Raw genomic sequence first — 72,089 nt, 5'->3', positions numbered from 1 at the left:
ATGAATGACGCCACATGATCGTTAGGATCCTCGGTCCCTGAATATTGGGCCAGTCGAGGAGCTTTCCAGTCACGCGGGAACCTTTTTTCGATAATCCTTTGCACCAGTGGCGTTTTGCTGGAGGTAATGCTCCCTCCCATTACACACCCGAGTGCCCTTTTGTCGAGAAAACGTTGAATTTTCAGTTCCAGCAACTCCTCGCTTTCCGTGGCTGTAGCTCCCGCTCGCCGCTCCTCGCCTTCTCTGGTGACTACGGCTCCGGCTTCTCTTCCCGCTATGATTGCTGCTTCCGGGGCCTGCTCAGGGAGGGCCCCTTCCCTCTGTAACTCTGCAGCCTCCTTGAGGTATTGCCAAATTTTGGCATTCTCCTCCTGCAGGCTTCTCTGTTGGTCAATGATCTTCATCTGAGCCGCCGTGTGCACGGCCTGCGTAGTTTGAAAACCTTGATTTGCGCTGAGGAGTTGAGTGGCGTTGAAGGCTTCTTCTTCTTCCGGGCCTACCTCCTCCATCAAAGGGCCAAGGTTTCTGGGGGAGATCGGAAGGCTCTGGATCACGCCTCCGGCGTGAGTCATGGAGCTGGTCGCTCCAGCTTCGGGTACCACCGAGTCATTAGGGGTTTGCATCTTGTTTGAAGATCCAGAGTCACTTGTAGTCCACCTTCACCGCACCAAATAATTAGGTATGCGAACACAGTGATCCTGGTCTCCGGCGGTATATTCTGGCTTACCGATGGCTCGTCCCTGCGCCGGGAAGGGTCCCTGCGGATACTCCGACGAGCAAGACAGTTAGTCGCTCAAGGAAATCTATTAAATGAACTGTGCAAGTGATTGAAAAGAATTACCCGCCGCCAGCTTATAATGTGAGCTGTGTATTTATAGAGGGTGATTGGGCCTTGAGCCCTTTTGCCTTTTGGGCCTTCTTTGGGCCTTCTTTGGGCCTTCTTGGGCCTTTTACTCGTATCCCGAATCAGTTAGTATTTCCTTAGGTTTGCCCTTTTATTCCGTCTCTGGCTCGACGGAATAATTTAGATGATATGTCCATAACGCCAATGTATGTGAATGTATGTGTCTGATGTATGCTAAAGCAAATCAAGACTAAGTTAGATTATGAGACCTAAAATAAAATCCCTCATTAAAAAGTTAAGTAAATAAACAAGTTATTAAAATCGGTTGCCCCTCCCTAATATTATAATTCAGCCGGCAGTGCTGAGGGCCTTTGGGTTGTTGAGTAAACTCAAGCTCGGGGTCCTTTCGGTAACACCTGAATTATCGAAAATCATTTTTCATGAATATGAGGTAATACTTAAATTAGATTATGATAATTGGATGAGTAAACTCATGTTGTCATAAACTAATGGGCAAGACGGTTGGGATTAATATGAATAGCATATTAATTACTAATGTGGTTAGTAACCCAATAACTTAGGAATCACATTAAAGATGTGATTGATTACATGAATCTACCTAATGAATGAGACTAGCTTGTTGAGTAAACTCAAGGCGAAATCTCAGGAGTTAGGATCCTAGCTCACTAAAGGATTTGTGAAATTCTTCGAATTAATATGGAGGGCTATTAATTTGGCAAAATAGTGGGAGCAATCTAAAATAAACTAAAAGGCCTATAATTTTAGATTGATATACTTTAAGCAAATGAATGACATACGTTTACTCTTTCTCACTCTCAGGTTTAAATTAAACCCACTCTTATAATCATGACTAACACCGATCTGCGAAACATTATTACCGATAACAAATTGAATGGTTCAAACTTCACCGACTGGTTTCGTAACCTCAAAATTGTGTTGAAGTTCGATAAAATAGGGTATGTACTTGATACATCGATACCCCCTCTCCCTGTTGATGATGCTCCGATTGAGAAAATTGATGCTTACCAGAAGCATAAGGCTGATGATGATCATGTCGGATGCATCATACTTGCATCGATGACACCGGAATTACAAAGGCAACATGAGGAAATGGATGCCTATTCCATCATCATGCACCTAAAGGAATTGTTTGGGAAACAAACAAGGTGCGAACGCTACGAGATATCCAAGTTGCTATATCGTAGTAGGATGCAAGAGGGCACATCTGTCATGACACATTGTGTCAAGATGATTGGCTACATTACCAAACTTTCTAGTATTGGATTTGCGATGGATAACGAATTAAGTATAGACTTAATTCTTCAATCCCTCCCAGAAAGTTATTCACAGTTCATTATGAACTATCAGATGAATGACTTGCAAACCTCTCTTGAAGACCTTGCAAATATGCTCAAGTCAGTTGAGCCCAATATGAAGAAAGACAAAGCCATACCGGCTCTTGTCATTGAGGGATCAAAGAAAAGAAAAGAGAGCTATCTCAATCCTAATTATCCCAAGAAAGGTAAGAAAGCCGTGCCCTACAAAGCTAAGGGAAAGGAAGTGAAGAAGCCCAAAGGAGAGTGCCACTTATGTGGTAAAGACGGGCATTGGAAGAGGAACTGCAAGGAGTACCTAGCCTCCCTCAAGAAGGGAAATGGCGGTGCTTCAACATCTGGTATGTTTTATATTGAAATAAATACAGTTTCACTGTCTGAATCTTGGGTATTAGATACCGGATGTGGATCTCATATTTGCACAAATATGCAGGAGCTAAATCAGACTAGGGAACTAAAGAAAGAAAGCATAAGCTTGCGAGTAGGAAATGGAGCAAGAGTTGCCGCCCTCGCAATTGGAGATTATGTTTTAAATTTGCCCTCTAGGCTTGTAATAGAATTAAGGAATTGTTTATACGTTCCTCAAATGTCTCGCAACATTATTTCTATTAGCTGTCTTGTTGACGACAGTTTTCATATTTCAATAAAAGCCAAGAGTTGCAATTTTTATAAAGATTCGATCTTTTATTTTTCAGGAATTTCACAAAATGGGATTTATGTGTTAGATAACAAAAATCATGCTTTTGCAATTGATACCAAAAGACATAAGCTAGATAATTCAACTTACTTGTGGCATTGTCATTTAGGCCATATAAACAAGAGACACATGCTAAAGCTACATTCAGATGGGCTTATAGATCCAATCGATCCCGAATCATTGGAAACATGCGAATCATGTTTAAAAGATAAAATGACAAAGACACCCTTTAGCAATAAAGGTGAGCGTGTATCAGACACTCTAGGACTCATTCATTCAGATGTATGTGGTCATATGTCAGTCCAAGCAAGAGGAGGATTCAGATTCTTCATAAGCTTCATAGATGACCATACCCGATATGGTTACATCTATTTGATGAAGCACAAGTCAGAAGCTTTTGAGAAATTCAAATGCTTCAAGAATGAAGTAGAAAATCAATTAGGAAAGAAAATAAAGACGCTTCGATCTGATCGAGGTGGCGAATATCTTTCAGATGATTTTCTGAATTATCTAACTGAATGTGGGATATGCTCACAATGGACACCTCCCTATACACCACAACACAATGGTGTGTCCGAGAGGAGAAACCGTACCCTATTAGATATGGTACGATCCATAATGAGCATGGGCCTTACTTCCAAAGATGTTCTGGGGCTATGCCCTAGAAACTTCCCTCTTCACCCTAAATCGAGTACCAACTAAATCCGCTAGTTCCACACCATATGAATTGTTCATTGGTAGGAAACCCGTGTTTTCATTTATGAGAATATGGAGTTGTTCAGCCTTTGTCATACGCATTGCGTCCGACAAACTAGATTCGAAATCTGATAAATGTTTCTTCATTGGATACCCTAAGGAAACTATGGGATATTACTTCTATCATCCAGATGATCAGAAAGTAATCGTATCCAATCACGCAACCTTCTTAGAGAAAGAGTTTCTCGAAGAAACACAAAAGGGAAGCATGATTGAACTTGACGAAGTTCAAGAAGAAGAAACACCGACTGAAACAACAGAGGTGGTTGAGGTACCCGAAGGAGTCCCATTAGATGAGACTCCAGTGCCACCTATTCGTAGATCACAAAGTGTTCGTGAACTCCCAATTAGATATGGTTTTCTAGTGGGAGATGATAATGAGGTTCCCGTGTTAGACGACGAACCTGAAAACTACGAAGAGGCTCTTACTAGTCCAGATTCTAAAGCATGGCTTGAGGCCATGGATTCTGAAATGGATTCCATGCATACTAACCAAGTGTGGACTTTGGTTGATCCACCCGAAGGGATAATACCCATTGGGTGCAGGTGGATCTTCAAAAAGAAGACAGACATGGATAGAAAGGTTAGCACCTACAAAGCTAGGTTAGTAGCGAAAGGATATCGTCAGAAGCAAGGAATTGATTATGACGAAACTTTCTCTCCTGTGGCTATGTCCAAATCAATCAGAATCATGCTTGCAATTGCCGCTCATTTCGATTATGAGATTTGGCAAATGGATGTGAAAACAGCTTTCCTAAACGGAAACCTGCTTGAGGATGTATATATGATGCAGCCTGAAGGTTTTATATCAAAGGATGCAAATAAAGTTTACAAACTTCAGAGATCCATTTATGGACTCAAGCAAGCATCAAGAAGCTGGAATAAGCGTTTTGACGAAACCATAAAACAATTTGGTTTCGAACAAAATTGCGAAGAAGCTTGCATTTACAAGAAAGCAAGTGGGAGCTCTATAGCATTTCTCATACTATATGTGGACGATATATTATTAATGGGAAATGACGTTGCTCTCTTACAGTCAGTGAAAGTATGGTTATCTGGTAACTTCTCAATGAAAGACCTTGGTGAAGCAGCTTATATACTTGGTATAAAGATCTATAGAGATAGATCGAGAAGACTGTTTGGTCTTTCACAGGCTACATACATTGAAAAGGTGCTAAATCGGTTTAGCATGCTTGAATCGAAACGAGGTAACTTACCCATGTTACATGGAGTAAAGTTAAACAATCATCAATGCCCTAAAACCAATGATGATAAATGACGCATGGCTGTAGTCCCGTACGCCAGTGCAATCGGTTCGATTATGTATGCTATGCTATGCACTAGACCTGATGTAGCGTTCGCGTTATCTGTAATGAGTCGTTACCAAGGGAATCCGGGAGACGAGCATTGGATTGCCGTCAAGAACATTCTTAAGTACTTGAGAAGAACTAAAGATATGTTCCTAGTGTACGGAGAAGGTGATCTGAAAATAGAAGGATTTTCAGACGCAAGTCATCTCACAGATGAGAATGATTATAAATCCCAATCAGGATACCTGTTTATCTTGAATGGGGGCGCGGTCAGTTAGAAGAGTTCCAAGCAGGGAAGCATAGCTTTCTCTACGACCGAGTCAGAGTATATCGCAGCTGCGGAAGCAGCAAAGCAAGCGGTTTGGATTAGAAAGTTCATTAAAGAACTAGGTGTGGTGCCTGACATTGTCAATCCCATTACACTGTACTGTGATAACAATGGAGCCATTGCGCAAGCAAAGGAACCACGGTCTCATAATGCATCCAAGCATTACCTTAAGCGATACCACATCATTAGAGAGATTGTGGCTAGAGGAGATGTGAGAATAGAAAGAGTACCTACAGAGGACAACGTTGCAGATCCGTTGACAAAGCCTTTAACCCAGAGAATACATGATCGTCATTTAACTTCTACTGGGATAAGTTTTAGAAACAATTGGCTTTAGTCCAAGTGGGAGTATGTTGGGGTTTAGTGTCCTATAGACAATTGTTCTAGGATACAAACTTAATGTAAATGAATTGTTCTTTATATCATTTGTTTAATGAGATATATGTTTTATAACTATATAAAGGCAATCCCTTTTAAGCACTAAATAAAGTCTAATAAAAGGAAATCCGTAAGTTTATTTAAAGTGATTATAAAGTGTTCATACAAGCATGAAGTGAGACAAAACTTTATAGTAAACTGATAAACTTAAAACCACCCCAAGTCAAGTGATATGTTTGGGATTGACATATCACTGTTGAGACTTGTATGTAACAATGTCTTCTGTCCGACAGAAAGCTGATCTCACAAGCTTCATATATACAGATATCTGGACAGTTACATAGATCCGATGGGGGCTTTTTTCATTCTCGTAACGGGAGTGAGTGCACCGCAAGACCAGACAAGTTACTCCTTCGACGTTGTTCATTAGGATTGGGGATCCGATTTGAGATAACAGGATGGGTAGATTCATCCTTGTCACATGTTCATCTCATTGGTATTAATAGGTATAACTAATCCTCAGACTCAAAGGAATGTTAATTGGTATTCTGGATTACGGAATGTGATGCTTTGACTCTGGTGTAACACGATCCTTAACAGAGATGACTCTGGGGTGTGAACAGTAGATGTTGGGTATCACAGGAAGTAATTGCGGAGTCGTTATATATTGGATTGAGGAAGACTCGACTCTAAATCCTTGCAAGGTGATAGCTTAAGAGTAAGAAATACATATTTCACTTAACTTATCTTTTTGAGTTGACTCGGCCTGTACAAGTAAAACGAACGTCTCGCTATATGTGACTTGACATCACCCATAGTCATAAGATTCAGTTCAAGGATGTAGTTGATAAAGGATCGAATTATACTGTAACTAATACGGAAAGGTTAACGACAGAATCAACTTGTCTTCTTATAGCTCTGGGGGAATGATTACGGACTTGCTAATCACATACTCTGTACATCATTCCGTTATGCAAAGATTAAATATAATTCTTTGAAAATTAATTTAATAACGTTGCATACGGCTAGAAGCAATAAGAACCTAATGGATCACACATAAGACTTGGAACCTAAAAGAGAGATAGATGTTAATTAATTGATAGAAGCCCAATTGAGCCCAATAAGGCCCATGGACATAAGGGAGTCGAAATTTATGTAGTGACATACATGAATAATTAATTTGATTTTGTTAATCCTAATTAGATTAGGAATATGAATTAAATTAATTAAGAGATAATTAAGTTAGGAGTTTTAATTAGATTAATATACTCCTATTATTATCCAATAAGGTTATTATTATTATCCTTAATATATTAGATATATAGTGAGATAATAATTAGGAATTCTATTCCGAATGGAATTCCTATTCAGTAACCTAATTCTATCTAACTAGGGATTAGATACAAGAGATTATAAATACCCCTTCCCTTGAGATTTTCGAAATCCAAGCAAGCCATACCCTACTTGTGATTTTCGAAATTCACCTAGTCCAAGAGAGAGAAAATTCGACACCCCTAGTTCGAGGACGAGATTTCTCTACGGCTTCGTTTGATCAATTGATTTTCATCTATTTCTTTTATCTTTGATCTTGTGTTGATTAATTAGAGGCAATCTACTTTGGTTGCTATTCAACGGTTGATACTAAATTAATCTTCCCGTGTTTTTATTTCGTGTTTGGGAACTCGAAGAAGAAAAACAAACAAAAGGGAGAAATTCGTTTTACTACTCCTACATCAGGTCAGTTCACGATTTCGCGGATTCCCGGAGATTGAACCGTCGGATCGTCGCGATTTTTGGACAGGAGCTTCAGACATATTCTTCCACGTTTCCACCGAAGGGATTGTTATTCGGAGGTCTGGAAGGTCTGTTTCGGATAGAGGCAGATTGGTAGACAGTTTCTATCTCTTTTGAACTTGTGGGCACTTCGTTTGCAACGGTAGATAGAACTTCTAAAAGGTATTTCTTCTTATCCTTCTTTATATGAAATAACGGTTAACGGATCTTGTGGTTAAATTGGAAATAGGTTAAAAATTTTATATTTCCGCTGCTATACCTTAGCCTAATTTCCAACAGTTGCTAGGCTAGCTCCGCCGATTTCCCACCTGTTTTTCACGAACGATAGCTACCTTTTCTTCAGAGCTACCACAGAGGAAGGGCTGAGGGTGAAAAATTATCTGCGTCAATATGAGCTCGCTTCAGGACAGAAGGTAAACTTTGACAAAAGCTCTATCTCTTTCAGTAAGAATTGCTCACAAAGCCTGCGCCAGTCACTTGGCTCCTTGCTTGGTGTGTCAGCCGTTTCGGGGCCTGACCGGTACTTGGGGCTTCCCTCTCTTGTTGGCCGTAACAGAAACCAACTGTTTAGCTTTATCAGGGACAGGGTCGCCTAACGGCTTCGAAGTTGGAAAGCAAAATTCTTATCGCGGGCAAGAAAGGAGATTCTAATTAAAATGGCCCTTCAGGAATTACCTGCACATGCAATGAGCTTGTATATTCCGCCTAAGTCCCTTTGTGCCGACTTAGAGAAAATGATGAACTCCTTTTGGTGGGGGTCGGGCGGAAATCAAAGTGGCGGGATCCACTGCAAGTCGTGGGAACGGCTATGCGTTTCGAAGGAAGCAGGAGGCATGGGCTTCCGGAATCTCCACCGCTTTAATGTTGCGCTTCTCGCAAAACAGGGGTGGCGGCTACCTACATGCCCATCCTCCCTAACTGCTCGAGTCCTAAAAGCACGGTACTACCCTTACGGCTCTTTTTTGGAGGCGGAAATTAGCTCGAATCCCAGCTTTGTATGGCGAAGTTTGATGGAAGCTCAAACTGTTATCAGATCGCGGGCTCAGCGAGTGGTTGGGGATGGAAGGAGTATCAATATATGGGAGGACCTGTGGTTACCTGACAATAACAACCCCTATATTGAAAGTTCAAAATTAGAAGGAGTCTCGGTGGATACTGTTGATATGATCTGTATGCCAGGACGAGCTGTGTGGGATATAGACCTGGTTAGAGGCTTGTTCTGTGAATGCGATGTGGCTCTAATATCGCAAATTCTGCTAAGCTACAGACAGGTGGATGATTTTTGGTGCTGGGAGGGGGAGAAATCGGGTTTTAGTGTGCTGTCACTCCTCCAGTGGTAGCTAATTACAGTATGCTGGAAATCCATTTAGAGGCTGAAAATCCCGCCTAGGTATGCAATTTTTTATGGCGTGTTCTTGCAGATTGTCTGTCAACCCGATCTGCATTATGGGAACACCATGTTTCGATTGCTTCAAACTGTCTGTTGTGCTTCCGCATGGAGGAATCGACTTTTCACATCCTCGTCAGGTGCCCGTTTGTGCAATATGTTTGGGCGTTCTCACCTATTGGCAGTATGGGGTCGAGACAAACCTCCTTTAAGGCGTTCTGGGCGTGTGTAGTGCAGAACCAGCGTCAAGAGGAGGCTGAAATGGTTGCTGTCATCTGCTGGCATATCTGGTTAAATAGGAATAACAAAGCGTGGAACAATTCCCTTGCGTTTGCTGCAGTAGTTTTCAATTCGGCAGTGTCGGCTCTCACGAGCTGGAGGGCGGCCCAATCTCAATAAAATGTTCATACTGCCGGACCTGCTACTGATGCGAGATGGCTTGTGCCGCCCCCGGGCTTCCTGAAAATTAATGTGGACGGAGCTGTTTTTGCCAATGATGGTTGCGCAAGTTTCGGTATACTGTCCATGATGATATGGGCCGTTTCGTTGCAGCAAAAAATGGACAACTCTTTTGCCCCCTCGATTCGTTTTTGGTTGAAGCCTTGTTCTGTAGAGAGGCTCTGAGCTGGATAAAAGCAAGTGGCTGGAATCATACAATGGTGGAACTGGATTCTCAACTGGTAGTATATGCTTTAAAGGGAACTCCTACACACAATTCTGTCATTGACAATATCATAGGTGATTGTAAATCTCTCATTGGAGATATAGGCAACTGTGAAGTTTCCTTTGTTCGTCGTTCAGCGAATCACTGTGCTCATGTGTTTGCACGAGCAGTGATCTCGGAGTCTGAGCGGGGGTCCTAGAGTGGGCATCCTCCTGCATTTGCTTGTAATGTGTTTATTATGGCTAGTTAATATAATGATCTCAGTTCTTTTCAAAAAAAAAAAAAAAAAAACTCTTAAAAGTATACATGGCAAAGTAAGAGAGGATTTAGACAAACTAAAATGTAGACCACTTTATACAAGTTCACGGGCAATAGATTACTATAATAGGAGGGTTAGTAGAACACTTAAACAAAATTCAAGTAGCTACTAAGTTATTTTAAAACAAATCTAAAAGCTAATGAGATCTTTTATAAGTTCAGAATACTAATTCGAAATTTTGGCTAAATTCAAGAGGTCTTTATATTTAAGTTTTTTTTTTGTTTGTTTTTACTTCTTTTCTGGTCCACTGAATTAGGTTAAAGAATGCAGTTAAATCTTTCGAGGATGTTTTACTAGCTATTTAAACTTGTTTAATATAATATGATTAACCTCTTATTGATTGTGCAACTTTAATGTGCACCACTTTAATTAAATTTAGGGAGTCAAGTCACTTTAAAGTAAGTTTAGAAAATTAATAAGTTATTTTAAGCAAGTCAATGGGTAATATGTTATTTTAAATAAATTTAAAAATCAATATATTTCTTTAAATAAGTTCAAACAGTTAATGAAATATCTCGATAATTCAAAGGAGCCAATTTTTTTTTTTTTGAAACAAATCAACAGCTTTATATATCAACAATATCCGAATTTAACACCGAACTCTAAAAATCAGGAACAACAAATGAAATAAAGGGATTAGCAACGGAATAAAAGTGACGAGCCAAACAATGGGCCACCTTATTCGCTAACCTTGAAACAAAAATCAAAGACAAACCTCGATTATTTTTAAGAATATGACGAATATCGTCAACAACACATCCGAACTCAGATATATCTCGCTTATTCGACCGAACAGCATCCACCACAGCTTTAGCATCGACTTCAAAACTGACTTCAGACAACCGACATTCACTCACCCAATCCAAACTAACTTTTAGAGCAAGAGCTTCGACTAACTTAGGAGAAACAGCTCCCTCAAAAATATTGCATCTACATCCTCTAAAAATACCAAAAGAATCTCGTAAAACCGCACCAGCTCCGCTCAAACCTGCATGTGTAAAAACAGCGACATCCACATTGCACTTAAGCTGACTCGTCGGAGGCAACATCCATCTCGCGACCTCCTTCTGACCCGTTCTTTGCATTATTACTCTCAACCCACTGCCCCGTTGCCCTTCACACCAATCAGTCATATATTTGAATGATAATGTCATCGCCTCATTCGGGGATAGACACTTATTATTCCACAATTGTTCATTTGTTTGCCCACAAATGGACCATAACACAAAAGCACCCCTCCTAGCAACCTCTTTATTAGCAGTGAAGAAAAAATTTAGAAGCCAATCTTCAATCCATTCCCATTCTTCCCCGGGCGGCTGCAAACCAGCAAAAAAACCAACATTGCTTCGCATATGGACAACCTGAAAACAGATGCCATCCATATTCAACATCAGTTAAACACATCAAACAATTATTTGCAATATTAACACGACGATTGATTAAATTTGTCATTGTTGGTAATAAACTAGCACCAAGTTTCCACAAGAATATTTTGATTTTTGGAGGTACTTCCGCATCCTATAAATTTCTCCATCCATCCCTAGCTTCCGTACCGTCCCGACGCCCCTCCAAAAGTCTGTAACCAGACTTTACAGAATATAACCCATCCTTGCAAAAATGCCAAATTAATCTATCTATAGAATTGAGATTAGGAAGAATACCATTGAGAATAAGATCAGTCTCTTTCTCACAAAACCATCCCCTCACCAGATTCCTGTTCCATAGCCTCGTACCCGGTATCATTAAATTGCTAACAACAGCCAATTTATCAGCAACACCGGCCACAGATTGAACCAAACGCGAATCCTCATCAGGTAACCACGAATCCGCCCAAACCTTCACATTTCTACCATCCCCAATCCGCCAACGAACCCCATTCTGAAGTAATTCAATAGAGCTCCATACGCTTCTCCAGATAAAACTGGGATTATTTCCCAAACTGGAAGAGAGGAAAGAAACATTAGGAAAATACTTAGCTTTGAACAAACGACTTACCAACGTATGGGGACTATCCATGAATTTCCAACCCTGTTTCCCAAGGAGAGCAGTATTATAGTCACGAAGATCCCTGAAACCCAATCCACCCTTCTATTTTCTTTGACAAAGACGATTCCAAGCACACCAGTGAATTTTCCTTTTACCCTCCTTCGAACCCCACCAAAAAGAATTCATCATTTTTTGTAGATCCTCGCACAAAGATTTGGGGAGCAGGAACGTACTCATGCAGAAGGTAGGCAAAGCAAGAGTCACAGAACGAAGCAAAACTTCCTTCCCAGCATTAGAAAGAAAATGGAAAGACCAGTTGCTAAACTTTTTTGCCAATCTCTCTTTCAAAAAACCAAAAATTTGCTTCTTACTTCTCTTTCAAATGAGCCAATTTTTAGACTTAGTTGAAGAGATCCTCATCCTCAATGTATTTAACTTTTTTTTTTTTTCAAAAAGCATTCAGAGACTAGTGATCATTTAGATTTTGATTCAATTTTTGTTTGAGTTAAGTTTATGGTGTTTTATTTCAAAGTATTATATTTTTTATTTTTTATCATATTAAAATTTTATTTGCTAAATTAATACTAGATAGTTCAGTTAAAAAAATATTACTATTTTATTTTTGTTGTATTTTTATTTTTATACATTTTTTATATATATATATATATAAAAATTGCTTTTACAAATTGTTAAAAGTGTAATTTGGAAAGTAAATAAAATGAAGAATGAGTTATATTTAAAGTTAATTTTTCTGATTATCAGAGAATATGACCCAAAAAAATAAGGGTAAATAATTTATTAGTTGCCTCCTTTTTACCTAATACTGTTTAGTTTTCTATTTTGAAAAACACATTATAATATCTAGAAATGACAATGGGTAGGGTATCCGCGGGGGGTAGTGTCACCCGTACCCTTCCTATTACCCTAATGGGTATATGTTTTGTATCCCATACCCGTCCTATTTAATTCATGGGTACCCGTGGGTACCCTTACCTGTTAAGAATCAATAAATAAAACAAAAAATATTAGAAATTTAACAAAGTATGAATTTAATAAATCATCCATTAAAAGTTAAACAAATTGAACCTTAATCAATAAAAATAAAGTAGCTTAGTGGTATCACTTAATAGTCGAACAACAAAAAAGTTAGTGTCCAAATATCACATCTTACATCTAAAACACAATAATATTTTTTAATATGTAAAAAAGTTATAACGGGTACCGGGTACCCTGGGGGGTCTTCCCATACCTGTCCCATTACCCTAACGAGTAATGATTTTGATCTCATACCCGCCCCATACCCTTTTATACAGGGTACGGGTAGTCCCATTAGAATAGGTAGTATCGGGTACCCGCGGGTAGAGTATCTGTTGCCATCCCTAATAATATCCCTATCTTTTATCAATATTAACCCTTTGGTCTTTCAACCTTTTTTTTTTTTTTTGGATTTTTAACTGTTATATTTGGAAATATTAGGGAAATGCAGGAGTGATGAGAACTACGAAAAGTACAAAGAGGCTAAAAGAGAAGTAAAGAAGGTCATACGAGAGGCTAGAGCAAAGGTGAATCGGGATCTATATATAAGGTTGGATACGAAGGAAGGGGAAACAGACATATATAGAATTGCTCGGATGAGAGATAGGAAGACGCGAGATCTCGGAAAAGTTAAATGTGTGAAGGATGTGGACCAAAAAGTCCTAGTTGGAGATAAGGATATCAAGGAACAATGGAGGTCCTATTTTGATGACTTATTTAATGGAGATCGCGAACAAGATGTTGGAGATATAAGTATCCCTCACGATATGATAAATCGTGACTGCATACGGAGAATTCCAAAGGGTGAAGTCAAATGACATTAAATAAAATGAGATTGAAGAAAGCAGTAGGACCTGCTGGCATCCCTATTGAGATTTGGAGATGTTTGGGAGAGAGAGGAATCGAATGGTTGACGATGTTCTTCAACAAAATTTGGAAAAACAATAAGATGCCATCAGAATAGAGGAAAAGTATCCTAATCTCTTTGTATAAGAACAAAGACGGTGTCCAAGATTGTGCCAACTATCGAGGAATCAAATTAATGAGCCACACTATGAAACTTTGGGAGCGAGTGACCGAACAAAGGCTAAGGAGGACAATGAAGATCTCGGAAAACCAGTTTGGCTTTATGCCGGGAAGATCAACTATGGAAGCCATCCATCTAATGGGACAATTAATGGAGCACTATCGAAATAAAAAGAAAAATTTGCATATGGTTTTCATTAAATTGGAGAATGCATATGATAAGGTACCAAAAGAAGTACTTTGGTGGGCCTTAATAAGGAAAGATATTTCGCGGAAATATATTGACATCATAAAGGACATGTATGAGGGAGAATGCATGAGTGTACGTACCAGTGTTGGGAAGACTGAAGAGTTTCCTATTACGATTGGAGTGCATCAAGGTTTTCACACTAAGCCCATTTCTTTTTGCCATCGTTATGGATAAACTAACAAGTTCACTTCAAGATGGTATATCATGGTGCATGTTGTTTGCAGATGATATTGTGTTGGTTAATGAGACGAAAGAAGGTGTGGAGAGGAAGTTGGAACTATGGAGACAAACTTTAGAATCTAGAGGCTTTAAGTTGAGCCGAAGTAAGACAGAATATTTGGAGTGTAAGTTTAGCGACGATAGGAGTAGGGAGGCAGGGACAATCACCCTACGATGGTTCATGTTAGCCGACCCCGAATCATTTCGGGACTAAGGCTTTGTTGTTGTTGTATGGTTGCCCTGAAAACTAAAATATGCTCGGTTAAAAATCTAAAAAAAAAACTAGATAGAATGACCAAATAGTTAATATTGACAAAATATAGGAATTTTAAAATATGTTTTTCAAAATAGAGGACTAAACAATGTATTAGATAAAAAGACGGTGGCTAATAAATTATTCATCTAAATATTAAAGGTTATATTGAAATGAATATGAAAGGTTGTACCATCAAAATGAACATGATTTTTTCCAATTGAAAAGTCAAATGAATTTTGTAAATATTCAAGTCTAAAGTACAAAAGAAATCACTTTTTTTTTTTATCTATCAAGTGATAAACATTTTGATAAAATATAATTTGGTGTTATAATAATTATATATGGGAGTCACGTCTCAAATCACATTAATTGATTGATTGGGTTTATAATTTTTATTTTTAGCTCCCGAACCACTCATTGAAATATTTTTGAACGAATGATGATGTTCACACAAAGAGAATAATAAGAATAAAAGGACAACAATGTTTAAATGATTTGTAATTTGATTTTAAGTTATTATTAAACCATCTCATCATTGCCTTGCCTCTTGTCCCTTTTATGTTTCCATCATACTAACAAAAACGCATCGTCTTGGATATGTTTTTTTTTTTTTTAATAAAAAGATAAAGTATTTAAATAATGATAAATTGCCTAAATTTTGTAGGGTAAATCTCCTTGTATAAACCCAATGTCTTCATCCTGGATAGAAACTGTATGCATGTATAAGCAGAGCGGTTTTAAACATTTTTGCTCCCGTGTTAAATGAAAAAATTGGATCATATTTATTAAAAAAATAATATTTTTATATAACAATAATGTTTCTATAAAATAGAACACCAAAATACTTTAACTTGATGTTTACATAATAAAGAAAAAATAATAATTTGATTAGATATCGTATAATAATAATAATAATAATAATAATAATAATAATAATAATAATAATAATAATAATAATAATAATAAATATCGTAATGCCTTGAATCAGTATAATACACTGTGATAGGAAGCAACAAGGTCGGTTTTCTACTTGGAAGCGACATCGTGTGTTCCAAATCGGATTAGGTTAGATTGACTACTATAAATACTCTATTATATAAACCTAATTTATAATCTGATTTTTCAGCCTCTTAGTAAAAGCTATTCTCTTTCTGCCCGTGGACTAGCCAACACAACGTTGGTGATCCATGTAAATCTGTGTTTTCGATTCTCGTTTATTTATCTTTCGTTTAATTCGTACAACAATAAAAAAAATTGGATCCTTTAAGTTCTTAGACGGTTAGACTTTAGATATTTTTTTGGATAAATTAACATTTATTTAATTTTGATATAATAAATAATAAAAATAATTTAATTAGATATTATATAATAATAATAAATTGAGCCCCTTAAATTTGGGGCATTATTATTTGGAGGAGCTTTTTGTATTCCCTCCTCTATCCCTTGTGTATGAGGCCGAACATCTTTAATCTCTAACTCAAATGTGAGAAACTTGCAAGACAAGTTAGATACTCTCACGCTTAAGTGAGTTTAGGGATTTAGACAGGATGGTGGAAATACAAATTTATATCGAGTCTGATCGCATTTTTTAAAGCTTAAGAACCTCTATATATAAGAATTTAAACAATTCGAGGAAATTTTATATCTTAATTATCTCTTTAGTTAAAATAAGAATGAAAATTATATTGTACACTCAGATGATACCACAGAATGCTTTTAACCATGACAAATTTGACCTAACATGGGCTGGAAGTTCAAACTTTGAATAGCTTGCAAGGATGTTTAAATTATTTTTTTTCCCTACCCTCCGCGCGTGTTAATACGGTGTCGTCTTAATTTTACAAACCACCGAATTTGGGCACAAGTCAATAGGCAAAAAAGGTGCATGAACAAGTGATGACATTATCAATAATTTTGAGTGACGACGTTCTTTTTTTTTTTTTGATAAAAAATGTTTGTTTCAATAATAAAAAAAGCAAAGCGCGTATGGATTTGTTACAAGTCTTTATCAAATTTATGACTTTATATTATTTTTCTTTTTATAAGAAAAAATGGTTGTTTCCCCTAAATTGCTAAAACTATCTATATATGATGAGAAAAAATTATTTTTCTAACTTTTCATGCACGTTTCGAGAACCCTTAATTTCCGCACACTTCATCTCCCTTTTTTTTTTTAATTTTTAATGAACAGCCAAATATACAAGCTAGTGAACAACACAATAAATATATATAATTTGGAAAGTGTTCAATAAAAATTTCTAAATTTGATAAAAGAAAAAACAGTCCAGATAGCAAGATTATGAGTAGGTTGTATTCGCTTCACGCCGTGCATGGACGAACTCAATTAAATCAAAGCATTTAGTCTCTTCTCGTATATCTGTCACAATAACTCCGAGCCAATTAGAAAGATGGAGCTACGACAACAAAAGACCTCGTTTTTTTTAGTGAAACTGAGTTTCAAGGAGGGAAGGAAGAAGGTTAATCTCAACTAGGTTGGCACCAACCAATCAACTAAACCCCGACCAAGAAACCAAATAATAAAGGAAAAAAGAAAAGTACGATACAATCAAGGCAAAGGCCTACTTAACAAAGCGAAAATACTTTGTCCTATTTGCATCTCTAAACACAGTATTAAAGCAAAAATAAGGAAAAGAGTTCCACCAACAGTCAGAGGTAGCTGTGACAGCAAACTTGAAAAGACAATCTGCAACTGCATTCCCCTCCCTAAACACATGAGAAATTCGAACTGCACGAGTACGAATAATGTCAAGACAAATCAACCAATCTGAGAGAAGGCTCCAATGAACATTTCTCGATCTCGATTTCAGTAACTTAATCGCATAGATTGAGTCACTCTCAATGCACAAAGGAAACCAATTCCGCTCAGCTGCTTTGAGGATAGCAATGGTCATCGCTTTCAACTCAGCCATAAAAGCTTGTTGTTGCCCCAAAGGATACGCAAAACAAGCTAAAGGAAAACCACGGCAAGTCCGAAAAATTCCGCCGGCGCCCGCTCCCGTCAAGCCTGCTGCCTCGTTGGTGTTAACTTTAATCCACCGCTGAGGAGGGGGCTGCCATTTCAGAGAGAAAACAGTAAGAACCGGCCGAGCAATGCCCTTGACTCCGAAATTGTCCAGGATTTTCTTATCAAGAACGGTATTATGCATATACCCCTTCATCCCAATGCTAGCCTCCTTCACACACTTCCAAATAGTCTTTAATGTGAAAATAATAGAAGGTTTAACATCATTAAAGACGCTATCATTTCTAACCTTCCAAAGAGTCCAGAAACCGCTGACAATGACCGAATTCCATAATTGAAAAATTTAACTACTGAAATTTGCTAGGTCTGCTAAAATAATTAAAGTTTTAATAGTCGAGGTGCAATTAACAGAGGTCCCCAAAGCATCCCCGATACTCCGCCAAACCTGTGAAGAAAACAGGCAATGAAGAAAAATATGAGCGCTAGATTCCTCACTCCTTTCGCATAGAGGGCAATGTGAAGCTATTATGAGACCTTTTTCGCGTAATAAATCCATGGTGCTAAGCTTCCCTAAAATCGCCTTCCAACAAACAATAGATCTTGAAGGTGGCAAAAATTCTTTCCAAATGAAACGCGCCCAATCAACTGAACGGGAAGGACGGATGATAGACATAGCAGATTTCACCGTAAAAATTCCATTTGAGCTCGGTTTCCAGGCGCAGACATCATCCTCTTGAATACCAATGCGAACCTGGTTAATAGGGAGAGCAATATTGGCGCTGACCGGCAGGTTAGGTCTCCAAGCACTATCAATAATAAAATCCGAGACCTTGTCCTTCAAAACATTTTGCGCAGAGAGAGGAATTTGCAACTGAGTAGCAATATTAGGGACAATCCAATTATCTGTCCAGAAACAAAGTCTGGAATTGACACCGATGCTCCAAAAAATATTATTCCGTACAACAATGAGGCTGAAACGAAGAGAAACCCCAATGGACGAGCCGCCAGTGATTTTTTTAGGAATATTGTTCCCAGTAAGAAGCCGACCCCTTAACAGTTTAGGAATCAAGGTGTCCTCATGAAGAACCTGCCAAGATAATTTATGGAGTATAACCGTATTGACATGGGCAATATTAGGGACATTTAAACCGCCGGCAGACCGAGGAGTGCAAACCGTACTCCAAGCAACCGAGATTAACTTTTTAGAATGAATATCCCCGGACCACAAGAAATTCCGCATAGCCTGATTAATTCTCTTAAGGAGAGAACGGGGCCAACGATAGACAACAAAGGAATGGAGCAAGGAGCTGTTGATTACCGAATTAATAAGAACAAGCCTGCCACCCATGGAGAGAGATTTATCTTTCCAATTCCCAAAATGAGAAATAACTTTGTCTGCGGTAGGTTGTAACCAACACTTTTTAGGTGCACCTAGAAAAAGAGGGACCCCAGATAATTGAGCGGAAAGCTTCCTTGAGACATCCCCATCAGATTCCGGAGCTCAAGAACCCGAGAGGAGGAGAGAGTGTTCCCCACAAAGTAAGTGGACTTATTTACATTAATGTTCTGACCGGAAAGAGTAGAATAAATATGAAAAATATCTGTCATTGCTCTAACATTGCGTTTAGTGGCCCTCAGGAACAGAATGACATCATCTGCATATAAAAGGTGGCTAAGAAAACTTACATTCCTGGAATACATACACAGCTGAATAGCCCCAATATCCACTCTCTGCATGATAAGCCTGCTTAGAAAGTCTTCTGCAATGCAGAAAAGCAAAGGAGAAAGAGGGTCCCCCTGTCGAACACCACGAGTGCACGAGAAATAACCCTTGGGATAGAGATTCTAGAAGAATTAAAAATGTTCCGCACCCAATTTCTGAATTTATCACTGAAGCCATAAGAACCCAGAACCTCCATCAAGAAATCCCAATCAATAGTATCAAACGCTTTTCTGATGTCCACCTTAACGGCCATATTGCCCCCAAACGTGGATTTATTTAAAAGGTTAACCCCTTCAGAGGCTCCAGAGATGCAATCAGTAATAGAGCAGCCTCTAATAAACCCGAATTGTTGAGGAGAAATAATATATTCAGCGATGATAGCAAGTCTAGCAGCAAGTCACAATCTTAAAGAAGAAATTGCTCAGGACAATGGGATGGAACTGGTCAATTGTAATTGCATCTGACACCTTAGGTAAAAGCACCATGAGATTAGAATTCCAGCCTGTAGACATCCAACTAGTACAGAAAAAACTATGAACTGTAGCAGAAACATCAGCACCGACAATATCCCAATAAGTTTTAAAGAAAGCCCCAGTGAAACCATCTGGACAAGCTGCACTCTGATCATCCATCTGAAAAACAATAGCTTTAACTTCCTCAGGATTAGGAATAGTTGTAAGTATATCATTATCAGCAACAGACAACAAATTAGGTATAATGTCCCTGACAATAGTAAAATCTCGATTCCCCATATTAGGGGCAGCAAACAGATCCGAATAGTACCCCAGGATATGTTGTTCGATTATACAACTATCAGAACAAAGCTCATCGTTGATCCTCAGATGCCGAATCCCCATCTTGGATTTGCGTCTAGCTACTTTCTGATGAAAAAAATTTGTGTTACGGTCTCCTTCCTTAAGCCATTTGGTTCTACTTTGCTCCTTATAGAAAATTTCCTGTTGTAAAAGGGACGCTTAATAGTTAGCATGAGCTTGTAGCTCCTGCTGATGAAGTAAATCAGAAACCTTCTCTAGCTATTCGCTCCTGAACCTCAGAAAGAGCCATAGCAGCAGAATCAATTTTCATGCCCAAATGTCCAAAGCTATTTTTGTTCCAATCCCGAATAATCGGTCTAAGTCGTCGAAGCTTATAGCTCAAACACTGCATGGGATGCAAATGAGGGGTGGGTTCGGCCCAATAGAAACCAGAATATATTTTGTAAAGACGGGTCAGTGATCCACATTAGAAGAAATCGAAATCGAAGGATAATATTAGTGTTGACCGCACAATCCAGGAGCAATGGTGTGTGATCGGAACAGTGTCGAGGGAGAGCAACACAATGCACAAAAGTCCAAACATTGAAATAATTAAAGTTCCCAACCGCCTTGTCAAACTTGCATTCAACACGTTGGTCGCCTCTTCTACCATTAGACCAAGTATAAAAAGCACCTCTAGTAACAATATCAGACATATCACACTGAGCAATGCAATTATTAAAATCGTCACAAGCAGACCGGTTAGGGGGCAGCCCTAATTTCTCATGGGAACCACGCACCACATTGAAGTCACCAATCATTGCCCAAGGGCCAGAACAAACTTGAGCAACTGAAATCAAACTATCCCAAAGATCACGTCGAGCAATAGGGCAATTAGCAGCATAAACAACAGAGAGAGAAACTTCCATATCATCAACCGTAACATTAAAAGTGATATGTTGTCCATGTCTAACAATTAAAGAAACAGGAGTATCACATGTGACAAAGATCCACAAAGAATTCTGTGGATTAGTAAAAACTAAATCCATATTCAAATTCATCCATAAGGTAGGAGGAAGAGAACTAAAACTAACCATTGGTTCCACAAGACACAGAACATCAGGTTTGTGAGCAAAACAAATGTTACGTAGCCGTCGCTGAGTGGAGGCATTAGCAATGCCCCTGCAGTTCCAGAAAAGGGCAATCATCAGAGACGGAGAGGTAACTGGGTAGTTCTACTTAAAGTCCGCAGAGGAACCAACTGCTGATGCTGCTGCTGTTTCTTATTCTTGTTGCGCTTCTTCTTTTTCAAAGTAACCGGGGTCCAATCACTATCATCTTTATCAGTTTTGGTTGACTCCTCTTCAAAATCACATTCATCTGCCCAGTTGGATTTTGCAGTCGCGGTCATCTCCTGAAGTGGAAGTTCATCAGTGCTATGAATTGATTGTAAAGGCATTGGATGCTCAATGGCTTTTGGAGGCTCGAAAATAACCATCTGCCCATCATTAGCTATTTCTCCTTCATACGCCGCTTCCATCTCATCGAAATCCGAGGAATCATTATCATTTGTCTACTGCTGAATAGGGTCGACTCTAGGAGGTTTGTTTGGGTTAATTGGAGGAGAAGAGAGTTCACTCTCCTTTGAAAGAGAAAACGACGGCATCAGCTGCTCCTTCAAGGCTTTCGGTTCCGTATTATCCAAGGCAGGATTTTTGGAACACTCGGCCCCTTCTATACGTTGCCAAATGTGGCGTCTAGGTGGCTCCTTCCTTGTTTCCTGTCATGCTATTGATTTGCCTTTATCAATAGGTGATTTGCTATCCGGCTTCCCTTTATCCTTCACTCTTCTGCAATTGGCCGTCACATGTCCCACAAAATTGCATTCCGAGCAAAAACCCGGCAAGTTTTCATAAAATACTTGTGCCCAAACCAATAGATTATCAGTGTCAACTCTAATCTCCTTCTATAAAAGCTTGGAAAGATCTATATCAATCAGGATCCTTGCAAAGTGACCGAACTCCCCGTCAATTGTGTTCTTATCAAAATGGAGCGGCACTCCAATTACTCTTGCAATGTCAGCGATAATTTGTTTATCCCAGAATTCCCATGGGAGATTGTAAAGCCGAACCTAAATTTGTGCTTTCGTTGTTCTATGATTTACAGGATCGAATCCTGGTTGCCACGGAGAGAGGCGTAGAATTCCCGGCTTCAAAGCCAAAACACCTTTTCTCCAAACAATATTCAAATCATCTGCAGTATTGAGAATTATATGGAAAAATCCTTTTCCCAGAGAAATCAATTTCCACTTCATATTCAATCCCCATATAGTATTGAGTTTCAGTTTAAGGTCAGGATGTTTCCAAGGTAAATCACCTTTAGCCAAGGTTATTCTGCTGATAACTGAATGTTTACAGGCTTCCACACGATTATCATAAAGCTGTTGTGAGATTTTGATTGCTTTAAACCCGCCAATGTCTTGAATAACAGGTGCGGAAGGGCTAGGGTGAACAGTTTCTGTGGTATTCGAGTCGGATTTCAAAGCATTAACAAAAGATTTTGGTGTCGTTTTGCGAGGGGCAGCAAAGGAAAAAAGAGCCGCGTGACCAACAGGCTCATCCATGGCTCCAACTTTTCTTCCGTAAAAATTCCTCAATTGGAACTTTTTCAGCAGCATTGTTTAGCATAGATAACTTGAGGAAGATTCATAGCACTGATGAGGAAGATTCAATCAATCCGATACTCATCATTTGATAGTTCAAGCTTCTCCATATCCGCTTCCATTTTAGGCACTAAAACCAACAGCAACGACAAAAAGTACACTTCTAATTCAAGCCTCACCAACCACCACACACAGCAAAGTCACAACACAAAAACTACTAATGAAGAAAAGGCGAAATGGGGAAAAACCACACAGCAGAAACACAACAACAAAGAGACTCGTTCACCCCAAAGAAGAATCAACACAAATAAAACATAATTCACAACAATTCCCAAATCAAGATCCAAGAAACAACAGCAAACACAGAGCCCCTATAGCGGTGAACAACAACCAGTCTCACAAGTAGCATAAAGCTTCAAATCCGTGATATAAGCCACAAAGAAATCACCGACAAATCACGAAATCGAACCTCGGAATAATCGGAACCAAGCAAAGGCAGAAAACTAACCAGCGATTTATCTCACGAAATAAGGACTAGCACCCGAGATTTGCCACGACACCCTCTTACACCGGCGGTCAGAGAAGAGACCCTCTCACACCCTTGTCGGAATATCGAAGGGAGTCGGAGAGACCACCCATATAAACATTGAGGTGATGAAGAACTTCGTTATCACTACAGCCATTGCCACCTCCTGAATGGCTGAAGATGTAGATGATGAGTGATGAACAGGAGATGGGGCTAGTTGTGAATCGGAATTGGGAGAGACTGCAGTGGCCTGTGAATAACGGGACTTGGGCCAAGCTTCACGACAGCTACTGGGAAGGGGAGTGAAGGATGAAAGACGATGCGAAGTGGTCTAAACTCAGGGCAGAATCGAGAGACAGATTCTGTGTCTGTGAAGCCGATGCAGTCGGAGGCGCTGAAGTGCCGGAGGCGGTGGCGCTGGGTGGGTGGGAAGGAGGCGGAGGTCCTTTCGGTGGATCTTCAATAATTTTGTTTTCATACCACTATTTGATAGTTCCTTTAATTATCATAAATAACCACAAAAGACCTTGTTAAACTCCCAAACTCAGCAACAATTCTCATACCTGCAACAAAATAAGATAACAACCCATTCACAAAGTCCAACACATCTTGAAAATCGAGAAGCCAAGAACTATGTGCAACAGGATTCTGCTCAAGCCAAAGAGACCAGATAACTTCAGGAAAAAAAATCCCAATTCATTCTAAGGCAACCTCTGAAACACATTATCAAGCCATTCCAAACTAGAGCATCCACCGATTTTATAAACCTTATATGAGAGATTAGCATGTTTCCAATACATATTCGGGCATTTTCTAAATAAATGCAAAACTCCCCCTCACCATCGGAAAACCAGCATCTATTTAGCAAATTAACACCCCTTTCTGACAAGATTTTCATTACATGGAAGACAATTCTTAGCAACACACTAGACTTGGTGGATAAATTTAGCAAGAGTATGAACTAATCACAAACTTTGCCAAAATGGAAAAGCAATAGAGGAAGAAGATGCCAAATTAAAATTAATCTTTAATTCCTTAAAAGCAACTTTATATCCAGATTTCACCAAATAATAATCACCCGACTTTGAAAACTTCCAAAACAATGAATTACAACCCATATGTCTACTTAGTCGAATACGTAAAACAGATTCCACAACATCTGGAGCCAAACAATGAAAAATCAGATCATGCTTCCGGTAAAAATTATGAAAATCGATCAAACACGAAACTCACTAGGAAGGAAGAGCATTCAAACTATACAATCGACGATTACAAGCAATTTTTGGAATCCATCTTGAATTGAGAAAATTAATTGTTCTGCCATCTCCAGTTCGCCAACAACACCCACCTAATATAACTTCCCTAGCACATAGTAAACTCCACAACACAAAACTGGCATAATATCCAGTTTTCACATAAAAAAGAGTTTGCCTTAGAAAATATTTATACTTAAAAACCCTTTGCACATTACGAAAGCCCCAAGCCTCCTTCTTCATTAGAAACACAAAACTTATCCAACTCAACTAATAGATTCTTTTTGAACTAGAATCGTTATTCCACCAAAACCCAGCAATTAACTGTTGTAAATCATAAGAGTACAACTAAACTTTAAACATGAACCATCTTTTATGAAAAGCGTCCATGCTCATCGCACCATGATGTATTCCTTTCTAAAATGTGATTCTCTTCCGTTTTCGGTGACCTAAAAGGACAACCATCATCAGAAAATGGGCTGGAGTTCCAGTGAACCATCTCTGATGATAAAGTCAGTTATGTACTTGAGAAAAAACAGAGTTTAACTTGAAAGTAATTGAATAAAAGAGAGAGAGTGAGTGATTACGTAACTTTAGCTCTGATTTCCAAGCTATTTATAGGCAAATAAGTGTGTACCTCGACACATGGCAATGTTTGATTGTTCTTCAGACCCTATCTTTACGTTCCGTGCTAAATGTGTATTGGACAGTGTGCCTTGAGTGACCATTGGTCCACATGTCCATTGAGACAGCTCCAAACCGAAGTTTTATTTATCTATTTTGCATCCAAATGTATTCTTTCATGGGCTTGGGCCCAAATATTGGATTCGGGCCTAACCCGAAGCCTAAGCATTTGGCTCAAATGATTACTGTTGAAACACAATTTCCAAGAGTTTTTGGTTCTGATAAAAATAAATTAATAAGAAAATTAGATCCAAAAAAATATTCAAATTCAATAATTAAATTAAGTTTGCTTTATGCTAACAAGTTTGTTAAGTGATTCTATGCGTAAGCATTAAATCAAGAACAATACAAAAGAGCTCAAGGAAGACAAAGGCCCAAAGGCTTAATTTTGGAACCAAAAACCCAATCAAACCAGAAGCCCAGAGAAAGAAAGCCAAAGATAAGCAGACGTTGACCCTGTCACATCACGCCTTTTCCTATTCTGGAAACAAGTACAAGCTACAAAAGCCTTGTCCCCTCAACGTCTCTATGCACATACCTAAGATAGAAAGATGGTAGACTACAAGTCTACTTTGTCAGAAGTCAAAAGAAGCATGACTCAAGACAGAGGAGCCAATCCTTCTGCAATGGTAAACTTTTGGAGTACAAGACGTAGAAATTAGAAGCTGAAGTTGACATGAGTCGTTTCCCTTCAAACGGCTAGTTTGAATTTCAAACGGATCTTATGTACAAGCCTCTACTATAAATACCAAATGACATGCTCATTGTGAAGTTGGCGAAATTATTAGCTGCAAAAAGAGATTAAAACTTCCAAATGAAATTAGAGTAATACTTATAATACACAATCATTTCAATATTTGTGTTCGTCCATTAGAAATATAGATCTTTACTGTGTTTTATATTAGAACTCATTTTCTATTCATAAAAATCAGAAGCTCTTTTGTTTGTTTTTGTTATAAGCAAATAGCAAGAGGGGTAGATAACTGAGTGTGAGTGTAAAGGAAAGTACTTTATAGAAGCTTTGTCTATTGTATAAAGGTTTTTTCTTTACCCTTGAAAGAGTGCTTTAGTGGATTAAAGCTCAAAAGAAGATATTATGAGGATATGATGTAGGCTAGAGGCTGAACTAGTATAAGTCTGCCAAGTAACGATTTCATAACTCTGCCTTTACTGTTTCTTATTATATTGCTCGCTCTAACACATTTATCTCATATATAAGCTTTGACTATTTTAAACACACGCCCAATCTTAATCTCTAAGAAGTCAGAAGCTCTGTCCAATAAACTATGTTGAGCGCATCCATCTGAATCAGAACTAAGCTCAGTAGACAGTGAAAGTCATTCAACTGAACTTGCTTCTAACTCCGAAGTCTGCCTTTATGCTGAGCAAATTTAAAAAGAGTTTAAAATTAACCAATAGTTCCATTCATCCCCCTCCCTTTGGAACTAATCCTACATCACAAGGGATTAATAATTACTACTGTATCATAAAGCATGATCTATTTATCACATACCATTCAAGTCAGAACTGATTGTAAGAAACCCCAATCAACTATATCATAAGCTTTACTAATATCAATTTTAAGCGCTACCTCTCTTTTCCCTCCTCGTTGTTTCCGTTTCATAAAACGCAAAGACTCAAAAGCAATTTGCACACTCTTAATCAAAGACCTACACTGAACAAAAGCTGGTTAACTCTCACAAATCACATTAGGAAGGATTAACTTCAATCGAGTTGAGCAACTCGCTTGTGTAACACATTAGACAATAAAGTGGATCGAAGATCAGTCATACGATTTGGGTTTTCACGTTTTGGGATTAGAGTTATGATAGTGTCATTCAAAGAAACAGTAAATTCATTACGGTCCAACCAACCTAAACAAGCAGTAAATACATCCTTACCAATTTGAGGCTAAAAGTGTTGAAAAAACCCAGTATTGAGCCAATCAGGACCTGGAGACTTATCCGGATGTATTTGAAAAATAGTTGTTGCAAACTCATTAAAAGTAAAAAGGTTGTCAAATCATCATTCATCAAATGAGACACCAAACAAGGATCCACAACGACAGCGGAATAATATGAAACCTCGAAAGCCATAAACAACTTAGGAAAATAATTTCGCATTATGACATACCATTGCTATCTGAATGGACTGCTCCCTCGTCATCAGTAAGCTCCGCAATTTGGTTTGCTTTCTTTTGTACATTGACAGCAACATGGAAAAAATTTAGAGTTTCAGTCATTCTCTTTCAGCCATAACGTTTTTGCTCGTTAGTTTATGTTACTAACAGAATTAAAAAAAAAAGTTAAAATGTCAACAACTAAAAGTTGACTACATATAAGTTAACCACAATTTTTTTTCCCAGAGTGGCTAAAATATTTACTATGTTACTAATATAATTACAAATAATCAATTAAAAATATACGGAACTAATTATGTTCACCAACAAACTTGTTTGGAAGGTACAATATTACAATTAAATAACATTTAAACCATCCTTTTCAAATGTTCGGTCTATCGTATGTCTAAAATTGATTTTGCTTGGAAACTTTATGATTAATTTGTATCATTTTGTACGTTAGAGTTAAATCAGCATTTTTTTCAAAATCGTCAAATTCCCTTAATCTTACCGAAATCAATATCCAATAATCAACTAATTAAGACTAAATAATATTTTTTTTAATAAAAAAACAATGCATTAATGAGCCAGATCATGACAAAATTGTAACAATAAAACAGAAACAGAACTCGGTAATAAATTAAAAAAAGAAGGGCAAGTGGATAAACGAGAAGTCTGTGCTAACACATGTGTCATTCCATTCGCTTGCCGTCGTATCCATTTGACTAAGTAAGAGTCATTTGATGTCAGAATCGATCGCATTTGAATAATTCTATCCCCAAATTCAGAATCATCAACAGAAGTAGAATTTATCGCATCAATCACTTGTTTAGCATCAGATTCGAAAACCACATTCCTTATGCCATCAGGTTGTAGCCATTGCATAACTTGTAATAGAGCTTCGGCCTCACATTCTCGTGTTGTCGGACAATATAACAGACCCGCACAGCTTCCCATTACAAACTGTCCATGTGCATCTCGTACTGCTGCTCCCATCCCTGCACGACCATCAGCGTTAAAACATGCAGCATCAACACAACACGAGAGAAATCCTTCCGATGGCGAGTGCCAAGCCGTGCAACCAGCAGATGAAATATTTCTTGCTACTATATTCCCGATCTGCTGTTCTCCCGTACCAGTCCGATTTCTCAAGGCATTTGCTTCTGACCAATCATTAAGTACTGTGGAAGCTTGAGCCACTATTTGATCTGTTGTACGAATCTCATACCGCCAAAGACGGGTATTTCTAGCCTGCCATAAACTCCAGAGGTGCATAAAAAATGTTTTCACAATTTGTTCCGGTGCTGCTCTAATCATATTATGAAACCATGCTGTCAAGTTCTCAGCCACCGCCACCTCCGCATTAATTCGATCCAGAAGTCCCGCCTTCTGCCACACTCTTATTGCTCCTATACATTCAATAAAAAGATGTCATCCATCCTCCCAAGGTTCGTTACATATCACATAAGTACTACATACCTGTAACCCGCATATTTGGAGATTCACCCGTGTTGGGAGACAATTGCGTGCTAGTTGCCAGCTAAAAAGCCGGACCTTGTGTGGAATTTCAGCATACCACAATTTTTTCCAAGCTCCCTGAACATGAAATCTCTCTACTGCTTCCAGCGTTGTAGCCAGTCGGTAAGCACTTTTCACTAACGTCTTGAAGAATGGGATTTCCATATTAACCGATCATCACTACTCAAAGTATCAACAGACAGTTTATGAATTTCTGTAATATCTCTATGCTCGAAAATTTCCTCCAACAGCTCTTCATCTCAATCCCTGGAATTATGGATAAACAAATCATTGACTTTCAAATACTCCAACCCTTCCACCGTAGGGGTTCGTATATAGCCATCCTCCTCATCACTCAACTATCTCTCAGTCCATACATTTATTGATTGACCGTTTCTAATTTTCCATCTGATTCCTTCTTTAATGATTAGTTGGGAACTCCAGATAAATAATATTAATTACCTCTTCTGTACAGTTGCTTTTTTTGTGCATTTATATTTATACTCAAATTTTACAACTGAAATTTTAATTTATATATTTTTTTGTTTGGTTAAAAAAATAAGTTAATGCAGAGACATGGTCCTCAAATCATAATATCCCATTAATTATAATTTTCAAAGATTAGGATCTGTTGATTCAAACTTTTACAACTGCCTCACAGATTATAAATAAATATTTTTATTTTTTTATAGAAGATTATAATAATTTATTTCTTTTTTTTATAGAAATAATTTATTTCAATCACGCTATCTTTGCATGTTAATTAATTAGTTAATTTAGAGTATGATTTTTTTAATCCGATTAATTTTATAGTCTTCAAAAACTAGCAATTCACCTATTAATCAAGTGGATTACTAAACCCAGCCATGAATTCCCACCCCTAGCCTCATGAAAAGACCAAACTACCCTTTACTCAAAATTTGAAAAAACACAAAACCTCTCAAATACCCTACACACTCTTTGATCAAATCCGGACTAATTTGTGAACCAAAACATGGAGTGTAACAACAACCGTAAAGGGAAAGCGAAAATAATAAGATTTACCGTTTTTGTTTTTTGATTTAAGCTTAAAAATTGAATCTGTGAGTGATTTTTTAAAAACGCCGGAATCGCAGTCGGGCGTATGAACATCACGCCCGACCTACGGTTCCGGCGTATGAATATCACGCCCGACCTGTGGTTCGGGCGTGAGACTATCACGCCCGACCTATGGTTCGGACGTGATGTTCATACGCCCGCACCATAGGTCGGGCGTGATGTTCATACGCCCGACCTATGGTTCGGGCGTGATGTTCATACGCCCGAGGGGTTTTAATTAATTTAATTAATTTTTTGTAATTTTTAGTTTGTTTAATTTAGTTTAACTAAATTTTTATGTCGTAAATTTTAGTTGTTGTAAATTTTATTTTGTTTAATTTAGTTTAACTAAATCTTTATTTTGTTAATTTTAGTTAAATTTTTATTTTGTTAATTCAGGTATTTACGGGTTAAATTCAATAGCGGACTAATTTTTTTACGGGTTTAATTCAACAGCGGACTAATTTTTTTTACGTAACAGGTATTTACGGATTTAATTCAATAGCGGACTAGCTATTTTTTTTGCTCTCCCGACACGCGGGCGTGTGCCTATCACGCCTCACCTTGTGGTCGGGCGTGATAGCCCCACGTCTCACCGTGTGGTCGGGCGTGTAGCGATCACGTCCGGCCACACGGTGAGGCGTGGGGCTATCACGCCCGACCATAAGGTGAGGCGTGATAGGCACACGCCCGCGTGTCGGGAGAGCAAAAAAAATAGCTTTTTCCTCCCCAAAACCCATGAAAGGGTATTTTCGTCCTTTCACGGGGCTAGGGGTGGGAATTTGGGGCTGGGTTTAACAACACCCTTAATCAATTAATGCTAAACTCTCACGCACCAACCATACTCCCTTTATTATCAAATTTTTTTCCAGATGTTCATTAAAATGATTTGTGTTTTTTTTGGATTGGAAGTGAGCTCGTGAAGATTAATAGTTTGAAAAATGAAGTTACTTTTAGGGGATTTTATTGCACATTCAATGTTCGTAAGGAGAAAACAATACGCTTAGCATATAGATGAGTTGGTATGATAGACGAATTATAATTTGACAAGTGTTAAACACTTTAAAAAATAATTAAAAAATAAAAATACAGTAAAACCTCTATATAGGAATAACCTCTATTTTGTTATAAAAAAACTCGGTCCCAACTTGGTAATAACCTCTATTACAAAACTCTATTTAGTAATAACCTCTCAATTGCTATACAAATAGCTTGGTCCCAAATGTATTTCTATATAGAGGTTTTACTATAGTTTAATTTGCCCCTAATTTTGAGGTTCCATTCCTTCTCTCTTTATAAATCATAATCATCCTTGTTTTCTTATGATGATATTGGGCGGTGCTTCACTGTTTACTTATGGTGACATTGTGTTTCTTATGCCGCAAATTACACAAAGAAAGAACTCATCACCATTGTTTTCTTCAGTCGATCTATTCTCCTCTTCCGGCGACTTCTGTCACTTCCGTTTGTTTTTCTCCGACGACCTCCTTAAAAGTCACAAAGAATAAAAACTGATTGGAACTTTTGCCTCTTCTGGATAGTGAACGCGAGCCTCCTCTTCCGGCGACTACCATCACCGTCGTTCTTTTCAGTCGGGTGTTCTTGTTCTCCTATCCGGCGACTGGCATCGCTTCTGTTTGTTTTCCTCCTCCGACCTCCTTAAAAGTCTTAAAGAATAAAAATTAATTGGAACTTTTGCCTCTTCTCGATAGAACCTCCTCCATTTGTTATTGGTTAATTTTGATATCAGATAATTTTCTGGGATTGGATTAAAATTAATTTTCATTGTTACATTCAGTATCTTTATTTTTCTGTTTCTCTTGGATTGTATTAAAATTGATTTTGGAGGAATAAACATTGATTCTACAATGGGCTTGTCCCGATCGTGGAAAGGTTAAGACTTTTTTAGGTTTCAGGTGCAAAAAGAAAGCAAAGGAGAAGAAATTCTGAAGAGGAAAGGAATAGAGCCTCAAAATAAAATTAAACTATTTTTATTTTTTAATTATTTTTTAAAGTGTCTAACACTTGTCAAATTATAATTCGCCTGACATACCAAATCAACTATATGCTAGGCGTATTGTAAATTTTCTCGTTCGTAACACCCTTCCTGACATTTTGTACCACATGGCACAATCCTAATAGGAAGGTGTTTCAAACTTCGTGTGCTTACAATTAGAGGTGGCAATTTCTGACACGAAAGCACGATTACAGAGCCAACCCGACTGATACGACACGATTGACACGAAAATCATTTTTCTTGCATTTATAACATATAAAACCATATGGAACATAAATATGAGATAGCACGATTTTGACACAAAACACGATAATTGCCAGGTTTACTTACAATAAGGTCTCTTTTTTAGCTATAACCACTTTACTGGGTTTATCACAGTTACTTTTATGTGTGTTTTAGTAGTTATGCGGCATGCATTCAGCTTCTACTTTCTTCTTTATTTTTCTCCTATATAATTGATAGATTGTATTCGTTTTCATTTTACCTTAACAAATAAGTTTCAGTCTCTATTCTCCTTCCACTTTTAACATGGTATCTGAACTATGGTTAGAATGAGATGATGAAAATTGATGAGGTCAGATCTACACTCCAAAAGAGTTCTTAGATGAATATGATTTCAAAGATGAAGTTCAATTTAAAGAGGCTTCATCAGATTTCGATGAAATCGATCATGAATCCACAAAATACTCCTTATACACATCATCCTCATTCAACATGTTCTACACATGATAATCTTAATATTGTGCTTGTTAGTTTCATTCTCATTAATCACAATTATTTTACTTTGAGTCACGCTATGGTTAGAGCTCTCGCCGTAAAAAAAACAAGGTCAAGTTTATTCAATCTGATGATCCACCCCTAAAGAAGAACATTAAAGACTATGATGAATGGAAAGAGGTTTATTGTCTAGTCATTGCTTGACTCCTTAACTTCATACACAAAGACTTCGTAGAATCGTTTGTTTTACCACTTCTATTGAATCCTTGTACAGACTTAATTCAAGAAACTTGTTGCATCTCAACTTAAAGTTTCTATTCATAGTGGGTATATGAGCACAACTGGAATATACGAACAATTAACCTCAAATTTTATAAAGTTTTAGTTTTAAAATTGATTGTATTCGAGCTAATTTGTTAAATATCATCAACTTCGAATTTGACTAAATTGATCATAATTGTAAACTTTAAGGGGATTTCTTACAAGCACCTCGTGCATGAAAGATTGAGCCATGTAGCGCAATCACATGTGGCATCATATGGCACAATCCTAATGGGTGTTTTATTTTTCAATGTATTATTTTGAAAGCCAATTGTTTCGGTCGCCCTCAGATGAGAGACTACTGGGGAGATCTTTTCAGTGTCTTATGCACTAAAAGATAAGTGACGTACTAATACACATAGCACAATACTAATGTGGCACCTCGGATTCACCAAACAATAATTTTTCGTTTTTCTTATATATATATATATATATATATATATATATATATATATATATATTATGTGTTTATAATATACACATCACGAATGAGAGAGAGAGAGGTTGTATCTTTATCTCTACCTTCTTCCTATTATTAGCTTCCCTTTAAGGTGAGTTTTTTGTACTTAGGTGTTTTGTATCATTAGGTTTTTTGTGATTTATCATTTCTCATCTTCACCTTCACGGATCCAAAACTTTGCAATCCAGATGACGATTTTCATGATGGGGGCAATCTAACGACTTCAATTAAAAGGAAGGTCTACTGTTTTCAAAGACTTGAGGAGCAACTTCAGTTATGCAGATCTGTCAGAAGTCTAGAGGGGTGTAGATAAGAGGAAAGGAAAAAAAGAAAAGTGATGACTCCAACATCATCAACAACAACCATGTTTTTAATTTTTCAGCCTATGAAATAGAATTAAAAAACACGTTAAGTCTATTTTCAAAGAAGACAATTACATCGATATAGAATAAAAAAAATTCCTAGGGGACCAATACTTTCAAAAAGGCGTCGAGCCTTTGAAACTATCACCTCAATCGACTCTAGATCCGCCAAATCCCTTGCAATCACGTTTCTCCTTTATAGATACTTAATACCATCCTTCAAGGTAGGCACTCTTCTACTTGGAGTAGATGAACCATATTTTATTAAGGAAGCACTGGATCAACTCCTATGCATCCAATTTTTGGGTCTGTGATAGCTTCCGCAACCAATCTATCGCCTCCACTTCTCTCGGTGTCGGATCCTACTACACCAGCCAAGTGCTCAAGCATTCACGCTTCAGGCTCTAGTTAACCGAGAAGGGGAAGACCAAGTCGATCGTTGTCACTTTGTATAATGATGCTTCCACTCCGATGGCTTATCTTTCAAGCCTCTAAGAAGCTTTAACTTCATATGGCCCCAACACACATGCATCCATTTGTCCCAACCGAAGGCCTGAAAAATTAGTGAAATACATGATCGAATGCTAGAATCCTGACACAAGGAGTACATCCCTACCATTGTTCTCCAATCGTTACCCATGATCTTCTCGGACGCCAAATTAAACTCTTTCAAATACTCCATGAAGAAGGGTACAAGGGGAACCACATTCCCGCATCCAGTCGATCCTCATATATCATCATTTTGTTCTGATTAACAGGGTCATTGCCACTCAGCCTTAAACATGGCTAACGATCGCAATGGCTTATCTATTCGGTAAAAGATTGATCCTTATCAATTACAATGGTGTATGCATCTTTAAGATTTTTCAACTTTGGTGTAGTCAATCTTTTGAAAGGGTGAAACCTTTTCCTTTGGGACATGTTGTTATGTCCCAATCCCTTCGGCCACATCCTCTCCCTCAAATTTCGATAGATAGTAGCAAGATCGCGGTTTTAGCTCATATACACCTCTAGTAGGGTATTGGATACCGTGCATAAATTCTCTCGCACTACGTTGTTGGGACGTGACAGAAAGGGTTCGGGTTTAGGTTCCAGTTTTGGAGCTTTCTTTTTCTTCGTCGGTTGACCAGTAGAAGCATAAGCCCCAACTTTTGCCCCGGAAGTCGACGAAACACTGGGATTAGACGCCTTCCCTGCCTTCGCTTTCACCATTCCATCCCCTTCACAGCATCCACACCAACAATATTCTCCTCAACAACTGTTCCTTCCGCTTGAATTTCCTCAGACAACACGACCCCCTCTATCCTCCTAGACATACGTTGGCTCAAAAACATTGATCACTTGCGTTTCTCGAAGGGAGGGAGAATACACCAAAAAACCCCAAAAGAAAGAAAACAGAACCAAAAATATGGAGAAGAAGCGCCGAGTGGATTGGTCTCACAATAAAACAACAAACTTCGCAACAGAACACACCCGAACAAGCAGGTAGGCCCACACAACTTCCCCTTTTAGGAGAATAGAACTCTCCCCTAAAGAAAACAAAAGTGAGATTAAATGGAAAAATAGGAAGAACATAAGCAAAGTAAAGAAATAGAGACACACAAATGACCCCTATTTATATTACGTGGCAGAGAGTTGAATCGATGCCTTCATAAATATATATAATGATAACGTCACCATGGTTATGATGATTGAAGTTTTTGAAGAAAAGCAAGCACGCCAATCTCATAATTAATGCACGCCCCTAACACTTGTCATAAAAACTCTTCCCCCAACAAGCACGCCTCAAAAAGAGCCTGATACATACATGCAATGGATTTTGACACTCATACCCCCCAACATCAACTCATGACATTAATATCCCCATTCGTCAACTCATCGTGGTAATATCTCCCTAACGTCAACTCGCCGTGCTCATATCTCCCTAACGTCAACTTGTTGCACTCATCCCTCCTCGACGTTAACTCGTAACGCTCATCTCCCTATTTCCTCCTCTCCTCGCGACAATGACTAGACACTCATATCATATAGCTCGCACTCAAAAAGGGGCGCGCTTTTTTATACAACAAATGACCCCAAAACCTCTTAAGCCCATTCGGAAGGAGGACCCGAGCCCATCAACACCAATCCAGTCAACCACAAGAACGACTTAAACCCTTTGGTACCATCTTGAGTAAAACCTGAAAGGTAAGCATATACGTTTTTCCACTCAAAACCTATAAATACTAAAAGGGATTTAGAATTCTCTCTTTATATCTCTTTCTACTTTACTACCAATATACCGTAAGCTGTGAACGAGTACAATATACGTAGTGAACCGCTCCCATCACAAGTCAACCCGAACTTTGGACACCGAGACTCTGCAATCTCAACTTCTCATTAGCCGCTTTAATAATCTTATTAAAAATTTATTGATTTTACATATAAAAGAATTGGAGTGAATAGTAATTAAAAGAGGACCAATGAAAATCTAGGATTAAATGCACCATTGGTCACTGAACTTACATGATTATCTTAAAATGGTCACCCAACTTCAATTTGTCTCAATAAAATCACTCAACTTTGAGTTTTGTCTCAATTAGGTCACTATGACGATTTCAGTGATTAAAAAACATCGGAACGATGACATAAGTGATACGTCAATATGAGACAACTCATATTTCTAACCGAAATGACACATGACCTTCATATATGCGCCACCTGGCTATCACATGTTGATTATTTTTATGAAAAAAAACTAAAATTTAGTTTTTTTTCATAAAAATACTCGACATATGACTATCACATTTCGTTTCGGTCAGAGATTTGAGTTAATTCATGTTGACGTGTCACCCATGTCATTATTTCGATAGAGTGACCTAATTGAGACTAAATTCAAAGTTGAGTTATTTTGTTGAGACAAATTGAAGTTGAGTGACCATTTTGAGACAGTTATATAAGTTCAGTGACCAATGATGCATTTAACCCCGAAAATCTGTCACCATGGAGTTTCTCCGATCTTATCTAGTCCAAGATCAATGATTAATTTTCTTCAGTCAGACTTCAATTTCCCATGCGATTCATATGCTAATATATATCATGGAAATTATCATATATTTATATACTAATTGCAAGCAATAATTTCAAGAAAAAATATCTGAAAAGAATGATGTACACTCTGCTGCATAATATATTAATTAATTAAAGATATGAACAATTGTAACTTTACTTTAGTTTTGCATCCAAATAAACAGCACAAAAAAGAGCTTTTGGATATGAGACGAGGAAAAGCTCTACCCAACTTAACATGAAAGTTGCTGCCTAAAGAAAACTTCCCCAAATAACTTTTAATGATAACATAATAATTAAAGGGTCAAAATGGCACGAAAAGTTGATAGTCGGGATCAATTTAACCCAAATCAAAATCGAATTTTAGATATCAAACTAGCTCTCAAGTTGGCAAACTAGTCCAAATTTTACAAATTTTTAGGTATTAAAACTTATTGTATTTGAACCAATTTGTCAAAATTTGCAATTTGAGAGCTGAATTGTTACTAAAAGTTCAATTATAAGAGCAATTTTGACCCTTAATTCGATAACACGGCATCAACAAACAGTTGATAAGAACATAAAAATAACTAGTTTGTCATTAATGGGATGTTTTTCCCTTTTGTATTATGTACAAAACTGAAGACCTAGCAACTTCACAAACATACTCTTTCCCTGTTTACATCACAACTACAACTCTACCTTTCCTTTCATATGAGTAGCACTCGCAAACACTAAACTACAACATCAAAACAAGCACAATTATCACTGCTGCAACTGTGCAGAATGTGGCCTGCAACAATTTGAATATTCAAATCAAGGATCAATGGATATGGATATGGATATGGAAGATAAGAACATACATAGGGAATGCATATTCTTCTCACAACTCAATTAAGCTTCCTATGATTTTAGCAAGTAACATCTCATAACAAGAATCAACAACATTCTATGAAAAGTTTAGGGTTTAATACATCAAGCGGCCCCTGTACTTAGACCAAATAATCTGATTGACCTCCTGAATTTTGGAGATGTCTCATTAACCTCCCGTAAAGTGAATTATTGCCCCCCTTGAAGTAGCTTAAAGTGACCAATTGGCTCTTGAACTTGCTTAAAGTGATACACGCTTCAACTTGTCCAAATCTCCACTTTGCTCAGTCGTGTAGGACTTCAGGGATTAATCATGTCACTCTAAGCAAGTTTAGGGGGCTAATGAGACATCTCCAAAGTTTAGGGGCTAATCGGATTATTTGTCCATGTGCACGGAGACCCTGATGTGTTAAGCCAAGTTTTACCTTGCAAGTAATTCTGCGGAAACATAGTTTTCGAGTCAATAATAGGTTAGAATCTACGATTAAGAAATAGTATTTGTTTTTAACTTACAACATGAAGTTTCAACTATATAGATTTTTCCTACTTTAGTAAGAAAAAAACAGTTATAAAAATCTGTACTCAACAATCATATCTATAACTTCAAATAATTTTTTAACAGATAGTACAACACACTTACTTGAAACTTGCAAACCCATATTTTGGAGGAATGAGTTGTTAATGAAAATGCTGATTTTGTTCCTAGATTATAAAAGTCTTACCATTGTTTCTTTCATTCAATCTAATTACCATTATACAAGATAATGCAGAACTAGCATATGAGAATCCTATATATATGTTATAACCCTGAAAGCAAAAAGGGTAAACCATAATCATTTACACTTACAGCTATTGCACAGGCAGCTAACCCCGAACGTTCCCTTGGATCCTTATCGTAGTACTTTCCAAAGTAGAGTATTGTTCCCAAGTACCACAACAATGGGAGGACAAATCCAAGCAAAAAACTGTAGCAAAGAGCGGACATCCATGAGAAAGTACATGTTACAAAGAAACAACTGAGAAAAAGTAGGTGAATCAAACTCACAAAAACCATCCAAATCCACAGCCACAGCATGGAAGAGGTTTGTCAAACAATCCCAATCGGGGTCCTTCTGCATCTCTAATCGGAATGTACTTGCCCTCAGCATCTGCAACGTGTCCTGTGTTTGTCAAACACCTTAAGCAACTCATCTAGATAAAATTGAGAGAAAAGGATACAGGTCTCTCTCTGAGGTCTTCAGAAAGTGGAAAGCACAACATATAAGAAAGCAATTATTGTTCCACTCAAGCTTTTTATTCCTCTTAGCTAATAATCAGGTAATAAGGACTGCCTAAAGACCCGATTAAGGAGAAAAACTACAGAAGACAAATAAAATTTTCCTTTCATTTCCAAATTTTCAAACAAGTACTCCCTAGTTTTTGCCATGATAGATAGGCAGTCAACCTGTAAGTTATGGGCATTGATTAAGCATGAAGCTTTCATGTTTATGTTGCGTTCCTAAGCCACGAATCTTGTATCAGAAGGATTAACTGAAAGGTCTAGCTCTAAAGGAAGAATTATATTGTTAACCTAGAGACTGGAGCTCTCTTTTAATGAGGTCCAAGGTTTCAGTGTCCCTTAAACGAGCTAAAGATTATTCATTCCATAAAAGAACAATAATAATGAGAAAAGACAACTATTAGAGCTAGACTTTTCAGTTAATGGCCCTGTGACAAGATTCGTGGCTGAGGAACGTGAGGAATGTACTAGTTTAACAGCATATTCACTAAAGTTTGAATAAACATAAAAACCTAAGGTTTTGAAAAGAAAGTCAGATGTCCCAAAAAAGGAGGGCAAGGTTCCGAAAACAATATCTCGGTCCAGATTTGAGGAAGAACACTAGAACTTGGAACTCACTGCTTTGAACTGGATGTAATATTGAAAATAAACATCTCATTTCTAGGATTTCACTAAGTACTTTTTTTCTCCAACAATGAAACTTTAATTTGTGTCTCAACATCTAGTACATTACAAATTGGAGAAGATGATTGTAACAGAAGTAGAGTACCCTGATCCGTTTTCCCCATTGACGAATTAAAAGGCTGGTCCGATCAGCTTTCCTCTGCTGCTTAGAGAGCTGCAAAATGAAATATACTGGCTATTGAGTTATAACAACCCATGGCATCAATAAAATGAATCCCCTTCTATGAAGAGCAAAGACAACAGAAAAGCAAAGACAACAGAAAGCAAAACAAAATGATGAAACGACCGAGTCTTTCAGCATCATCATTGAAAATAGAATTGGCCAAAGGCAGTTACTATGACCTTCCTTAAAAGAACAACATGGGAGAACACAAAAAGAAATTCTCATAGAGTATCTTTCACATATACATAGAAGAAACATGCTCAACAATAAGATTGATCTTGAGACTCAATCCAAGTAGATGAATCAAAAACCATCACCTATGGCTGCCACATTTAGCATGCTTGGAAGTAAATGGAATGCCAAAATTAAATAAATTTTAATTTGAATTAGGAGCAACGGTAAAAGTTGTTGTCGTGTGACCCAGAGGTCAGGGGTTCGAGTCTTAGGCGCGGACTCTTGCCAAAAATTAGCAGGGGAAAGCTTGCCTCCAATACACCCATGTGGTGTGGGACCACTCCCCGGACCCTTGCTTAGCGGGGAAGCCTAGTGCACCGAGCCGCCCTTTTAGGCATATAGCTAAGGGTCTGTTCATATCTATTGTTTGGTGGTGTCTCTTGTTTATAGAAATTAACTGATTTTCCTTCCGAAGTAGCTAAATCCAATCCAAATTCCTGTAAAACCTTGCTAAATAATTTGTTTTACAAAATAAATAAAGATCATAAACAGTCCCACTGTGTCTGTGTGAGAGAGAGAGAGAGAAAGCGTAAAACACTTTTTATTTCAATGATAACTCAGGAAACCCTCTTGTTTTGAACAAATATTCAACAATCAACCAAAAATACGACAATCGTATTAGATAATAGTACTTAGATGAATGTATTGAAGATTGTACAAGCTGATTAAAAAAGAAAAGTTTTATCCCAATTCAGACCCCACTAATGGGATTTGAAAAAAAGAAGCTAAATCTACAAATAAACGGTGCACGCAAAGGCTGAGCTAAAGCTTATTTGGGTATCAATTTGAAACACAACAACCAAGCCAAATGCCCAGGGAAAAAAGGAAAGCAAAACTCAGTTTCTGCTTCAAATTGTAGGAAGAAATTCGGAGCAATTGATATGAATTGTCTTAAGACACGAGAAACCTATATAACTGGGTCAAAACATAAAAAACCCGTCAAGGGATCGAACATGCAAGAGCAAAAACAAAATACGGAGAACTTACTTACAGTGGTGATGAAGTGGCTGAACAGAAATGCAGACGATGAAGAAGGAGCGAACTTTGTTGTTTCCGCAAGGAGTTAAGTTTCTGCTACTTCAATACTTGTTATTATAAGTAACGAAGAAAACGAGAGGAATTAGATAATTTTTGTTCGGCGAATGAAGAGAAGAAGAAGAAAGAGTGACTGGAAGTTAGGACTGGAGGATCTGATATTGCCAAGCACCGAATTACTCCATTCACTTTGTCTTGTTTACATACTTGTGCACTAATTTTTTCTAATTTTTATTTAGGGAAAAGTATAAAAATAAACCTCGTGGTTACATCTATTTTTAATTGTAGTCTTGTGGTTTAAAAATTTACAAAATAGTACTTTAAGGTTCATTCCGTTAACAAACACATACCAAATTGACTAACGGTATTAAAAGTCAAAGTGAAAAGAGTTAATTTGGTCCTTATATTTATTTATTTTATAAATTAACTCTCCTTATTATCTAATTATCACAAATAAATCCCAAAATAAAAAAATAAAAATCAATTATAACATCTTTCTCATCTTTCTAATTTTTTTTTTTTTTTCTTCTTCTTTCTCTTTCCTCTCCATCTCTCTCCATAAATAAATTAAACCCAAATCCATTAACCATCTACAAAATAAACATCATACATGAAAATTTATCAAAACTAAAAATTAATTTAAGCTTGATTATAATTACCTAAGCTGATCGGAGCCTGCACACCAAAATCCACAACAGTAACTGGAGTTTAAATTTCAATTTGAACAATGACTATTAAACAGAATCACCATTAGTTTCGCTGCATTCAAAGTCAAAAACAAAAGGACATTTACATCAACGCAAAGACTACAAGCTCTCTCCACAGCATCGATTGCCGCTTCTAGCTCTCTGTGATACTTTGGCCTTGTAACTTGAAAATGGAAGACTTGGACCTGGAATTTTCTAATCATTGAGAACATTAAACCAGAAGCAAAATAAAACGGCGATTTCGGCAATTTTGAGGAGGAGGAAGAATGCGTGGAGTAACCTTAAAGGAGAGAATCGAGGACGACAAGGTGTAGAGGAAGAAGCAAGACGGCGATAATGGACGGCGGTGGAGAATTGTGAAGCGGAACGGAGAAGATCCATTGGAGGGAAAGTGGGCGTGATTGGTAGTTGCTCACAAAGGATGGATTTGGACACTGAATATATATTGGTGAGTACTTGGTGTTGAATTAATGGCCGATTGGATGGTAGAAAAAGAACGATGATGCTTCAGTTATACGATTACAAACTTAAAAATTAATGGAGAGCTAGAACGTTAATGCTTCCATTGATTTTAGAAAGAGAGATGAGAGATGAGAGAAAAAAAAAAAAAAAATTAAAGAGGTGAAGGAGATGGTATGATTGACTTTTATTTTTTATTTTGGGGTTTGTTTGTAATAATCAGATAATGAGGAGAGTTAAATTATAAAATAAATAAATATAAAAACCAAATTAACTCTTTTTCCTTTGACTTTTAACACCGTTAGTCAATTTGGTATGTGTTTGCTAACGGAATGAACCTCAAGGTACCATTTTATAAATTTTTAAACCACAAGACTGTAATCGAAAACAGGTGTAACCACAAGGTTTATTTTTATACTTTTCCCTTTTATTTATTTATATAATTTATCCATAGCATAACTCTCTTTTTAATCCCCAAACTAAAACTTTCAAAGTGGATTGAAATCTTAAATTATCAAAATCATCAATTACAAACTTAATTATTGATTTTATTTAATTCAGAGATCTGATTAATAATTTTAATAGTTTAAAATCTTAATTTTAAAACTTTAGTTTGAAAAGCAAAATGGAATTTACGCCTTTATCCAAATTACTAGATGAACTTTAAAATTGGGTATGGGATAGAAATTATATTTTCCATCCCCGCTATTTGACCTATTGGGGTTTCTCATTCCCGGCCCTGAAATCTAAACGTATAGAATTTTGTCCCCATTTCAATATGTTTTTTTAATATGTATAATTTTTATATTTTTTTCCATTTTCTTGGCATTTAATCTATAGCTGTTTATGGGTCTAGGTATCTGCCCGTCCCGTTCAAGCACGTGTTCTCTAGATCGAGTTTGGACATGAAAAATTCTCCTTAGCCCAGTCCAGTCTAGATCCGCTAAAACCTACCTATTTTTTGGATGGGTTTGGGAGTTATAAAAAAAGCACAGACCGGCCAGCCCGACCCACCTATTCATATTAGTTAAAAAAAATTATATATTAATATTTATTTTTAAGTATAATTTTTTATTTTTTATTATCAAAAATTATAAATACATATTTAAGTCTGGCTTCTATATGCTGAACTTGGAATTTGATTTTTAAATCCGAGTCTATCCCGATCCGAGCCTGCTAAATTAATAACATGCTAGATTGAGTTTGATAGGGTCAATTACATGAATAACATAATTAACTACAAAATTATAACTAAGTCGTATCTCCAAAAAAAAATTTTTTAAAACCTCCAAACTTAATTCTTAATATGTTATTATTCTCTATATATATTATGATTTTACACCATAATTTAAAAATTTTAGACTTCAATTCATAAATTATAAACTCTAAAAAATATATTATAAACTTCTAATTTATAAATTCTAATCATTAAAATATATTAAAATAACTATTTTCACAAAATACAAAATTAACTTCACATTGTAAATAATTTCTGTGTGATTTTCTTTATATAAAAGCTGTTGGGCCCAATGAACATGTCTACAACCAAAGTGAGCGTAGAGTGTAGGTGTAGTAGGGGTAGGGCTATAAAAAAAGATTGGGCTGCATTGAATTTTTCTGGCCCACCAAAATCCAAACGACGTCAATTTTGGCCATGGGTGGTGGTGCCAAAAAAAAATTAAAATCATGAGATGCCCTAAACCCCTTGCCCTGCTTTTCTTTTCCCCATTTTGTTGCGCTGCACTGCCGTCTGCCTAACTAGTGAATAACCAGGCCGTCGACGTCGCCACCTCCGTGCAGCTTGCTTCCCCATTTTATTCGTGTATGTGAATTAGAGAAGCTTGATTTTATGACTGTTATTCATTAAGTTCTTTCATTTAAATAAAACTCAAGTTCTTGTGTTGTTGGACATTAGGAATATATTATGAAGATGGGATTGGAGAGCCAAGCGTCACCAGAAACAGCAACCAAGAAATCAAGAAAGAAGAGAAAGAGAGAGAAAGAGAATGGAGATGACGGCACGGTCCCTGTCCAAAATGAGCAGGAACCCAATGAGCAACAGCCCGTGAATGTGCAAATTGATGTGATTTATGATCATATTGAGAAAACCCCGCCAATTGTTGGTTATTTCCCTTCTGGTTATAAGTTCCAAAAAAATGATACGAGCGCTAATTTAGAGGAACAGGGTCATCCGGCTGTTAGGTTTTACAGGAATGCTCAAAGGAGTAAGGTTGAGAAGGCTGACAAGTGGAAAAGCTCAGAAAGGATGGAACTGGTTGTAACTCCTACAAGTTCTAATGTGGAGTTTGTGGGTAAAAGCTATAAAGGTGAGGCTGTGGCTGCTCAATTGTGTACTTATGCACTTGGAGTTATGGATAAGAAGAGTCAGACTTTGAAGATTATGCCAATTGCTGGAAACAAGGTTTTTTTTTTCGTTTGTTTATTAAATATAGTTCGATTGATTTATTGTCTGCTTAGTGACTTAGGATGCACAAAAGAAAAAGAGAAGTATGGTGGATCTTCATAAATAATTATACTTCTTATAGGTTTTTAAATTAGAGGATATTTATAAGTTGTCTTTTTCTTTCATTTTTCTGTGGTCATTTTACATGTTATGTTCGTCTTCCAACTAAACGTCCTTGCTGAATTTCCCTTGGAGTTTTGAGCTATTTGTTTTCCTCTTGTTATCTAGTGTCAGTGCGAATAACAGATAAGTGAAAGGAAAGCGAGATATAAAGTTTGAATGAGCTCCTCTTTTGTGCTTGCTCTTTATATGCTTTCAATGTCGAATTATGTGGTAAATTCCTCAAGTGTTAGTTGTCAATGAAGTGGAAGTTAGCAAAGCAGAGTAGAACTTATGGATTGTGAAATGGTGTTCAAGTAAATTTACTAACATGTTTATGTTAAATATTCCAAATGCTTGAACATGTTCACCTTTGTTAAAGGTTGTTTTGGCATCCTGTGAGTGATGGATCTGGGCGATGTTCAAATAATTCAGCTCACTTTTGTTATTTGGACAGTGTGGCCTTTAGGAAGAAAAAATAAGTTTGTTGAATTTTCTTTAACTACCACTATAAGATTTGAAACTTGGAAAAGTCTAAACATGAAGGGTTTTTCTATATTGTGCTTGTATTGTAAACCAGCATTATGTGTATTTCTTTTTTCTCAAATTCAAAGTTCCTTTGTACACAAGGGCCAACACATTACAAATATGGGATTTTGTACTAAGCTTTAAGGCAATAATTCCTGGCTACCTGAAATTGTAGTTGCTGTTTGAAAGAATTACTAGCGTAGTATTCATGTTGTAAAATTCAAATTTGGCAGGAACAAAGTTTTAGTAAGATTAGGCATTTATATGAAGATATTATATTTTTGTTTTTAGGCACCAGGAAATAGTAGCTATAATATAACTCTATAGACTTCTCTATCGCTACCCTTTACTATAGTTTCCATATAATCAATTACTTTTGTATTTTATACATCTTAACCACCTGACTTGACCTGATCGATGGTGGAATTTGAAATTACATAAAATGATACATTCTCAAATGTGTGTTGACATGTATAATATGTGAGCATGTGGAACTATTGGTACAGTTGATAATGGATGTTTTCCGAAGATTGCTTTTCACTAGTGTGCGACTTGAATATCTATATTTACGCCTTAGCTGTGATTTATAAGTTTGCAGAAGGTTCCTTTGTGACAAATCCATTTCCCATCTTAGCTCTTCTAGTGCTTTTGCATATGTGGACTAGATATTTATTAGCAATGCAAGTAGTTTAGGCCTTAAGGTATAGAGTAGCATAACTCTTTGATCTTCAAATGTTTGAATGCTAAAGTTTACAGCTTGTATTTGTCTTTTCCTCTCTTGATTTTGCATGATTGCAATTGAGAATACACTCTTAATGTGGCTTTGATCGTGATCACAGATATTTAGATTGGAGCCAAAAATTCGTGGTTTGGATACATCTGATAAGGAACCTGCAGTTGTGGAAAATGAGGAGCTTTCTGCACAAAACAAGGGAAATGGGATGGAGACACTTACAGTAACTTATGGGACAAAGAAAAAGCAAAATCAGGTACGCATATCCCTTTTTAAGCTGTTGATTATGGATTTCCATATACATGTCCCGTATAAGGGGGTTTGACTGATTTTAAGTGGAAAGATGACCCATATTAATTCGATAATTGGAATTCGATGATATGTAGATAAAGGATTGGTATAGGGCCTATAGGCTATGTTGACCCAACATGGGATTAATCATAGACATAGTTAAGTTGTGTCAATAAGGATGTGTTACTCACTGTTCAAAACCAAGACTGCCTTGACCTCCTAGGCCCCACTTAGGCGCTCGAAATCGAGAATCCGCCCGATTTTCTCCGATTAGTCCCTCTAGGCGTTTTGTGGTCCCTAAGCAAACTTGGAGGAGGGTGATCGAGAGTGATATGAGTTTATTGGGAATTGAGGAAAATATGGTAGTGGATAGGACGGAGTGGAGGGAGCGAATCTGTGTCGCTGACACGACTTGATTTTCACGGTTTTATATGATGGTTCATGTTAGCCGACCCCGAATCATTTCGGGACTAAGGCTTTGTTGTTGTTGTTGTTGTTGTTGCTAGGCTCCGCCTCAAGGCCGCCTAAGCAACGATGAACAAAAGCATTTTTTATTATGAATTTAATTTTTGCTTTATGATAATTCACTTTTGAGTTGTTTCAGTGATATTGTTGTTGAAATGTTGATGTTTTCTCATTTTTAAAGATATATGTTGCAAATATACGTGTTTTTCTGTATTAAATAATATACAATTATTATTTTTGATAGTATAATACATATTTTAATTGAATTTATAAAATAATTTGTTGATTAACAAATAAAAAATAAAAAAATATAAATCCGATTAATTGAACGGTTTTATATGATGGTTCATGTTAGCCGACCCCGAATCATTTCGGGACTAAGGCTTTGTTGTTGTTGTTGTTGTTGTTGTTGTTGTATAAATCCAATTAATCCTCGAGATCCCTGTCCGCCCGACTAGCGCCTAGCATTTTTTACAACCTAGCTTAAGTGTTGTTTGATAATCAAGATAAGCACTTAAAATTAATATATTAACTGTTTATTAGTTTTTAGCTTGTTTGATAAAATTAATTATTCTGCAACTGTTGCCCTTTTACTTATTTTCTTTCTTCAATGAAAGGCTAGAAAGTAAACTATGTTGTAAACTAGAGTTCTATTTATGGAGCTGTCTCTAGTACAGAAAGGAAACAAGCTTGGAACAGAGCAAATTACGGTAATAGAAAAGATAGAATGGATGGAAATGAACCCAACCCCCACAGGAATCAAGGGGTTCCCGGTTCCCCTCACTCAAAGAGATGAGTCAAACACTCGAAAGGGCCAAAAAACAGAATTCTTTATATCCTCCTCTCAATCTTCTGGATGTACCATTTCCATATCCTGCATTGCCCCTATATTCCATTACCCCTGATTTCTAGCTCGGCATGACTGATTCCTAAGCTCGTTCTGACCACTCACACCTTTAGCCCGTTCTCTTTTTTGGTATTTGGTCAATTTATTCTCTGTCTTTTCTCCCCTCTATAAAATGTTAGACTTTGTCGGTCGTACTTCAGAAGTTTTTCTGCAGCTGTGCAGTTGTTTGTCTACTACTGTTGAAAGGGTTTGCAACTAATACTGAATTCTTGTCATATTCCAGCTGAAAAAACAGAAACTTCTGCAGATGGATAATAATCCTGAATCACTAGGAGATTTGAGCAAAAAAATTGATAATATTGTGATAAACAAGGAGGCTCTTGAAACTGCCAATGTCCACGAAGTGCGAAATATCCCTCCTCACAACTCTAGTGCCACCACACCCCAAGAAGCCTATCCGTTGAACAGGATTATTATGGAGGGAGAATGGGGTTTCCTTGAAGATGTTCATGCAATTTTGCAAGTAGAATCCGGAGTAGCTACTGGTGCTTACCCGACTTTTGTTCACAACCGAATCCATAAACTACAGGACATTCAGGTAAGCGTGTAATAAATTAGCTAATATCTCTGCTACTGTTTAAAAATTGCATTTGACTATTATTATCTACAGCAGTTTTGAAGTAAATAAAAAAAATAAAAAAAAGGCTATGATGTTTGAAGCAGAATTCGTGGGCATAACTTCTGCATTTTAAGCAATGAATTTTCAGAATTCTGGACTTTATATGAGCAAGTTTGGATCTTAAAGCTTCTATCCACTGAATTGACTAATTGTTGTAGGAAGATTTTTTTTTTATCAGATCTTTAAAAGCTTGAACTTTGTGATATGAATTGGAGGTTGAAATTATCCTTGTTAAAGTCCTGGCCAAGTGTCGCGATCTGTTGCTGATAAATTGCAAATACCGTCTTCCAATACTTGCATGAACATATACTACTTATTATATCGCTTTTTAGAATTTTGCTGCTGCTTTCACTTTTGGCTGATAGGAACATACAGGTAATGCTTTATTATTCATCTGTTTGTAGAATGAAGAGGAGAAGCAGACAACCTCTTGCATTTTCTCTTTTATTAATCATCTTATTAAGTTTAAAGATCTGCATTCTTTCGATGGCGGTTCCGCAGCAAAGAACCATAGATTTCCTAACATTCTTAAGCAGAGATTTTCACAGTTGTTCGATTCAGTATCCAGAAGGCTGACAGTCGAGAAAATCGACCTTCTTATCAGTTATGTCCTAGTGCTGACTTTATATGCTGACGATTTCAAGACTGATCCAACTGATATAGCCAAGGATCTGAAAATTAGTCCTGTTAACTTGAGAATGCATTTTGAGAATCTGGGATGCAAGCTTGTACGCGAAAACAAGGTGCTATTGGCAACGCTTCCTGTCCCTCTCAAGTTCCCAACCCTGAGGAGGAGAAGACGACGATAAGAAGGGGACCTGGAGATTTTGCCGGTTGGATGGAACGAGATTTTTTTCCCGGATAAGAGACTGTTATAATATAACATTATATAATGTGGATTATGGAATTCTATTTCTGTAGTGAGCTCTCATTGTCATTAGGTTAGATGTAAATTTAGAAACATTGGATAAGAATGTTTGGGGTGTTAAAATGAGTTATACTTGTCTGGAATTTACGACACTTTGAATTAAATCAGGTATGCTATTTATATAATCAATTAAAAATGTAAATGTATACATTTTCTTACCTGCTAATATACTATCTTAGAATATAGAGTTGGCTCAAATACACCTCAACTTTGGCGCTTTGGGATTACTGTTATGGTATCCGTGAAATTAAAATTCGGATATGAAAGTTTTTGAACATTAATATATACTAACATGAAAGTCAAATGACTAATTATGGAGCTTAGTAGATAGGCACGATACAAAATTGATACGTAATTTTAGTGTTTGAGTTTAGCTTAGTTTGGTAGTATGTTATTTTTGAGTTGACATGACATTGACACGTATATTTTTGGATTGGGTTGGGATTGACATGCTAATCCAAAATGATACGAATATTTGAAATTATTCTTATATTTTCTCGTATTGTTAACAATGTTTGGATGGTTAGTGTTAATCTGTTAATAAAAAAAATAGTATTATATCCTCTTATACTTTTAAAAGTCACTATTAATAATACGTATATAGTAAAGTTACATGTAATCCAAAAAAAACGACATGGAATCGATCCTAATCCGATTAGGTTAACATGATTATGATATGAAAGTTTTTGACTTGAGGTTAGGATTAATTCATTTTGACACTAAACCGAAATTGACACGATACGAACATGGCGCGAACCTAATAATTGTCACCTCTACTATTAACCAGTATAATACCGGTTGACCCAAGTAAAATGTTGATAAATCACATTTTTTTAAGAGTCATGATGTCACTCTATTCCTTTTGAATGATTTGAACTTTAATGATATATATCAACTTTCTAAACTTGCTTACAATGAACTATTAATCCTCTAAACTTATTTAAAATGATATGTTTACTTCTAAAGTGGTTATTAGACCTATTAATTCCATAAACTTATTTAAAATGATATGTTTACTCTTAAAGTGGTTATTAGCCTTCTAAACTTGAAGTTGGAAGCTTGTAGATACATTTTACCCTAATTTTCTCCTGCTGGTGAGCTCTCTATTGCATAAAAACCATTTTGTCCTAAAAGCGGTGTTCATATTTGGTACAACAAACGAGTGCAGAAAATGTCCAATATTGAAATCATAATGCACGCATTGAGAAATGATTCATTTAAGTTCATATTTTGCAACAACAAGTACAGTTAATGTTCAATATTCTGATAAAAAAAATGTTCAATATTGAAATCTTCATATACACATTGTGACCGAGAAATTATATATAAAAAACAAAAAATTCCAATATTGGAAACAAAAGTCAACACTCAACAAGCCTATGCAACAAAGAGGAATCCTTTCTGCCATCACAGCTCAACAAGACTATCCATTGAACAAGATTATTCTCACAGGAAAAGAGAGATCATTTTACATATAGGATTGAGAAGTAACATAAAACTAACTTTTGTTTGTAATGTAATTCATCCATATACTTTGTTAATCACAATTCTGAATATCATTGAACAAATATAATTAAAAAGGTCCAGTAACAGCAGAATATGAACAATCTTTTGTTAATATAGAATACAAATGAATCAATTGAAGATTCAAAACAAACAAAAAAAAAAAAGTCCCAAAATTTCCAGTAACATTGCCACATTTACTGAGATTCTTCTAGGCTACAGCCAAGGGTTACCTGATTCACATTCAGCATCTTTCACATCCCCGACTCCTCCTTTCGGTAGGTGAATCTGATTGCTCAGTTCAAACTTGGTCCGACACAACTTTAAGTGACTCAATCTCCCAAATAAGGCCCCTTGCCTACACAAAGAATCTTACATGATTCCCCTATGCTTACACACAAGAGAATCACAACCTCGAGAGCGCAATCTCAAACGAGAGAGGCAAGGCAAGGGGGCAATCTAGGAAATTAAACACTGTAATACCTGCAACATCTGAAATTCACATAACCATGATAGTTTTGGCAATATCAGAAAACATAAGCAATATTGCATTCGGATTCGGTTACACTTGGAACTTGCTATAAGTACACACTAGTTTTCTTTCTTGTAGTTACACACATTAAGCCCATGAGAAAAAGGAATGGACCAAACTATGTATTGATTAGATGTACTTGCTCTAATATATAGGTGTAGTATAAGACTTGAGCTAGATGATTAGTGAACCTTAGATTACTTAAGATTTGCTCTTGAACTTCCTTTGAGCTTTCAAGTCCACTACAATCACTGAGATGTTATCCTTGCTTCCCTTTTGTTGCGCGAGAATCGAAAGGTAATCGGCTGCTGCTTGAGAAGCAGGATCAATTCCGTTGCCCCTTTCGGCTGTAGTAGTAGTTACCCCATACTTTTTGTGCCAAAGCAAAATCCGCTTTCGAGCTACTTCGCAGGCCTCTTCATTTGTCATCACATCCCACAATCCATCAGTTGCTAAAATAAGGCATTCGTCATCTCTAGCACGAGGAATAAACATCACTTCTGGTTCTGGAATAATCCATGGCTTCAAGTATCTATCACCTGTAAGATTCGATGAAGCCAGAGTTAAAAACGAAATCAAGGATCGACACCTTTATTGATTGATACCTAAATAAGGTTGTCTTAGTGTAGAACATTAAGATTTGCTTTGATTCAACAAACTAAGATCATGAAATTGAAAAACACTCTACCGATAGGGTAACCCCATCTGAGCGAACAGAGGACACCTACCGATGGATCTTGACATAGCAAGAACACCAAAAACACGATGTCCGTTCCACTGGATGACTTTGCCTCCAGATGCCTCAATCCTAGCATACTCGTCCTCCCGGTTTGGCTGGAATGCAACAAAATATAAAACAAAAGAAAAAGAAATGGTACAAATTGTAGACAAATACGAAAAAACGCATGCTATACCTTATGATCAACTGACAATGGCATTGGTTCCTTTCCACGATAAAGAACTGCCCTTGAATCACCGCAATTTGCAACTATAATATGCGATGAGCATACCAATGCAACCACAGCTGTAGATCCAACTGTTTCTGGTGCAAGTGGCTCAAAAGCAGTATCGGAAGCATCTCCGTCGTTTTCGACGTTGGTTCTGGTACCTTTTCCTCCGACCTCATTATCAACCTTCAAAAAGCAATTAGTAAAAGCCATCTCCCACTGTAATTGCTGATTTCCCTCCACGTTTTTAACATTTCCAATCTCTTCAGCCATGGCTACATGGATTCGCTCACGGCAGTAGTTAGCAACCTGCGTCAGATCCCTCCAAATTATGCTTACATGTCAAAACAAGTCCGAGTATTCGCTATTTGAATACATAAACACAAAGTCATGACTTTCCCTAGATTGGTAGCATATTGCTGCCAATAAGATTTGCTTATTGTACTCTACGATACGACTCAACGACTAAGCTAGAAACAGTCCATATGCAAATCATCAGGTTACATTTATCAGAAGAACTTGTTACAAACCGCCGACTCATAATTCTTTCACATTTTAACAGTTCTGTAACGCGCTTTCATGCATTACAAATTTGCAATTGTTTTTGCTTGCAGACACAGTATATCCTATATTAGAAGAATAACAAAAAAAAGAGTATCTAGCTATGTAGATGTACCTGAGCACCCCCATGGCCATCATAAACACCAAAAAAGTGAGTCGTTAGATGGGTCAAATTCTCATTGAACTTATCAACAGCACGACCACCAATAAGCATTTTGATAGGAATCTTTGTGAACCGAGGAACAGCTGCAACAGCATCTTCCATTTCCGGTCTTCTTCCACAAATAGATACAGAACCCCATAGAGGTACGCAATCTAGCTCAAACACACTCCGGATAGGTCCTTTAGTGGGATTCTTCTCACCACCGGGCAGCTTAAGAACCACTGCAGATGCCCTTAAATCAGAGCCTTCGGAGATATCATCAGCATTTTGGCTCACTGCTGCAATAAGGAGTTTAGCTGTAGGCTCCTGTATCTCATTCGATGACTCCACAATAATAGCCTTAGGTATGATTTGAGTATCTTTGATTTCAGCAGACTTAGGTAAGGTTATTTCAGATCCTGCATCCAACACCAACAATTCCTCAGCCGTAATCCCATTGGCATCTTCGGTAACTGATAATACTTCATCTTCATCGCTTTCCTGCATCACAGTATCATTAGGAACCGAACTGTTTCCAAACTGAGGCATCATTGACAAATCAGTTTCTTCAGAGTTGCAATCTCGAAACTGCAATTCATTTTTCGCATCAATGCAGTTCTCGCTGCGTGGTGTTATCATCTCATCGGAGACCACCTTAACAGGATCAGATATCAAGCTAACAGTGTCTGTTACGAGCTTTAAACGAGTGATTTCCACATGGGAAGAAATCCCTGAATTATCACACATAGAATTACCTAAACTAAGCGTCATTGCAACAGCCGGGGACATCTCTTCCATCAATTCTGCTCTCCCTCTCCGCCTCGAATCAAAAGCTGTAAGTAATCCCTAATTGTTCTCACAACATCCACCAATTTTCATCCTCTTCGTCTCCTATTAATAAACTTGGGAAGAAGCTTGCAGCTTCTGAGAAATCGAAATCCCCTTCCATCCTATGACATCTTAGTTAGGGGCCAGGAGATATACAGAATAAACAAGCAATCTATACCTCCAAGGTCAAGTCAAAGATATGGGTAAAGCTGTAAAGCAAAAGAAGAGAAGGGAAACAGGTTATCAGATCTGGAGAGGGAAAACAGATCTAACCTTGTAATTATCAGAAATTCAAAAGTCTTTGAGTTATCCTTAAAACTCGAGAACTTATCAAATTCTCCCAGTAAGATACTGAAACCCTATCACCACTACCTACCCTTAAATACATAAATCACACATGAAAAAAACAAAAAACAAGGAACCACCCAATAGCAAAAAGCAACAAAAAGGATCATGGAAAACAGGCTAGATTAAAAAAAAAAGCAATTGAATTGAAACCCCCAAATTAATCACAAGAAAACCCTATAAAGGTAAAACCTTTATCCACCTAAAAAACTTGAAATTCCCTGGATCTAAGGCAACCCATCTGAACCTCTCTTAAATTAAGAGTCTCATTTAGTTACCATCAATCAATACAATAAATAAATCCAACATAATCTGATCTTGAGACACTAAAAAAGAAAAGGGGGAAAAACAGAAGAGTGCTTGCTTACCCGTTTGAATTGAAAGTGAAGAGAGTTCAATCAAAGAGAGGTGAAGCCTGAAAAAGTAAAAAAATAGGGATGGGTAAGCCTGAATTCAATTCAATTCCCAAGATGTTAAAACATAAACATATTTGGATGCGCGTCGCTCTTTGATTCAGGGGCAAAGAGAGAGAAAAAAGGCGGAAAAATGGTAGCTTTATGAGAGTGAAAAAAGAGAGAGGAAAAAGGGACACGTATAGAAAATGTAATAATGAAGGATGATTAAAGAGAGAGTGTGAAAGACAGAGAAAATGATTCATAGGTTAGGAATAGGATAGTGGTTATATGAAGACAACTACTCATCCACTTTTTATCAGCCAAACTTTCAGGAAACACACGTGTCCTAAAGTCCACTCCCATTTCCATTTTTCTCTTTTTCTTTTCATTTTCCTAATTTATTCTTTAATGTAAATATTAATTAATTAATAATATTTTGAATAATTTATTAAAAAATAATTAATGCCTAAAATATTAGGTCCACCTTTATATGAGTCATTAGATTTTTTTCCCATCTAAGTAGTTTTTTAGTGTAATTTTTCGAGCCAAATATTAAATTTTTGTCTTAGTTTTTAATGTATTTTAGTTAATTAATATAAATTCATTAATAGCCGTAAGCGGTGGGTGAAGTCAGTTAATCAGACTCGGTTGTAGAATCTGCTGTGGGACTTGAGCTTGTGGCATATCGATAATATGAGTATGCATCGATAAATATCTATTTAAATATCACTTTCGATTTCATGTCCAGATGAAATGCAATTTCCAACTAATGGCACTAATAGGCAATACCCGAAGCCCCAACCTTTGAGCTAGAATTGGAAAAAGAAGGCCTTCGCCCTTTGGCAACGACATCCCAGAAGTTCGCCTATAGACCGATAGTCAACTAAAGGAGTTAGAGTTTTGGCTCTAGAGTTCATAGTTCAGTCCGCTCAACAAGCTGACCCAGCCTGAAGGAAGGGGTTTTAATCCTGTCGACTAAAGTCCATTCTTTAGCACACACCTCCGCGCAGAACTTGGCATTGAACACTGGTTCACCTCGGTAGGTCATCCCCAACCACCCAACCAAGAAAGTCAGGCTGAGGTAACCAAGTGCACCATACTGAACTGAAAAGGCTCTTGATTTTATATTTATTATAGTACTTAATTTTTATGAAAAAAAATTTAGAATGACTTATACAAAAGGTCGGAATGAGTATTATTCTACTAATATCTTATCTAAAATGTTAATTCCTTTCATTTATTATTAATAATATTACCTCATCAACCAATTAAGGTTGTGATGCAGGCATCTTATTCGAGAGTTCGAGTCCATGCGATGGAGTCAAAGGAGGAATGAAGCACGAACGAACATGCAAGGAAAATGAACAAAAATGCACCCACACGGCGTGCCAACCCTCCCACACGGCGTGTGGAATGTGTTCTGGTTCAAGCGAAGCTGCGACAAGGTTTGAAAGGATGAGATTCGTGCGTCTTCGGGCATAAACTGACCCACACATCGTGTGGGTTAAGTGGCGCGGCATGTGGGGTGATTCCTGCACCAAAAATGTGTTTTGAGACAAAGCTTTCATTTTGTGTCCTATTCTAGAAATTACGATTTTGCCACTCATTTATTTACTGTTTTCCATGTGGGCTTATTTTCCCAAATGTCATTTAGACATCCTTTCCCAAACCAAACTATCATTATCTCTCTTTAGTAAGTTGTAACTCTAATTAGATCTTTTAGTCTTTTATCTTTTAATTTGGGAGAGCTATATAAAGCCTCTTAATTGTAAGGATATTCATCTTTTAATCAATAAAAAAGGTGTATCTTCTCCTTTAAAGTTTTTGTTAAAGTTTCCAACTTTCAACAATGGAGGATATATTATTTCCTACGGATTTAGTATGTAATCCCGGGATTAACTCCTTCTAGTTTAGCTAGAGAATAGCCTTCTTTGTTAGTTTACGATCAAAAATATTTAGTCTAATAAAGGGGTGTTTGTTTCAGGTTTTCGGAGGAGCGTTTAGCGTTTCATTCCAAACCGTAGAAAATATAGCGTTTGGTTTGGTTTATATAACCGCAACGTTTAGCATTTTCTTTGGAAACTGCAACGTTTTAGAACTTTTCATAAACAGTTGTTTGTAGTTATTTATTATTGACAAAATTATCATTCTTATTTCTATAAAATATGTTTCTTCTTTAACATTATTTATTCAAAAAGTGAATGAGGTAAAATCAATGATTGGGCAATACCATTAATTCTCATTAACATTAAAGTCATGATATTTACATACTTATATTGTTTTTAGGTGTGCTCATCAAGCAATGCTAGGACACATGGCTTAATATCACCCTTTGATTCTAGGGTTTACAATTAATGGTGGAGATTGAAGATGGGATGATTAGGTGTGTGGTGATGCACCATTGTCTGGCTGTGCCCCTTCTAGAACCTGCCGGATAAGTGAAAGGACAAAGGTGCCCCTAGGCCTTGTGGAAAGACTCATTTGCCCTTGGAAACCTAAAGGGTTTGGCCGAAAAAATAAAACCTTCTGAAGACTTGGACTTTGTACTTTACTCTTCTCCTTCGCCTCTTCGGTTTCTCCTATGAGCTCTCAAACCCAAAAACCTTTCTGATTTCTGTATGAACTTTCATGGCTTTAATGGTGATCTTATTATCCTCCCTCAAACTATGGTTGGTAGATGTTCAACAAGCCTAGTTTGCTAACCAAGAATCGAAGATTAGGAGAGTGCTGGGCTTTGGTGAAAAGGTCCGCGAGTTGCATGGCGAAGGAGATGGGCATGAGGCGGACGAGACCTGCCTGAACTCGTTCTCGCACGACGTGACAGTCTATATCGATGTGTTTGGTTCTTTCGTGGAAGACCGGGTTTTGGGCGATGTGCATGGCGGAGACATTATCACAGAAGAGGAGTGCCGCCGATTTGATGAAGACGTTTAGGTTTGTCAACAAGGTGGTGAGCCAGTGTAATTCGCAAGATGTGGACGCCATGGCCATGTATTCGGCTTCCGAGGAGGACCTAGAAACGGTGTTCTGTTTCTTGGATCTCCAGGAGACGATGGAGGAGCCCAGAAAAGTCACATATCCAGTGATGGATTTTCGAGTTTCGGTGCACGAACCCCAGTCAGAATCGCAAAAGGCTTGGAGCCGGAGGTCATTGGTCGCCGGAAAAAACAAGCCGAGGCCGATGGTGCCTTTAAGGTAACGTAGTACTCGCTGAACTCTCTGTTCATCGTCTGTTGTGGGTGCATTTAGGTGTTGAGATAGTTGGTTAACAATATAGGAGAGATCGGGCCTTGTATGAGTTAAATAGAGTAATTTTACGATGATTTGTCTATATGCGGTGATATTGGTTAAGGGGGTGCTTTGCATGTGGGGCTTGTGGTTAGGTAGAGCTGGTGTGTGTGCTGGTTTACAGTCAAGTAACCCATTTTCTTACAAGAGCTCTAATGCGTATTTTCTTTGTGACATGTGCATGCCTTTGGAGCTCCTAGCGAACTCAAACCCGAGGAAGTAGTGGATCGGCCCAAGATCCTTGATTTTGAAGGCTCGATGGAGGTGGTCCTTTGCTAGGACGATTGTAGAATCGTCATTTCCTGCTAAGATTACGTCATCCACATAGACGAGTAAAACAGTGATCGAGTTTTGCACCTTTCTAGTGAAGAGTGAAGGATCTGCATTCGACTGTATGAACCCCATGGCTCTGATTGTGGTTGTGAGTTTCACATTCCACTGGCGTCCAGCTTGACGCAAACCGTAAAGTGACTTGTTCAGTTTGCAAACTGGACGAGGAGTGGCGCTGGTGACCCCTGGCGGGAGTGTCATGTAGACTTCTTCATGCAATTCGTCGTGTAGGTAAGCGTTGTCTATGTCGAGTTGGTGAATGATCCACTTTCTAGCAACTGCTACCGTTAATACTGTTCTGATTGTGGTGAACTTTGCTACAGGTGCGAAGGTGGCGGTGAAATCAACCCCCTCTTATTGAGTATAGCCCTTGGCTACCAGACGTGCCTTAAATCGTGCTACACTCCCATCCGCTTTGTGCTTTAGCTTGTAGACCCAACGACATCCGATAGGCCTCTTGCCTGCAGGTAAGGAGACTATCTCCCATGTGTTATTTGATTCGAGGGTTGTGAGCTCTTCATTCATGGCATGTTGCCAATTTGCTTCTGACATGGCCTGCTTGTATGTTTTAGGTTCCGCATGACAAGTAACATTGACGGCAAAGATTCGTTTGTTTGGTGACAGCCTGTGATACGAAAGATACTTGGTGAGTTGATGTGGTGACTTTGTAAAAATAGGCAAGGGGTTGCCCTCTGCCAAGGCTACATGATAGTCCCTTAGGTAAGCTGGTGCTCTTCGTGCTCGAATTGGTATGGTATTGACTTGCTCTTGTTGTGATGACTCTGTTGGGATATCTTCTGTTGTGGTATGTTCTGTTGTGATGTTTGTGTCTTGGGGGCCTGGTTCTGTGTCATTGTCATTGTAAACAGTTGTGTCTGATATGTTGCCTTTTTCTGCAAAAGGAAAGTGTTCTTCGAAAAACTTTACATGCCTGGAAAAGAAAATGTTGTTAGTTGATAAATTTAACAGTTTGTATCCTTATGTGCCACCTTTGTGTCCTAAGAACACGCATCATATGGCTCTATCAGTGAACTTATTCTTGTGCCTATCGAGGGTCGAGGCATACGCCAAGCACCCGAAAACCCTAAGGTCATTGACATTGCTTTTCTCTTTGTACAAACGCTCATGTGTTGTTTTCTGCTGTATGGGGGTAGATGGTAATTGATTGATAAGAAATACCGCATGGCTGACTGCTTCACACCAAAAGGTTTTGTGCATGCAACTTTGCAACATAAGAGCCCTGGTCGTATTCATGATATCCTGGTGCTTCCTCTCAACACGACCATTTTGTTGGGGTGTTTCGGTGCATGATGTTTGGTGTGTGATGCCTTGATCTTCATAAAAGTCACGCATCATGAATTCAGGCCCATTATCAGACCTTACTGCCTTAATCCTTTTGTTGAACTGTCTGCTAACATGATTGCAAAATGCATGTAATGTCTGTCTTGCTTCCCCTTTGTCATGCATTAGTGATACCCAGGTATACCTATTGTAGTCATCCAAAATAGTTAGGAAATAACGCTTGTTTGTGTGTGATTCCCTAACCGGCCCCCATATATCAACATGAATTAGGTCAAAAGTTTGCTTTGCAATGCTGTTGCTTAAAGTGAAAGACAATTTCTTTTGTTTGGCTCTTTGACAAACGTCACATGGCATTTCTTTTAAATACTTGAAGTCATTACATGGTATTCCTAAGGCCCTTAACCTCTCGTATGAGGGATGGCCTAGGCGAGAGTGCCATACATTTGCCTTAATTGAACATGAAACAGCAGAAAAACTTTTGACTACATTTGGTTACGGATCCTCTAAGAAATACAGTCCTCCTCGTTGTCTAGCCCAACCAATCGTCTTCCAGTTCTTGGCATCCTGTATTATACATGTTGACCCCATTATGACAATGCATATATCATTGGACTCTAAAAGCTTGCTTGTTGAGATTAGGTTGTAATTGAATTTAGGTATGCATAACACACCCTTTAAGGTGAGTCCTGGGCCTAATGATACTATGCCTATATGCTCTGCTTTAACTTTCTGCCCGTTTGGTAAACTTACCCAACAATGTTCTATTTTTGTGCATGAGCTATAATGACCGACGTCACACACAATGTGGTCCATGGCTCCGGTGTCAATGATCCAATGAGACATGGCATATTTATCAGGAGGAGTTTTAGGAGCGTTACCGGAATAGTTGTCTTTGTGAAAGGCGTTCACACTACTTGTGGAAGCTTGGGCAGCTTGAGCCTTCTGGGGTAAGAGTGCAACTAGTTTCTGATATTGTTCTTTAGTAAGACTGAATGAGTCCCTTTGGTGAGAGCTATCATCTTCCCCGGAATCTGACCCTTCCTTGTTGTGGTATGTTGCAGAGTTAGCTTTGGCTTGTGGTGCTCTGAAGCCGTTGCCCCCTTTTCCTTTGTTCCCATAGCTTGGCGGATATCCATGCTTTTTAAAGCAGATGTCTTCGGTGTGGCCCGTGTTGCCGCAATATGTGCATAACGATGAGTTTCTATTATTTCCCTTCCAGTTGTTGTTGTTGGGTTTGGGACGGTAGGTTCCCTGTCTATTCTGCTGATTTGTGAAGCCGGTGAAGGATGCATTCTCACTTCCTTCACTTTGTCTTACAGGTGTGAGACCGATTTATCTCTCATGTTGAGTAGCTAGGGAATAAACCTTGTTGAGAGAGGGCAGCGGCTCAATGAGTAAAATCTGTGAACAGATGGTGGAATAAGCCTCATTGAAGCCTTGAAGAAAGGTGATAACTTGGTCAGTCTCCTGCTGATCTCGTAATGTTTTGAAGGCGTTGCAACTGCAAGCTGGCCTGCAAGTGCACTTTGGCATGGGCCTGAGATTGGTAAGCTCGTCATAGAGTATTTTGAGGTTCGTATAGTAGTCGGTTACCGTTCCTGTTCCTTGCTTTAACCCGTGTATCTCTCTACGCAGCTCCAAGATTCTCAAGGAATTGGTTTGGGCGAAGCGTTCCCTCAGATCTGCCCAAACTTGGTCGGCTTTGTCAAGCCACATGATACTCCTTGCTATTGAAGGAGATAGGGCATGGTGTATCCAGGACATCACCATGTTATTGCAGCGTTCCCACTGGCTATACATGTTGTCCGTCGTCCCTGGTGCCGTGATAGTGCCATCCACGAATGAATATTTGTTCTTCGACATTAAAGCCACCTTCACCGATCGGGACCATTGGTGGTAGTTTGGTCCAGTCAAGACCTGTGATACAAGTGCTAACGTCGGAGTCTCATTCTGTGGGAGATGATAAGGGCTGTTTGAGCTGATGATAGGAGGGTTAGCCATATTCCTTTGATTGGAGGTTTTAGCAGAGTGATTTTGTCTGCTCTGATACCATCAAAAAGTGAATGAGGTAAAATCAATGATTGGGTAATACCCTTAATTCTCATTAACATTAAAGTCTTGATATTTACATACTTATATTGTTTTTAGGTGTGCTCATCAAGCAATGCTAGGCCACATGGCTTAATATCACCCTTTGATTCTAGGGCTTACAATTAATGGTGGAGATTGAAGATGGGATGATTAGGTGTGTGGTGATGCACCATTGTCTGGCTGTGCCCCTTTTAGAACCTGTCGGATAAGTGAAAGGACAAAGGTGCCCTTGGGCCTTGTGGAAAGACTCATTTGCCCTTAGAAAGCCAAAGGGTTTGGCCGACAAAATAAAACCTTCTGAAGACTTGGACTTTGTACTTTACTCTTCTCCTTCGCCTCTTCGGTTTCTCTTTTAAGCTCTCAAACCCAAAAACCTTTCTGATTTCTGTATGAACTTTCATGGCTTTAATGGTGATCTTATTATTTATATTTCTACAACATAATTACGGGAAAAACAAGGTTTTGTTTTGTTAAGTAATTTTTTATTTTTTATTTTTATTAATTTTTGTAACACATTTTTTATTTTATAATAGGATAAGGTACAAAAATCTCTCTAACGTTTATAGCTAGAAGCAATTTTATCCTTAACGTTTAAAACAGTGCAATTACACACTCTAACGTTGGCAGCCAAAAACAATTTTACTCCTAGTTGGGTCAATTTGAGAAATAATTCATCAAACTGTCTTTTTAGTCATGAATATTGTCATCTACACTTCACTTGTGCATCATTTTATCATCATTAGTAACAAATCACAAACATAAAAAAAATATTGATTAATTTAAAACATGTCCATATTAGATATTTTAAATTTGAACAACAATAATTCAATATAATTTTACCAAATACTAATAATTAAACAACTAATAACAAATAGTTAATAGTTTATTGCAACTGCAAACAACTAACAGCAACCACAATATTAGCTAATAGCTGAACCAAACAGTTTCAAAATAAAGATTAAAGAATTATTTTTCAAAAAAAAAATTGACTGAAAATAAAAATTGAAACAACTATAATTATTTTTAAAAATACAGAAATTATTGTTTATCCTAATTTTGATTTAACTATTTTGGTTCAATTTTCCATTTATGGATTATTTTTGTGTGTGTGGATTATTATTCTCTTTGTAGGTTTATCAAAGTTTTATTCTCTTTATTTATTCTATTTTTTCAATGGAAAGACATATATTTTTGTAACAAAATAAATAAATAAATAAAAACTTCTTATTCGTGTCACGAGATATGCTCAATTTTTAAATCATGCTTGATTGACACCTATTTAAATTTAATTGATAAAATAAAAATGATTGGAACAATAATACGTGTCCTTCCTTAGGCAATGAGTTGATATTACCAAAAAATAATTGTTTAATTTAAATAATGTTTTGTCTATAAATAAATTTTAAAAGTGCATTATTATTCTCACGTTAAAAAAAATATTCTAAAATGTCTGATTGGTTGATATATGACAAATTAATTAAAAATATTTCAATTAATATTTGTTGATAAGGAAAAAGAAAATTTGTTGTCAATTAATGAGGTGTTGTCCAAAATAACAAGACTTCATCACATTAATTTAATAATGTTATTGGAAGTCAATTTCATTCAATTCCAAGTTGGAAAAAAATCTTCTGTCCCGAATTCCATGTCCCATTTCCTGTCCCCCATTCAAATTTTGACACGTGTACCTTTAACTACACTTTAACCAAAGTTAAGTATATCTAACTATAGTTAGTAGCAATAAGGTTAATTAATATTGGAAAGGAGAATCTTTTACCGCGTGGAAAAATGACCGGTTAACGGTAGTCATTATGATACATTATCGGTTTTTATCTTATCCATTTAAAAAAGTGGGATTTATCAATACTGTAATGATGAAATTACCTTTAAGTGAGGTAGAAAAGATACATATTTCTATACATGTCCCCTCATTTTTCTATACTAGTTTCAACTGAAACACTTTAACTACGATCATCGTTCTTTTTTCCCTTTAACGTATTCACAATCAAAAAAAGAGATTTGCTAAAAAAATCGACCAAACCCTAAAAACATTTACATGGATAGTTTGCAAAAAAATTAAAAAAAAAAAAATCAAAACCCAAAAGCAGCAAATGGAGGCACTAAATGTTTAGAGGAAAGAAAGTGATCGCCTTCTAAGAACAAGGTTCCATGTCAAATCCTAAATAAATGGTAGCCAGAAAGTTTTCTATTTGAGTTGTGTAAATTTACTGCTTTCCTGTTTGTCACTCTCATTTTCTCTCAACTTACTCTCTTTCTCTCTATATTGCGTGCATATTATTTCTTTTTTGAGTTGTCTATATAGACCCACAACTAAGGCATTCTACTGTTGTTTATATAGAACCAGATAAGACAAAATGTTATGCATAAAATCCTTATGGGATATTTTGGGTTGTGTATTGCAGTGGAACCCGCCATGTATTCTTCATTGAAATTGGAGAGAATCTTAATATTGTGGACTACCATTGAAAAAAGGATTATGCGATGTCTAAACCATGTAATTGTTTCAAACTTCTTTATTATATATCTGTTTATTGATATGTATTGTTTATTTGATATGATTTGTTTAGTGATATGTATTGTTTATTGATATTTGTTTATTAATATGTATTTGTTTAATTGATTTGCTCTATGTTAGGGGCATGTATTGTCCATTGACATATATTGTTTATTGATATGTATTATTTAATTGATTTGCTCTATTTAGTGATATGTATTGTTTATTGGCATATTACATGTATTGTAGATTCTAAAGATGGTTATTTTACGATTATATTGCATTATGATGGTAAAATGACAAGGCATGGCTATGAAGATGGTGAAGTGTATATATAGGACAATTTCCACTAGGATACTCTGTCTTTAATGGGAATTGTTGCTAAGATGTTAAGTTTGGAATGCATGGGTACATATCCGTACTATTGGAAGCCATATACGACAAATATTTTGGTGATGGTTTGAAGAATTTATCATGTGATGATGATTACTATAATATGGCTTTAGGTGGGGTTGAATGTGGCGAGATTGATATTTATGTTAAGACATTGACTGTAGAGGACTTTCACATAGACTTGTATGAGACTGTTACTCCTACTACAATTGTGTTAGAAGAAATATAAGAAGACTATGAAGTTCCTTCTGGCATGAAGAAGTGCAAAGGAAAAGAAAAGGTGAGAGGGGTTTGTTAAGGCTTGAATACAATAAATAATTTGAAGTTGGTGCCAGTGTTACATATGTGAGAGGGGAGTTTTATTTTGCAGAGAATCCATATGCTGGAGAAACTGCAAATTTTGTAGAAAGAGAACTTGTACTTGGTGGAGAAACAAAATATCCATTGATTTAATTGTTGGGGTATGAAGGAAAATAAGAAACAAAGTTTCTTTTGGTGGGGTACGAAGGAAAATGGGAAACAACCATTTATTTAATTAGTATAAGCTTTATGTTGGAAAGGAGAATGGAGACTTGGGGTGTCGGGATCTTCATGATTTTAATATCTCTATCTTTAGCAAGCAAAGATGGATGAAAGTTCATTAATTAACCATATATTTGGCGAGTATGATTTTTAAAGCTAAATCTTACCCACATGATGTTTCTATTTCCTCCATATTATAGGCACTAACCATAACTATGTTTGGAGGAGCGGGACATGCTAAGTGTCACCTGTTGACAGGTGAACATGGACCCAAATATCGGGATCTAATATTCCTAAAGTCCACTTGGCCCGTGATTCTCAGGATCAGGCGTGATCATAGTAACGACTGGATCTTTGATTGGGTCTAGTTAGACTTCCTGAATCAAGGTTTCTAATATGCAGTCACATTACTTTATTTCACTGAGGAGGCGTCATGTGTTTTCTTTCTCTGAGAGTTAGTTCGGGTTTTTTAAGCATCACGTGACAGAGTTATATTCATCGAATATCACTAAGATACGAATTCGAAGGAACAATACCTTTTTCCCATTTATTTAGAGGCATTTAGCTTTATCTTTGATTTTAAAAAAATTATGCTTGAATTTAATTTTTGGTAAAATCTAGTCTTTATGAATATAACACTATTAAAAATTATGAAAATTTAATTAAATAACTTACAATTGAGGAACCAATAGAATAAAAAGTAGTATATATTAATTAACGATTTAATACATGCAATGGTAATTAATTAAAAATCTAGCATTTTCTTTAATAGTAAAGGAGTGCCTGAGGTTCAGCGTGTTTCCATCTGGAACATCATAGAGATTCACCAAGTTCTTGATAAGAGTCATTATCTAGAGTTACCATCACTAGTGGGACGAAATAAGAGATTGATCTTCAGGTATCTAAAAAACCGTTTGTGGTATGAGTTTAGAAAAATGCCTTCTCAAACAGGTAAGGAAGTCTTATTAAAATTGGTAGCCGAGGCCATCAGTGGCGGATCCAGAATTTGAGGGGGGTGGGAGGGGTAAAACTCTATGTAAATTTTTTTTAGACAAAATAGCATTAATTGAAAAAAAATATACTTTAGTACATAATTGCTATTCGATATAAAATGTCTTAAAAAAAACTTCTAATGCTAAATAGATCGACGATTACGAGATGACAATTGACATCTACGATCTGTTATAGCTTGAAAACGATTTGTTGCCTCTATATTGCTTCTTTTTAGGGTTAAGGTGCAAAAATACCCCTAACATTTTTGGGTCAGGAGCAATTTTACCCCTAACGTCTAAAATGGTGCAATTTTACCCCTAATGTTTGTAGCCAAGAGTAATTTTACCCCTAACGTTGGTAAATTGTTTCAGACACTATTATAAAATACAATCATTTTTTTTTCTTTATTTTGCACCAATTGCATATCAATTTGTTCTAAAAAAAAGGATATAATGTTTTTTTGTAATTTAATAATAAAATTGGAGATTAATATTTATAAATTCGGTGAATTTTTTGAATTTTTTTGTCTAATTCGTACAAAAGAAAAGACAGTATATTTTTAATATTTTTTTCTTATTTTTTTCACATCACAATATACGTTTGTGATTTGTTACTGATAAAATAACGCATGTGTGAAGTGTATATGACAATATTCATGATCGAGAAGACAATTTGATAAATTATTTCTCAAATTGATCCAATTTTTCAACGTTAGAGGTAAAATTGCTCTTAGCTTCCAACATTAGGGATAAAATTGCACCATTTTAGACGTTATGAGTAAAATTGCTCCTGACCCAAAATGTTAGGGGTATTTTTACACCTTAACCTTTCTTTTTTATATCAAAAACCCACAAGACAAAACATCATCGTTTTGGACTAAATATATATTTTTTATTCGGGATGAAGGGGGGTGGGGGGGGAAAATACCCCATTTGACCCCCCTACATCCGCCCCTGGAGGCCATCCCGACTTTTTGTATAAGCATGTCTCTTTTACCGGTCTCTCTTTGTGACGAGCTTCAACATATGATGAACTCATTTTGGTGGGATTCAAATCCCTCGTGGAAGAAAATAATATACTGGATGATACAGATCAGTTTTATTTGAAAGTTTTAATCGTAAATTTACAAAAATATTTCTTCTCTAGCTAAACTAGAAGGAGTGAATCCCGGGTTTTACGGACTAAATCAGTAGAAAATCAAAGATCCCACATTGTTGAAGGTGAAAACCTTAACAAGCTTCTTGAATAAGATTTAATATTTGATTGATAAAAAGTTAAACATTACAACGAGAAAGAGATGAATTTATATCATCTCAAAAACCTAATTGCCAAATTACATAAAGGGTAAATTACATAACTACTTAAAATACAAAGCTAAAGGGTAAATTGGGTTAATGGTAAAGGGGTGGCATGGATGGTAAATAGGGAGTGGCATGGGTTATAAATAAGGAGTGACATGATTGTAATTAAGGAGGAAGCTGGAGTAAGGAGCAAGTTCCTTAAAATGAAAGTACGCGGGGCGTGCCTTGGCTGCTGAACTCTTCTCCGGATCGGACACTCAAGTACGCGGGGCATGCCCAAATCTACGCGGGGCGTGCCTTTGCTGTTGAACTCTTCTCCGGATCAGACACTCAAGTACGCGGGGCGTGCTATAATGTACGCAGGGCGTGCCTGAGCCGTTGAGCTGTTATGTGGCCCTGTTTTGGCCTCTTTACTCGCTTGTTGCTCGTGCTTAGTTCTTCCTCCGAATTCCCCCGTCCGGACCCGATCCTCCAAGGAAGATGCTCCGCATCATACTCCTCTTCTTCAAAAGAGTTGGTCCCCAACTCAACTATAGAACAAGAATGGTGCTTGGTAGGTGTTATCCACTCCATATGTTGTTGGTTTCTCCTTCCCTTTATAAACTCTTCCCACACCCAACTTGTGTCTTGTTCTCGGTGCTCATCCCCCATAATGCTCGCCTCAATATCCGACCGACATCGAATGGAATATCTCGACGAAGTTGATCAAACCAATCCTCCACAATGTCTTGGAAGCTCCTCCACACTCCCACGACATGTCTAACCGACCAACCCCGGTCCTCCTCAATCTCCACTTTACGAACATGGACATTGATCACACTTTTATTCCGCTCATAGCCGACATCAAATGGGATGTCCCGACGACACTTGTCATCCTACTTCGTAGTGATCCCAAGAACACTTGTATCGATTCCTTCTTTGTCTTGGGTTAACAATCTCGCGGCTTCTCGGGTCGCCTATTCACTAACTTGGCCACTATCCCGCCATTCTTGAATTTCTTCCATCCTCTCTACATCACCTGGACGGCCATTCCCATTCACCAAATGCTCTTTGAAGCTCAGTCTCTTCACCATAAAATCACTTCTCATTGACTCCTCATAGGGTTGATGTCCCCTCAACAAGCACAACATATATCCCAACACATGCACCTCAATCAAGAACAAAATAACAAGTTCTGAATTTACCAAGTGGGAGGCTCGGTTCATTCCTAATATGCATGTGCTAGGAATCTCATTTCTTCCTAGAGGCGTCAGAAAGTACCCTTTATCCGTTTCCTTGAAGCTCAAGCGACTATGAGGAAGACATAGCATACGACCTCCCAGACCCCATACAATGTCACATGGTATCTTCCCCAAAGGTAGAATGCCCCGTGGTTGTCCGTTGAAGGACACATACTTCCCATCTTCGGACGTTGGTCCCACATCACCACTTTCCTCCATTCCCTTTTGGAACTCTCGCTCATAATAGTCAAGTTCATCATCGTTAATGAGTTCAATGTCGAAGTTCCCTTCCCCATCAATCTCATCTCCTAGATCATCTTCTTCTTGACCATACGCAATTTCACTTCCCTCTCCGTCCTCGATCCGTTCTCTCTCATGACCTATCGTTCCTAGTGGCTTCTCTCCATCATTCAAGCCGACTAACCCAGGTGTTAAGCCGCTTGACTCCAAAGACATGCAATCACCCAACATGGTTGAACCACCAACATCTCTCCCATCACTATACCCATCAACCTCCACACATAATGTGATTTCCTCCTTCTCATCAACCTCAAAATCAATGCCCTCACTTCCTTTAAGCATATCAATGAAGTTATGTTCAATGGGCATTTTATCAAACACAAAAGGAGCATCCCTTGCTACATGGGTTTTCTCATTTTTAGTACACACAAAGTCAACCTTCCCCATGTTCTCACACACAAGCCTCTCTTCCTCCTCACCCACAAATGAATCTAAATCCTCATCCACAATTTCATTATCAATAAATTCACAAGAAGAATCTAAATCCACTTCATCATCACAAACAACATCACCAACATCCAATTTCTTCCTAACAATAGGACTATCCATAACTTCAACATTAGAAATTGGAAGTTTGGGATTTACCTTTCCCATGTGTGATGGAGAAGAGATTGGTGATGGATCTTTAGGAGGGACTTCCATGGTCGGTTGGGCAAGCTTTCGGATCTCTAGGCTAAGACCTTCACAAGCGGCTAGAAATCTCCTCAAAGACTCATCACTCTTCCGGTTACTTTCCCTAAACCTCTCTTCAAACCCTTTACTCCAAGATGCAAAACTCTCTCCCCTCTTCATGGCGGTTTCTTCGGATCCATGAGATAAACTTGGTTGAACCATAGTCAAAATAAGTCTCCGTTCAAGGAAAACGATCAACTCTGATACCAAATGATACAGATCGGTTTTATCTGAAAGTTTTAATCGTAAACTTACAAATATATTTCTTCTCTAGCTAAACTAGAAGGAGTGAATCCCGGGTTTTACGGACTAAATCCGTAGGAAATCAAAGATCCCCCATTGTTGAAGGTGAAAACCTTAACAAGCTTCTTGAAGAAGATTTAATATTTGATTGATAAAAAGTTAAACATTACAAAGAGAAAGAGATGAATTTATATCATCTCAAAAAACTAATTGCCAAATTACATAAAGGGTAAATTACATAACTACTTAAAATACAAAGCTAAAGGGTAAATTGAGTTAATGGTAAAGAGGTGGCATGGATGGTAAATAGGGAGTGGCATGGGTTGTAAATCAGGAGTGGTAGGATTGTAATTAAGGAGGAAGCTGGAGTAAGGAGCAAGTTCTTTAAAATGAAGGTACGCGGGGCGTGCCTTGGCTGCTGAACTCTTCTCCGGATCAGACACTCAAGTACGTGGGGCGTGCCCAAATCTACATGGGGGCGTGCCTTGGCTGCTGAACTCTTCTCTGGATCATACACTCAAGTACGCGGGGCGTGCTATAATGTACGCGGGGCGTGCCTGAGCTATTGAGCTATTATGTGGCCCTATTTTGGCCTCTTTACTCGCTTGTTGCTCGTGCTTAGTTCTTCCTCCGAATTCCCCCGTACGGACCCGATCCTCCAAGGAAGATGCTCCACATCACTGGACGTCTTGGGAGAATCTTTGTGTTAGGTAGGAGCAAGAGGGTCTTGAGTTTAGGCACCTTCGCTCGTTTGATTTTGTTATATTTGCTAAGCAAGCTTGGGCTCTTGTGACTCGGTCAGATAGGTTATTACGTACAATCCTCAAAGCAGGCTATCGTCTTAAACTTTTTGGGGTCTTGTGCTATTTTTTTATTAGACCCTTGATATTTAATAGAATTTTGTATTACTAAAATATAAAAAGAAATGAATGAATTGGAAGGGTATGAATTTTGAATAGTTGAATATCTAAATCACATATACACTTAATGTAGTGAAATGGTGGAAACATATATCTTATTACATTATATTAATTTTTTTCCCATTTAAACTAATGAGAAATGGGCATCAAGGTTCCGCACTAAGCCCATTTCTTTTTGCCATCGTTATGGATGAACTAACAAGTTCACTTCAAGATGGTATACCATGGTGCATGCTGTTTGCAGATGATATTGTGTTGGTTGATGAGACGAAAGAAGGAGTGGAGAGAAAGTTGGAACTATGGAGACAAACTCTAGAATCTAGAGGCTTTAAGTTGAGCCGAAGTAAGACAGAATATTTGGAGTGTAAGTTTAGCGGCCATAGGAGTAGGGAGGCAGGGACAATCACCCTAGATGGGAGAGTTGTTCAGGCCTCGGATTGCTTCCGGTATTTAGGATCTATTATCCAAACGGATGTAGAAGTAGATGGAGATGTTGCTCATAGGATTAAAGCTGGTTGGTCGAAGTGGAAGAGTCCTACGGGTTTCCTTTGTGACCCCGACATGCCTAATAGATTGAAGGAAAAATTCTACCGGACGACAATTAGACCAGCATTGTTATATGGTACAGAGTGTTGGGCAGTGAAACACTGCCACATCCATAAGATGTCGGTGGCGGAGATGCGTATGTTGAGATGGATGTGTGGTCATACGAGAAAGGATCGGGTGAGTAATGAAATAATTAGGACAAAAGTAGGGGTCACATCTATTGAGAATAAAATGAGAGAAAACCGACTAAGGTGGTTTGGCCATGTGAGACGTAGAGCGCTTGATTCGCCGGTTAGGAGAACCGAAGAGTGGCAAAGGGATGTAGTGGTGAGGGGTAGGGGAAGGCCTAAGCAAACTTGGAGGAGGGTGATCGAGAGTGATATGAGTTTACTGGGAATTGAGGAAAATATGGTAGTGGATAGGACGGAGTGGAGGGATCGAATTTGTGTCGCTGTCACGACTTGATTTCACGATTTTATATGATGGTTCATGTTAGCCGACCCCGAATCATTTCGGGACTAAGGCTTTGTTGTTGTTGTTATTGTAAACTAATAGCTATATTTAACTAAGCACATCTTAAATTTTGGGGCTCTATGTGGAAGGCTCCTTGCACACCGCAATATATGATCCTGCCTCAAATCTAAATTTCTCCGGTGGAGATTTTTATATCCTATCGGGTAGGTTTAAATATGAGCATGATATGGCGAAGTATCTAGGTTCACATGAGGTTCTGAAGCAAGGCTTGAGGTGACAGTTAGAAAATGGACTCCAAATTAAAGTTGGACGGGATCCTTGGGTAAGTGATGATTTGCCAAATTTTTTGTTGCGATCTCCCCTTAGGACTGGTTTGGAAGAAATGATAGTTTCGGAGTTTCGGCTGCCAGATTCAATGGAATGGACTAAACCCCTTATTTGTTTCATAGTTTA

At 37.5% G+C, this 72,089-nt stretch overlaps 3 protein-coding genes across 6 annotated transcripts; 1 reads left to right on the top strand and 2 right to left on the bottom strand.

Annotated features, from left to right (window-relative positions):
• Positions 1 to 37,385: 37,385 nt before the first annotated feature.
• LOC136221827 (large ribosomal subunit protein eL20z-like) lies at positions 37,386 to 41,324 on the bottom strand. Of its 4 annotated transcripts, none has more exons than XM_066009279.1 (5): positions 41,026 to 41,324; positions 39,727 to 39,795; positions 38,724 to 38,826; positions 38,526 to 38,643; positions 37,386 to 37,601 (listed from the first exon to the last, which is right to left on the bottom strand). In XM_066009279.1, exons 2-5 carry the CDS (start codon positions 39,743 to 39,745, stop codon positions 37,548 to 37,550), a joined length of 294 nt encoding a protein of 97 aa, XP_065865351.1. In that variant the 5' UTR covers positions 39,746 to 39,795; positions 41,026 to 41,324; the 3' UTR covers positions 37,386 to 37,547. The 4 variants fall into 4 exon arrangements, with proteins under 4 accessions (XP_065865351.1, XP_065865350.1, XP_065865349.1 ...); XM_066009278.1 differs by having other exon boundaries at positions 41,030 to 41,322; XM_066009277.1 differs by having other exon boundaries at positions 38,724 to 38,838; positions 41,026 to 41,320.
• Positions 41,325 to 43,909: 2,585 nt separating this feature from the next.
• Positions 43,910 to 49,409, top strand: LOC136223183 (DNA-directed RNA polymerase I subunit rpa49). Its single transcript, XM_066011060.1, has 5 exons — positions 43,910 to 44,061; positions 44,155 to 44,661; positions 46,170 to 46,319; positions 47,950 to 48,264; positions 48,750 to 49,409. Exons 2-5 carry the CDS (start codon positions 44,164 to 44,166, stop codon positions 49,152 to 49,154), a joined length of 1,368 nt encoding a protein of 455 aa, XP_065867132.1. The 5' UTR covers positions 43,910 to 44,061; positions 44,155 to 44,163; the 3' UTR covers positions 49,155 to 49,409.
• A 1,865-nt stretch (positions 49,410 to 51,274) lies between these two features.
• LOC136222982 (protein phosphatase 2C 16) lies at positions 51,275 to 54,792 on the bottom strand. The gene is made up of 5 exons (XM_066010697.1): positions 54,500 to 54,792; positions 52,932 to 53,995; positions 52,223 to 52,564; positions 52,037 to 52,142; positions 51,275 to 51,847 (listed from the first exon to the last, which is right to left on the bottom strand). Exons 2-5 carry the CDS (start codon positions 53,754 to 53,756, stop codon positions 51,510 to 51,512), a joined length of 1,611 nt encoding a protein of 536 aa, XP_065866769.1. The 5' UTR covers positions 53,757 to 53,995; positions 54,500 to 54,792; the 3' UTR covers positions 51,275 to 51,509.
• Positions 54,793 to 72,089: the final 17,297 nt, after the last annotated feature.

The sequence above is a fragment of the Euphorbia lathyris genome, chromosome 3 (assembly GCF_963576675.1).
Source record: "Euphorbia lathyris chromosome 3, ddEupLath1.1, whole genome shotgun sequence".
NCBI lineage: Eukaryota > Viridiplantae > Streptophyta > Magnoliopsida > Malpighiales > Euphorbiaceae > Euphorbia > Euphorbia lathyris.
Note: the sequence above shows the minus strand (reverse complement) of the source record. Positions and strands in the feature narration are given on the sequence as shown.

Excerpts from the sequence above, each read along its gene's own strand:
- LOC136221827 (XM_066009277.1), bottom strand. Across the intron at positions 38,644-38,723 it reads TGTGGATTTGGATGGTTTTT|TTTTTTGCTTGGATTTGTCC; the intron begins GTGAGTTTGATT and ends TCTTTGCTACAG. Across the intron at positions 37,602-38,525 it reads TAGCTGCCTGTGCAATAGCT|GCCACATTCTGCACAGTTGC; the intron begins GTAAGTGTAAAT and ends AAATTGTTGCAG.
- LOC136223183 (XM_066011060.1), top strand. The coding sequence starts at position 44,164 with ATGAAGATGGGATTGGAGAGCCAAGCGTCACCAGAAACAGCAACCAAG. Across the intron at positions 44,662-46,169 it reads TGCCAATTGCTGGAAACAAG|ATATTTAGATTGGAGCCAAA; the intron begins GTTTTTTTTTTC and ends TCGTGATCACAG. Across the intron at positions 48,265-48,749 it reads ATAAACTACAGGACATTCAG|AATGAAGAGGAGAAGCAGAC; the intron begins GTAAGCGTGTAA and ends ATCTGTTTGTAG.
- LOC136222982 (XM_066010697.1), bottom strand. The coding sequence starts at position 53,756 with ATGGAAGAGATGTCCCCGGCTGTTGCAATGACGCTTAGTTTAGGTAAT. Across the intron at positions 52,565-52,931 it reads ATGGCCATGGGGGTGCTCAG|GTTGCTAACTACTGCCGTGA; the intron begins GTACATCTACAT and ends GATCTGACGCAG. Across the intron at positions 51,848-52,036 it reads TGCTATGTCAAGATCCATCG|GTGATAGATACTTGAAGCCA; the intron begins GTAGGTGTCCTC and ends CGAATCTTACAG.